This window comes from Ananas comosus, linkage group 12 (genome assembly GCF_001540865.1).
Source record: "Ananas comosus cultivar F153 linkage group 12, ASM154086v1, whole genome shotgun sequence".
Classification (NCBI taxonomy): domain Eukaryota; kingdom Viridiplantae; phylum Streptophyta; class Magnoliopsida; order Poales; family Bromeliaceae; genus Ananas; species Ananas comosus.
In genome coordinates, this window is record NC_033632.1 from 8423531 (window position 1) to 8486787 (window position 63257).

A 63257-nucleotide genomic window follows, 5' to 3' on the forward strand; every position below is an offset into this window, starting at 1 on the left:
TACCAAGTCCTCATGTCTAAAACATGGAATATATGTCAACTGTGTCGATGGCCTATCACTATGTCATCATGTCTAAAATATGGAATATAGTCGATATCCAACGGCCAATCACTATGTTTCTATATTGCATTTTCATAGTTTTCTAGTTTCAAGTGCCCCTTAATGACACTATTGTTCAACGAGCTCAAGCATGGTATTTATGTTCATGATACATAATTCTACTCATTTCAAACATAGGAGACATGTTCTAAACTTGCAAAGCCAACCACCTTTCACAATGCATGCAATCTACACGTATAGCTCTACTATATAGAGTGTAAATTTCATGATACATAAGGCATGCATATCAAGTGTTCTAAAATTCATATAAATCATGTTTAACATGGATTTGTTCTTAAAAAGACTTTACGAAGGGTTTAGAAAGCATATGGGCCATTTTGCTCCGTTTTCATGAAGTCAAACCCACCAAAGCTAATCGAAACCTTTCGTTTGCTCCGACAAAGGTGTCCACCACTCTCCTAGTACCCTAAAGGTAGAGAAATAAGAGTTAAACCGACCTTATGAACAACCATAAGGTTGATCATTAACCATCTCAAGATAGGGTGGGGAAAAACTCACCTAGATGAAGAAAATCCTCAAATAAAGCTCAAGTGGAAGCCAAATCCTTTCCAAAGCAACCTAATCCAAGGTTCTAAACCCATCAATTTGGTTCTAGGAACTACCAATCAAAAATCCCCATTTTTAACCCTAATATCCAAAATCTAGGGTTTTCTTTAGTAAAAACTACTAAAACATGATCTAAAGGAGAGATCAAGCCTACTTACCTCTCTTGAAGTCCCAAACCTAGCTAGGAAGGTGCTAGGGTTGAAGTTCTCCCTCCAAACAAGCTCCAACAAAAACCTCTAAGCTTCTCCAATGGAGGAAATCCAACATAAGGCAAGGAGAAGGAGAAAAGAGAAATCAAAACCATAAAAACCAAGCCAAAATGAGGTAAAAATCCAAAGGAGAAGCCCTCACCTGGTTCATCCACGAATTAGGGCTCAAAATGGCTCTCTAAAGGGGCTGGGGTCACCTATATAGGTGTTGTAACAATTGTAAAAACACCCATGCCCGAAAACTGTTTGCACTGCACTGTGTACCGGTAAACGGGCTCGCGTACCGGTACAACACCTGCGAAGCAGTCAAACCCAAGCCTCGGGTTTGCACGAAATCTGTCTGTGTACCGGTATACTAGTCCCGTACCGGTATAGCCATCAGCGCGTACCGATACAGCCATCAACCCCGTACCGGTACATAGCCTTGCTGAGGCTACCCGAGAGCTGACCAAAAATCCGACTTTTCGGATTTTGGTGCTAGGTTTTAAACCTCAAATCTCGGGGTTCGAACCATGGGTCGGAACACTATCCACGACCCTCCACGAAGTGTGGAAAAGTTCGGAACACAAATCAAACACTCGAACCTCACTATTTTGTGATGGTTCGGTGTGTTACAGTTTTGATACAATCTATATATGCGTATTGTATTCTTGGCTTTAAATTGATCCTATTAACCTTTTAAACAGTTGCAGGAAAAGGAGATCCCGCAAGAACATCAATTTCAGCACGGTGGAAGAGCACCGCCCACATGAAAGCAACATCCATTATATTCACTGTACTGTTACAGATTCAAAATTGATATGTGTTGTATCTGCTTGTTCGGGAGTGTCGAATTATAAACAGTGATTTAACAATCTTTCGTATTTTTCTTGTTGCTATTGTAACACTGCATGTAAATTGACAACAATGTAATGACGTGCTTATATTCCTCATATCTAGTAATATTGAATGTTCTTACTTTCTGTTTAGTATATGAGTAATGTGTGTATATATTGGTGAATTTGTGTTGCATTATTATACTCAATATATATTTATATATATTTTAAATGCTATGCAATACATACTGTTTGTACATATTTCGTCTTGTGATGTAAAAGTGTTGCTCTCTATTCTTGAGGTGTCGAAGTATAGTAAGTGTTAACCTCCTTGATCAGACGTACTAGTAGCTTATACCAATATGAGTGACTTTGTTTTAATGAAATTTGATCGTTCTATCTAACTGTATACGTGTGCAAGAAACCATATATAGGTATTCCTTTAGTATACATATTAGGTATTTATTCCCTGCCAAATACCTTTTAATTTATTGTGACTATCTAAATGAATTGATGACATGTTTTCTCTTGCAAATCTGTACCTTCTTCAACTTGATATAATGCGCAGGCTTTGACAGAGGGGTAAGATTCCCTAGTCCAACATTAAGGCCGCCCGTGAAGCAAAAGAAAAGTTAATTATAATCAAGTATAAGTATTCTATTTGAATATTAGAAAGTGATTTACCATTGTACATCTTGTTGAAATATCTACATTACTCAAAACCTACTTCTACGTTATAAAAGGAATGACAGATATAGGTGTGCCAAAATACATAGACAGTGGTGAAAGGGCGAATTCATGTACCTACTAGTGATAGCCAACAACGGAACACTTAAAGGGCGGTTCGGTACATGTGAAGCTTTATAGCCAGCAATAGAACACTTATACGGCACTTCAGTACACTTATGCAACTATGGCTTACGTTTGCAATTATGACTTAGAATGGGACAGTTGTAGAGAGGCCCAGTATATCTGTCGTGTTGAAGGGCACACCCATACACCTCCATCCTCTAAATGTCCACTTCTATAGTGTAGACTTTATTTTTGTAATTATGGCTTAGAACGGGACAGTTTTAGATGGGCCCGGCATCGCCGGATAATCGTACGAATCCGGGTTCCCGGAAGTGTCTATTTCGACACCGAAACCCACCGTCGCTCACCCATCATCATCGAACCCACAAAATGATGATGGCGACCAGCCAACAAGGCTCAGCGACAAAACACGAAGCAACAAAACACCGTCGGAAAGAATCCGAACCGAAACCGCGTTCTTTCGGCGAATTTCGCCGAAAAACGCACCGAAATCGACCTACCGATTTCCGCGAAAGCTAACGGACCATGGACAATCAGTCCAGCGATCATAACAAACTCCCACACACTGCCCACAGTAGCCACGCAAAGCACAATTGCATAAAAGACCCTCTAATTACATAAAATCTCATCATTTTATGTAATTTGAGCGATCAAGCGGCTCGTTCACGCAAACCGAGGACTTTCGAAGTCCGCAGAGACACGTACTGACAGGTCTCGACGTACCGGAGTCCGTGCTCACGATCCGGAGCACAGCGGCTCGCTGTGGGAAGTGCGGGAGCAACCCGAAGGTTCAGCGAATAGCGCGCAGTCAGGGAAGATCGCGCCGAACAGAACTAACCGGACACTTCTGATCCAAAGTGAGGTGAGCACTGTGATCAGCACTGACCAACGATCACCGTGCTCACCTCCGGAGGCATCAGGACAGCCTCGGATCGCCGGATAAGCGTGCGCAAGCCCAAAACAGCAGCCAAAAAGGCTGAAACGGAGCGACATTGCCAAAACAGCGGAACGGAGTCTCCCCGACAGAAACTAAGGTGAGCACGATGATCAGCAACTTGCCAGGATCATCGTGCTCCCTTCCGTAGAGGTCGTCATGTTGAAGAGCACACCCATATACCTCCCTCCTCTAAATGCCCGCTTTTATAGGGTAGGCTTTGCTTTTGAAATTATGGCTTAGAATAGGACAGCTTTATAGGGACCCGGTACATCTTTTGTGTTGAAGGGCATACCCATATACCAGACGCCGATAAGTCTATCTTATAAAAAAGATGCTCCAGCTATAGCTTAACTGAGATACATCTATAGTGTTGTAGGGCATACCCATATATCTAGTAGTGATATGTGCACTTTTATAGTAAAGACCTAATTTTTCATATTATATCCAAAAACGGAACACTAATACGGCTATTCGGTACACTTTAAGTGTAACATATCACTTCCCTGTGAGTCGTGCCGAGTTCCGTCGAAATGAGCGAAACGCGGAAAGGAATGAGTTACTATAGGCTAAAAGTGAATTGGAGCCTATATATGAAATATAAAAGGACCCGAGAGAGTGAAATTGCAATTCTGGACAATTTCCAGAATTTTTGCTCTCGGGGACCGGTCCCTTGGGTGAGAGACTGGTTCCCGAACGTTGGTAAATCGAGCAGAAGGAAAAATCGGCTAAGTCCCGGAAGCTGAGCTCTCGGGAACCGGTCCTTCGGCGGGAGACCGGTCCCCGGAGACCGATCCCCGGAGACCGATTTCATCGAGGGGAGACCGGTCCCCTTTCGCACAGGTTGCAGGACAGCTCTCGGGAACCGGTCCCTGAAGGGGAGAGACCGGTCCCCGAGCCCGAAAATGCCCAGTGAGGGCTATTTGAAAAGATGAAAAGTTGAGGGGTTTAAATGCAAATATGGCTTGAGAGGGGTTATATGGGTTAGGGCATGAGTGAGAACTCATTTGTTCTCACTCTCACTCTCAAACCTTCCCTCTCTTTCTCTCTAAAACCTTTTTCTTCTCTCTCCCTCTCTCTCTAGGGCTTGGACCAAGAGGGTTTTGGAGGAAAAAGGCTTGGAGAAGAAGCTCTCCAAGGTGAAGACCAAGCTAGAGCAAGGCTTTGAAGAGAAGCTTTGGACTCCAAAGGTGAGTTCTTGTGATTTTAGTTTGAGTTTTGGGTTTTTGCTTCTAGTTGAAGCATCTAGAGAGGTTTATTGTAGTTTTCCTCCATGTTTACTCAAGCTAGGGGCTTGATTGGAGAGGGTGATATTGTGAAGGATCTATATTTAGGGTTTTGTAATTTTAAGGTTCAAACTTGGGTTTGATCTCATTTTAACCTAATTGGTAGGTCTACGAACGCAACGGTGCGCTCGGTTCTGCGATACGACAAGCGTGCGCGAAGATATTAAGAAAACAAGCGGAAATAGTACAGATCGTCGTAGCTCGCGGCGATCGAGTCCTAAAATTGTGGAATCAGAACCGTGGCATCCTTGTGACACACTAAGGTGGGGGGTGCTATCCGGAAACACCGGATCTCTTTTTATGTCTATGTCCCTTCTTTGAGCATGTTGATATCATAACATTCTTGCATTTGCATGTAGGGTAATGAACAGTACATGTTGGTTATAACAATTATCTGCGTAGGATTATTGTAATGATGGGGATTCATGTGAATAAAGATAGTGAAAGACCCTATATGCATGTGAATGTAAGAAATGACTGTGACCGTAGTAAATAAGGGTGACATTGACATTAGTGACTCGATTGACACCAATAAGTAAACAGTTAAACAAGGTTTAACCCATGTGACATATGTGTATTGTGGCATCAGGACCACCGTGATATTGGCAAGTGACAGTATGTGCATGAATAGGTATTAACCATTCATCGGCATTGAGGTAGCGAGAATTGTGACAGGTTGGCCATACCTCCTCAAAATTAAGGATGGGATCATACTCACATGTATTGGTTCCAGCTTGTGAGAGGTCGCTCTTCCACGAGCGGTGTACTCCAGAGAAGAAATGCACCACGGGTGGACGTGCCCCGCGAAGATCCTTCGGGTGCTAGTGCCTTGTGCCTCCTTCGTTAGATGGATATGTAGACTGTGAGTTGGGTAAACCAGGAGCACCCCAGGTTGAATTGGGTAAAGGCCAAGGGAAAGTGAAAAGGACTTGCATGCATAATAATCATGTATTTGAATGTGAATATCTATCTGTGACTTGTTTCTTGCAGGCATTGTATTAGAAGTGCATTAGTGGGTTTGTTATTCTTCCTTATTGAAATACATATGCCGGAATTAGACCTAGTGGGCGAATCGGCGTGGTCGGCGGCCGAACCCACTGGGAACTTCTTCTTGTTCTCATTACCACTAACCCTGCAGATCCGTACGCGAGCGGGGCGGCGGAGGATCGAGGCAAGGGAGTCGCGCCATAGATAGCGACCCCGGAGTTGTATAGGCATACCCTACACTCGGTGCAATCAACTTTTGTATGTTGAAACTGTAAGATGTAAATGATGTAAATTATATTTTGGTTAAAGAAAGATGTGATGTAAATGAATGTAATGGACTACTTGTGTTTGGTTCAAATGAAATCAAATAACATGTAATGGATATTTCGTTAGTTTCGATGCTTTCACTTGTGTTGTTGTTTGCCCTCATGCAAACCTTGTATATTCCGCAATTCTCTTTTGACTTGCTTGTAATATACTTGTTGTTGCAGCCTAGGGCGGACAGGGGAGGAACTGTCCGTTTGGCGTCTGTCGTGTGCTCGAATCCGACCAAAATGGCGGAGCTCGGGGCGTGACATTAAGCATTCGTTGGAATACTCATATATCTGACGGTGCTAAGTAAGTCTTATAAAAAAAATCTCTAACTATTATTTTACTGTGGTGCATATGTAGTGGTGTAGGGTACACCCATATATCTTGTAGTGATATTACCACTTTTATAGTGAAAACACGATGTTTTACATCATAGCCAGAAACAGAACACTAATATGGCTATTCGGTACACTTTAAGCCTTGGTTGGAATATCGATATATTTGACAGTGCTAATCAAGTCTTATAGAAAAAGGCTCGAACTATGGCTTTACTGAGGTGCATCTATAGTGCTAATGGGCACACCCATATATCTAGTAGTGATATATACACTTTTATAGGGGAGACCCAATTTTTCACATTATAGCAAAATATGGAACACTTATACGGCTATTCAGTACATTTTAAACCTTGGTTGGAACACTCATATATCTGACGGTGTTAAGTAAGTCCTATAAAAAAAAGCTCTAACTATTGTTTTATTGCGGTGCATCTGTAGTGGTGTAGAGCACACCCATATATCTAGGGAAAAGTGATATGACCACTTTTATAGTGAAGACATGATTTTTCACATCATAACCAGAAACGAAACACTAATATGGCTATTCGGTACACTTTAAGCCTTAGTTGGAACACCGATATATTTGACAGTGCTAATCAAATCTTATAAAAAAGAAGCTCCAGCTATAACTTTACCGAGCTGCATCTATAGTGGTGTAGGGCACACCCATATATCTAGTAGTGAAATGGCCACTTTTATTGTAACGTAGCGAAACCTCAATAGCGATTATCGAATTTTAACCAAATTAGTTAAAATGCCGAGACAAATGGTTGGACAAGTTCCATTTTGCATTCCAACAAAGTTGGAAGGTAAAAATGAGTTTAAGAAGTGTTGAAATGGTTTTGGCATCGACCGACGCGAAGTAGAGTCGAGTTGAAACCAAAACAGCATTCTAGAGCATTGTGTACCGGTACACCATGGTGGTTGTACCGGTACAGCAAGCGACCCAAGCACTGGCTGCTCTCTGGTCTGGGCAGTCTTGGTGGTGTACCGGTACGGGACCCCGTGTACCGGTACAAACCCTGCGCACCCGAGAGGACTCTGCTCTCGGGTTGGCATCTGCGCGGCCTCGTACCGATACGGGAGTCCGTGTACCGGTACGTCGTGGCTCTGGCAGCAAGGGTTGGTCTGCTGCATAATAGAAAGCTGAGGGACCTAGTTGCTATTGTAGCAACATGTATTATACCAATCCTCTCCCCCTTTTCACAGCAAACACACACACACCTCTCTCTCTCATTTCTTCCTCTTTCTCTCTCTAGAAGGTTGCCCTAGAGCAAGGAGAAGAAGGAGAAGGAGCTTGGAGAAGGGATTTCGGGAGGATTTGAAGAGCTAGAAGCTCTCCTACAAGAAAGCCTTGGTAGAGCTTGGGACTAGAGGTAAGTTTTTGCAAGATATTTCTAGCTTGCGTTTGGTTGGGGGTTAAGGAGTGGAATAACACTTTAACCCCCATTTAATCCCCAAACACTTCCATTTAGGGGTGGGGTTAGTAAACCCCACCCCAAACCGGGTTATCCCTGATAACCCGGTTTGGGGTGGGGTTTACTAACCCCACCCCCCCTGATAACCCGGTTTGGGGTGGGGTTTACTAACCCCACCCCCCCTCCCCGCTTTAGCCCCGTACGGCTCCCAAAGCCCTTTCGCTTTCCCCTTTCTCCCATGTTGATCGTTCCCCTTCCTCCCCTTTCTCACCTCGAAGCCCTTCACTCCGGCTTTCCCCTTCCTCCCCTTTCTCACCCCGAAGCCCTTTCACCGCCGGATCTGCCTCCTCCCGAAGCCCCTCCACTCCGGCCGAATCCCTTCACCTCTGACCCGAAGCCCTTCCCCAAAGCCTCTTCACATCCGCCCGAAGCCCTTCACCGCCGGCCGAACCCCTCCACCTCCGGCTTCACCTCCGGCCGAAGCCCTTCACCTCTGCCCTTAGCCCCTCACCGCCAGCCGAACCCCTCCACCTCCGGCTTCACCTCCGCCCGAAGCCCTTTTCTTCCGGCCGAAGCCCGTTACCGCCGCCCGAACCCCTTCACCTCCGGCTTCACCTCCGCTCGAAGCCTTTCACCTCCGCCCTTACCCCTGAACCGCCGGCCGAACCCCTTCACCTCCGGCTTCACTTCTACTCGAAGCCCTTCACTGCTGGCCAAACCCCTTCACCTACGGCTTCACCTCCGCCCGAAGCCCTTCACATCCACCTGAAGCCCTTCTTCCTCCTCGCGTCCGACATACCCACACGTCCGGATCTACCTTCTCACGGTTTATCTGCCCGATCTACACGGACGATTTGTTGGTTTCTTCGTGGATTTGTGGAATTCTTGTTGGTCTCGGTTAAGGCCCGTTCCTCGATATCTTGGTCGTAGGGAAGGCGTTGTGCTGCTACCCTTCGGTCTTCGGTTCTGATCTTGCCAACAGTGTACGGATTCCCCGCCGTTGCGTGCTATCGATCTCACTGTCGCGCCTTGACTATCTCTGTGCTTGGTTCTGGCCATTTCTGAATTTGGTATCTTTGCGATAGACAAGTTTGATCTCCATGTTTACTGTTGCCATATATAGCGTTTCTATATATCCAATGCCGTTGAAAGAATATCATCTATTTGCACAATAATTGGTATAACGCACATGATGTTGATCTGAGCATACTTGAGAATATTAAGCATTGGTTGGAAGCTTGTGGTTCGGCGATGATGACGGATTCTAATTAAGATTAGAAGGATGGCATCGATGGAAACATCGATGCAACCCCATGTTAGTTGGAATCCACTTGAGCCAATTATGGGAACGAACCATCAAGACTCCCATTTAGGGGACCATACATTTTTACATAGGACACAAATATTGCATGAAATATCTACTCTATCCATGTTTTTATCATATCATTCTACCCTTTATTATATATAGTCTACTTGGTAGTAGAGAATAACAATTGCATCAGTCTATTGTGTACGCAATGCTTATACATTACCTCATAGAATATTTTCTCTAAAGAATTTGACAACATCATCTGCTTTTACTTCTCTAAGTGGGATTGCTTCAACCCATCTAGAAAAATAATCTGTAGCGGCAAGAATAAACTTATGCCCCCTGGAAGATGGTAGATTGATAGGCCCTATCACATATGTTCCCCACATATCAAATGGCCATGAGGCGATTGTAGGATGCAAGGGGTTTGGATGTTGATGAATGAAGTCACCATGGATTTGACATTGATGGCACTTTCTAGCATACATCATACAATCTTGTATCATTGTTGGCCAATAATATCCCAAATGTTTAAATTTGAGGCGCATTTTTGGCCCTGATTGGTGCGCACCGCAAACACCCGAATGAATTTCATGCATGACTTGTTTAATCTCATTTGGTGATAAACATTTAAGCCATAATTGATCAAAAGATCTGCGATAAAGTTGATTATTAACGTATACGTATCTCATCGCTCTTTTCTTAATTTGTGCTTATCTTGACTTTTCTTCTGGCAGTTTATTATATTTGAGAAAATCGATGAAAGGTTCTCTTCAATCATCTTCTATATCGATATTTGTAACTTCAGCTTCCTTCGTATCTTTTTCTTAATTTAAGTCAGCCGGGGATAATATTTTTCGATTCCATATAATTATTTGGACCTCATCCATGGTGGGATCAGCAAGCTCTTTAGCCAGTCTAGCTAGGGCATCAGCCTTTCCATTTATAGCCCTGGACACTTTTTCTATTTTTATATATGGGATTTTCTTCATAAGATATTTCACTTTTGTTTGATATTCGACCAACTCAGGTTTATGCACTTTAAACTCCCCTTCAACTTGGTTGATGATTAATTGGGAGTCTCCATAGATATGCAATTTTTGTATGTTCAACTGAATAGCAATTTCTAAACTAGCAATAAGAGCTTCATATTCAGCCTCATTATTTGTGCGAGGCTAAGAAAGGGCTAATGAGTATCTTAAAATGCCTCCTTCAGGTGTTACAAAGATTAACCCTATCCCGGCCTTAATCTGAGGGATATTTGGAGCGAAAACTGGTTGAATTGAGGATGCACCATCAAAATACATTTTCCAATAGGGTTGGTCTTCTACAGTAAACATGATACGCTCATCGGGCAAATCACAAATCAAAGGTGAGTCATCTAAAATTGGGTGCGCAGCTAGAAAATCAGCAAGTACTTGCCCATTGATGGCTTTCTGTGGTACATAAGTGATGTCAAATTCAAGGAGTATAACAGCCCACTTTGCCAACCTTCCAGTCTTGCCCTTTGATGGCTTTCTGTGGTACATAAGTGATGTCAAATTCAAGGAGTATAACAGCCCACTTTGCCAACCTTCCTGTCAAAACTGGCCTGGTCATTAAGAATTTAAGCGGGTCCACCCTCGAAATTAAATGAATTTTCTGTTCCAACATATAATGTCTTAATTTCTTAACGGCAAATATGAGGGCTAGACAGTGCTTTTCAATTGGTGAGTAAGAATTTTCTGCCCCCACTAACATCCTACTAAGATAATATAGAGCATTTTCCTTTCCTTCTTCATTATTTTGAGCAAAGAAGTGCACTCAGCGATCCTTCAAGGGGTGCAGCGGTATATAAAATTAACAGCCTGCATGAAATAGGGGCAGCAAGTTACTGGGGGGGGACTTAATAAATATTTACTTAATGTCTATCAATGCTGATTTGACAATCATATCCCAGTATAAAGGTGCATCTTTCTTCACCAATTTAGAAATGGTTTACATTCATGCCAGATAAATTTGATATGAATCTTCTAATGGTATCAGCCAATCTTCTTGAAAGACCGCAATTGCTTCAAATTCTTTGGGGAGGCCAATTCTATGATTAGCCTTAATTTTGCCTGTGCGTCGATCAATTCCTCTATCGTGCTACAATAAACCAAGAATTGCGCTGAATAAACTCTAATGCACTTAGTAGGATTCATTTCGACTTTATATTTTCTTCATCTGGTGAAAACTGTTATTAACGTCTTCAAAATGAGTGCCTTTTATTTACAGGTTTTGACAACCAATCGGTCAACATAACAATTCAACACTTTTGTGGAGCAGTCATCAAAATTACTGTCATAGCCCTTTGCATAGTGGTCCTGCATTTTTTAGGACAAGCGGCATAACTCCTTGATAACAGTATATAGCCAATTGGAGTATCTAAAGGCTGGTGTGTTTTTCGTCCTCAGGCGCCATCTTTATTCGGGTTATCACCAGAGGAACCATCCATGAAGGAAAACATCTCGTACTTGAAGTTTACGATCATCAGCTTTAACGTGACTGGGCAGTGAAAATTCTCCTTGGGCATGCTTTATATCAGATCTCGAAAAGTCAAGCAACACGAATTTGATCATTCTTCTTCTTACTGGGCACTATGCTCACCAATCCAGTCAGCATTATTTTTCTTCTCTGATTGACCTACTTTAATAAGCTTTTTAGCTTCTGTTATTGATCTGTTCTTCTAGGTCAACCCTTGCTCGACTCCTGGAGCGTTGATTTACTGGAACCACGATCTGGCTAATGGCAAGTTTTGAACGTCAATCACTCGGATCTAATTCCGTGCGATTTTTTATATGTCCAAAGCAAAACAGTCTTTATATTCTAAACAACAATTTTCAACATGTTCTTGATCTTCTCTGCGAAGTTAGTGCACTAATATAGTAGTGATCTTCGATCTTCTTCGTTCCCCAATTTTATTTCTAAAAGCTCATCAACGGTGGGCTTGCCCCCCTCTTCAAGCTTCGCTGATGGAGCATCTTTTTAATCAGAAGCTTTGTTTCTTACTGGCTCAGTTGCAGCAGATCGTGTCCTTATCTTGCTTTGATGTGCCCTTATTGTCAATCATTAGTGCAGTATGTCGATATGACACGTGCAATCATTATTGGTTATCTTGGGGCAATGAGCAGGATTGATGATATCCTGCCGTTTCATGTGTACGTTCGGCCATTGGAAGCACATGACTCTTCTTTTTGTGTCCTTATCTGCTTTATGTCTTTATTTGTAATCATAGTCAATTATGTCGTATGAACGAGTGAATCATATATTGGTTATCTTGGGCACATGAGCAGATTGAAATGATATACCTAGGCCCTTTCATTGTGTACCGTTCGGCCATTTGGAAGCAATGGACTCTTTTTCTGTGGTGGATTCCACATTATTCTGAAAAAATTTTCGATTGGAGCTCGTGACCTCGTTACAGAATCCCGATCTATTTATCAATGTCTTTTGAGATTTTTTGCGAAAAGTTTTTGCATGTTGACATTTCATATATTCTCATCAGAGTTTAGTCAAGCTGATTGAAGATCAGAGGGTATAAATCATCTGGCTTGTAAAAAAAGGTCCCTTTCTTTGATTCTTTCTTTTCTTTGACTTTCTCCACTCTGAGGAGGTACAAATGAAGGTTTTTAGATCATTCACTTTATGTTGAGTCACTTATAGTGAAGCAGTTTTATATGTCTATATGGAACTCGAGTAAATATTTAAGGAATCCTCAATCAATTTCAGGATTCATTATGAATATTTTTTTTTTTTTTTTTCGACACAACCATGGGATGGGTGCGTTTTTTATTTGACATCAGAGATGTCGAGAAATCTCTATCATCTGTCTGATGAAGTCTTCTTTGCCCCAGGGCATGTTGTAACTTGAAAAGAAAATGTTTCAACATTTTCCTTAATGTTCTTCATCATCGCGAATCTTCCTGAATCAATTCCGAAGTAAGTTGGGAATCATATTTCTTTATTATCTCAATTTTATCTTCCCTTTGATAAATTTTTATCGCTCTCGAACTTTACCCTCTTCAAGTTCGCGGAGACAATATTGTATATCCTTTTCAGATTCTGCAAAATACCGTCGCATCTTATATCGTACTTCTGCACTCCAAATGGGCGTATTCACCATCAATTTGAATCTTCTCCATCCTTAATATATTTCATACATTGATGAAGAGTAGAGGGGACAACATTATACTCGTGCAACCAAGGCCGTCCCAATAATGCTTTATACGAAGTATCTGCATTTATCACATAGAACTTTACATCGGTCCGCAATGCTCCAAATTTTATAGGAAAAATGATCGACCTGAGAGCTTTTTGGCTATGCTGATTAAAGCCTTGAATCAAAATTTTTTCTGAGGACAGATGATCGACATTCAGAGCTAAACTTTTCAAAGTTCTTAAAGTCAAGATGTTGACTGAGGATCCAGGATCAATTAGAATACGATTAATCTTCTCTCCATCGCTTGTCCCAGTCACGTATAACGGCCTATTGTGATGAGCAGTTCCCAACAGCATGTCCTCGTCAGTGAAAGCAACATTGGCGATATGTCTGGAGTACAATGCTTCTTTCATATTCATCTCAGCAAAATAAGCATAATAGGGCTCGGGGTTTTGTAAAGTGTAGATGAGTACATCCCGAATTTCTCTGGACATCATCAGGGCGTCATACACACTCAACAAGGCTGGCACTTTTCTTAAATGGGAAGATACGCGATTTTTAGTTTTCACTTAAGTGAATAGCAACTCCGATTTTTCGGAGAAGCCACGGAGTAGAGTTGGCTTCTGGTGCGTATTGGACTCCGTTCATAGCAGTCCAATAGCTCGTTTCAACCGGTTCAGCTATTCTGGAACTACTGGCGTTGATGGATTTTGGTTTTGATGCACGGATTTCGAGAAAATCTGATAATACGTGTTTTATATGTAATTGTGCGTGATATTTGGCCTTTTGGAGAGAGAGTGGATTTCGTCGCGAATCCGTGGTCAATCGAGGTGAACCAAAATTGTAGCTTTGTTATCTCCGAGGTGCTGATCGCACTGGTGCGATCCGTTCGCAAATCCGACGGACGGATCTGCGGAGATCGCACGTTGATCGAGGAGAGGTCGGTGAGGGCAAAATGATATTTTCGCGAAAGTCGCGATATTTTATGTACCGTTTCAGGTGGGATCGCACGTGGAGGGGTGTTCGCGCGTTTTACACGCACTGTGAAGGACTCAGTTATAAATACTGAGGTTTGGTGGACTTATTTGCAAAGTTGCACCTTGGTATTTATAGCTCCTAGGGTTTTGATCCCCTAACCCTAACCCTAGCCAGCCCCCAGCTACCCTAGTCGCCCCTGCTACCTTCACCTTGCTCGCCCGCCCTAGCCACGCACCCCCGGTCGCCGCCGGCTGAGCCCCGGCCGCCGCCGAGCCACCACCCATCTTTCTTTCCATCCCTCTCTCTATTTCCCTCGGGTTAGAGCCTGGCCGAGGCTGCAGTGCCTCTGGGTCCGTAGCCAGCGTCGTCCCGACCTCGTCGGAGTCTNTAGCCGCGCACCCCCGGCCGCCGCCGGCTGATCCCCAGCCGCCGCCGAGCCACCACCCATCTTTCTTTCCATCCCTCTCTCTATTTCCCTCGGGTTAGAGCCTGGCCGAGGCTGCAGTGCCTCTGGGTCCGTAGCCGGCGTCGTCCCGACCTCGTCGGAGTCTCCCCCGCCGGCCACCGACGCCCCGAGCCGCCCGGAGCGCCGCCGCAGCCGCTCCAGCCGCCTGCAGCTTCCCAGACCGAGCCAGGCCGAGGCAAGCTTGTAGCCCTTCCCTCGCGCCGCCGCCGCTCGGGGCCGCACCCGAGACATCCCTCCGACCTCCTGCAACCCTCCTCCGCCGTCCCCGACCGGCCCCGGCCGCCGCCGTGGCCGCCATTGCCCGTGGAACCCGTGCCCTTGCTGTGCGGGCTCGGTTTGTTCCACAGCTGCCGCCACCGCTTCCAGTCGCCAACTGAGGTGAGCACCTCACTCTTCACCTCCCCCGCACCCGTTCCTGGCCGCCGCGCACGCCGCCGTGCCGCCGAAGGCCGGCCGGAGCAAGCTTGCCCCGGCCAAGCCCGAAATAGGGCTTATTTTGGACGAGTTTGTGTTCTGAGCTTCCCGAGTCTCCCTGATCTCTGCGGAAGGGAGCACGATGATCATAGCAAATTGCTGATCATCGTGCTCACCTTAGATTCTGTCGGGGAGACTCCGTTCCGCTGTTTCGGCGGTGTCGACCCTGTCGAGCCTGTTTGGCTGCTGTTTTGGGTTTGCGCACGCTTATCCGGCGATCCGAGGCTATTCCTGATGCCTCCGGAGGTGAGCACGGTGATCGTTGGTCAGTGCTGATCACAGTGCTCACCTCACTTTGGATCAGCAGTGTCCGGTTACCCCTGTTTGGCGCGATCTTCTCCGACTGCGCGCTGTTCGCTGAACCTTCGGGTTGCTCCCGCACTTCCCACAGTGAGCCGTTGTGCTCCGGATCGTGAGCATGGCCCCCGGTACGTCGAGACCTGTCAGTACGTGTCTCGGCGAAACTTAGAAGTCGTCGGTTTGTGAGAATGAGTCATAGAAGTCGCCAGATTTACATAAAATAATGGATTTTATGTAAATACAAGGGCTTTTGCGCAATTGTACGCCTTGTGGCTACTGTGGGCAGTGTGTATGAGTGTGTTTGACCTTTGGACTGATTGTCCATGATCTGATAGCTTTTGCGGAAATCGAAAAGTCGATTCCGGCACGTTTTTCGGCGAAATTCGCCGAAAGAACGCGGTTTCGGTTCGGATTTCTTCCAACGTGGTTTGGTTATCCTGCAAATTGTCGCTGAGCCTTGTTGGCTTGTCACCATCATCATTTTGTGGGTTCGATGATGATGGGTGAGCGACGGTGGGTTCCGGTGTCGAAATAGACACTTCCGGGAACCCGGATTCGTACAATTATCCGACAGTAATGGTGTAGTTGCGCTATCTTGTGTTTGCTGCCAAAACATCCAAATTGGAGTGTTTTGGGCAGCAGGTGACTCGTGACACGAGTTAGTGAGTTTCGGGGCACTTAGTGGGTCCCGACGGCGTCCCGGTGTGGTTTTCGGGACTTCCGGTGAGTTACGGGGATCGGTTTTGGAAAATCGATTTGGGGATCTTGTGTGGGGGTTTGTGAGTCTCGTGCTTTGGGTTAATGGATTGGATACTGACTTAGTGGATCTTCTTAGGTCCGGTAGATTCTGTGCGTACCCAGTGTTCCGACGCGACAGTGATAGGTGGGTGCTTCGAGCTGGTAGTCGGTGAGATCGTTTCACCCTTCCTCTGTTCGTTCATATCAGTATCGTAGTCTCTACATGTCAGTTGATTGTTTATCGCTTGTTTATCGTATTCCGTTGATTGCATTTGTATAGTTGTGGATAGACATGTAGAGCAGGCTTACACTCGTATATTGCATCTCTGTGGACCTTGGGTCCAGGCAACACATCGACTCTCTTGTCATGTGTTTCGATCTGGTTGATCGTGGTTCGGTGTTGTACGCCCTTGCACCTGGCTTCGGCCATGGCACCGGTCTCTTTTTGCCGGTTTTCGTTTGAGCATATCAGCATGATTTAGTCAAGCACTGTGTATTCTAGACACCAGGTTGGTTTTGGCCACCAACCAAGGGGTGTACGTATCCGGATAGGTCGTCGGTGACGCATGAATAAGCTCGCAGTGTTTGCTCTGTGACAGGCAACGCTTGAGGTCTGCGGACCAATATAGCAGTATCAGATTGGGTTGTTGTTTTGGACTATTCACTTTTGAGGCATCTGTTAAGTTGAGTTTTTTGGTTACAGTAGTAGTTTCATTCTTGCTCAGTTATTATTCCTGTTCTATTACTACTGTAGTTACCTTTTACATCATATCATGTTCATATCTGTTATAGCTATTGTAGTCTTCTTCATATATCAGCATCTATATTTGTTTATCTATCTCCTTTGGTTTCGGTGATTACGGCTTGCCTTCGTGGCTCTGTCGTACCCACTGAGAAAACCATGGTTGCGGGTCTCACCCTCATTTTCCCCCAGGTGACATAGACGAGGAGTTGGATTTTGGGCTCGACGAGCGGAGGACGATCTAGCTAGTCTGGTATAGCGATCGCCACCCTGTTGTTTATTTCTTTCCGCCTTTAGTAGTCATTTAAATAAATGGTTCAGTTAGATGTTTGAATGTTGTGATTTCCGTTATGCATGTTAGATGATCTTATGATTGTTTGAATGAGTTGGTTTTCCTCATATGCATGAGATTATGGATGTTTTATTATACATGAGATTGGAGTTTTCAATATGTGGTTTTGGATCCTTGGTTTCAGATTGGATTTATACGCTTTGCGGATTCTACCCTCCGAGGTTAGCTGGTTTTCAAATAGAGTTTCCGTATGGAAAACAGTTTTAAAAAGGTTTCGAATGGTTTTTATGAATGAGATGAATTAGAGTTTAAAAACAAAAGCTTCGTGTGGGAAGCACTTTTAAATAGGGATGATTGTTGTACTGTGCATTGCTCATCCAGCGCCTAAGGAGTGCTTAAGAGGCATGCATCATCTCTAAGGATTGTTAGCTTGTATGAAAATGCATATCATTAATTGGTTGTTGATTGGTAATTGTAGGTTGTGGTTGTGATCCTGTTGTATCGTTGTACGCCGTGCAAATATAAAGAGACTCTGTCCGAGTGGACAGAGAAACTGTTTGTGTGGGGGTATTACGTCACGTGGGCCAGGTGGAAAAAAAAAAAAAAAAAAGGTACATCTTCCGCGACTCTGAGTTTTCAAAATGGTAATGAATTTTCAAAATAGCTTTGAAAATCGGCCCCGGGGCGTGACACACTTTCTTATTTTACTTTTTGAGGAAAAATGTATGTAGAGATATTTATACTTAGAGACTTAAGGCCATTTCTAAATAGGCCCCTCAAATTTTTTTTACTTTTTTATTGAGATGCCCAACTTTTATTATTTTTTAAATTTAAATTTCATATTTACTTATATTAAAAATTTATCAAATTTAATAACTTTGCATAATTATTAACTATTAAGTAGTCAAGAGTACAGATTCTAGCCAATTGAAAGGATCTTCTGATCAATCCATAGATCATTTCGATTCCACTAGAAATGAGGATTCATAATATCACACATTGATCGATCAAACAGAGATTCAGCAACTAAAATAAAGATCGATTCTTCGGGATCCTTCCTTTCTTCAAAAGGAACGAACAGAGATAGAATCAGATCGATTCCCGAAATGCTTTTTTGGATCTTCCTCAATGTCCCGGCTATTCACGGAACGTGAGAAGCAGATGAATAATCATCTGCTTCCAGAAGAAATCAAAGAATTTCATGGGAATCCTATAAGATCAAATTCGTTCTTTTTTCTCTGACTAATGGTCAGAACTTCATCTGGCTTCTAATTCTATATATTGAGAGGTCCACTAGAGATAAGAGATTTTGGAAGAAAAATCCACTAATTTTGATATATTAATATTAAAAATTATATTATATGATATATTAATATTAAAAATAATTTAATATAGTTTTAATTGGCCATTTTGCATAAAAAATTCGCTAATTTTGAGCTTTTGCAAAATTGGGTCGCCTTTTTCAATTTTGCAGATTCGGACCGGATTTTCAGCAAACTGACCAAAATACCCTTATTCCTTTTTCTTTCTTTCTTTTTTTCTCTCGTTATTTTTTTTCCTTCTCCTGATGGCGGCAACGGCGGTGGAGGCGGAGGCGGAGACGGCCTGCCTCGCCTCTGCTCTCACACCCTCGCCCTCGCCCTCGCCCTCGCCCTTACCTTCGCCCTCGCCCTCGCCCTCTCCCACCTCTCCATCCACGCCCACCTCGATTTTCTTCCTATTGTCGTTGAAATGGAGAGGGGGGTGAGGGTGTAGAAGGAGAAAAGAAGNCCCACCCTTCTAGCCTCCGACCCCGCTGAAGCCGCGCCGCGACTCTCCTTCTCCACTATGACACGACGACGTCGAGACGCAGGCTCTCCTCCTCTACCGCATGCCGGAACACCGTGACGTCGTAGGAGGCGGCGAGCTCGCCTTCGATGACGTCGTGGTAGTTGTGATAGAGGCAAGGGAGAGGTCGTGACAAAAAAAATTATAAAGAGAAGAAATAAGAATAATAAAAATAAAAACAAAAAGTATTTTTTTCCTACAGAAAAGATAAAAAAAATTGTAGAAGAATGAAGAAGATGATGAAATTGCATTGTTAAAATAAAATTACACTATTTTTAAAAAAATTGCGCTATTTTAAGTAAAAGTTACACTCTTTGAGACAGAAATTATACTCTTTGAAATGAAAATTACACTTTTTAGACCAAAGTTGTACTATTTGGATAAAATTTACACCATTTCTCCTTCCCATCATCTTCCTCCTTTTTCCTCCTACTTACATTATTTCTCTTTCTATCCCCGTCAGAGCCGCGAGGCCCTCGACCCCGCCCTCCCCTCACCGACCGTCTCATTGGCGTAGAGGGCGAGGGCGGTGAGCCTGCTGTCGATGACCTGGAGCTTCTCGAGGTGGACCTCCGCGAGCGCCAGGGCGGCGGTAGGGAGCGCCTCGGGGAAGGGGTCCCAGCCGCCGGAGCAGCAGAAGAGCTTGAGGCTTTTCAGGTTGGGGGCGCCGAGGATGAGCAGGGCGAAGCACTGCGCATTGTACAGCTCCTTGAAGCAGATGGATCGGAGCGAGGACGAGGTTGCGTTGCCACCTGCGTTGTCATCGTTGTCGACGAGAAGGAGTGGGGAGTCGAGGCCGCGGAGGCGCTTGAGGGAGAGCTCCTCGAGGAGCGGGCATCCGCGGAGGATAGCGAGGGCGCCCGAGGCGCCAAAAGAGCAGGAGGCGACGGAGGGCTTGCGGAGGGCCGGGGTGGCGACGGCGAGGCCAAACATGTCGGAGTCGGAGAGCGAGCGGAGGAGGAGGAACTGGGAATGCTGCGGAGCTCGTGCTTGATGCTTGCAATTAATTTGTGTGTATATACCAAGCCCTTGGTACTATTGAGTTTTCGGCCGTTGGATGAAAGGATGTGCGGTTAGGATGATAGTGGTCCTCGGTTAAATTAATAGTGGTCCCCTAGGGTTGAATGGGTGGTTGGTTTAATAGTATAATCTAACGGGTGTAAATGATCAAAGGGTAGATGTCACGCCCCGAGACCGCTACCAATTTGGTCCGGTCCGGGCGCGTCGAACAAACGCCGAACGGACAGGACCTCCCCTGTCCGCCTAAGGCTAACCAACTGATCATGTATAAGAATTTACCCAGGAATCAATTCATAAATACACGATCACAAGGAGCACCACCAGTGCAAACAACTAAGAGCAAGATACAAGTATGAAACATACAAATAGATAAAGAGAGAAGGGTTCTATCTATTACATTCATTCAACTTAATACATTTAGTTACATCTTTTACATTCTTCCAAAATATAAATATAAGCACTCAAACCTCACCCTATACAACATCTACTCTCGAACATAACTACAGGGTGGAACTAATGCAAAATAGGTGGATAGCTAATGCAACTAGGGCGCTAAGCCCTTATCGCGATGCTCGCGCTCGCCGGGGACGCCCAAGCTCGAACCTGAAAAGAGTGGGGTGAGAACTATCTTTCATAGTTCCCAGTGGGTTCGGCCGCCGACTCCGCCGGTCTCCCCACTAGGTCCAAGTGGGCATAGGTAGATAAACAGATAGATAGATAGATAGATATAAAAGCTGTAGAAACAGATAGTAAGCTGCTCTACAGTGCCCGAATCATGAATATAATGGATGCATGAACAATGAAATAGATAACCAACTAGCCCTTCATATGTCCAAGAAGTAAATCTATTTACTCGTTCATTAACCTCGTGGCTCATTCGGGATTCCACCCACTACTCATATAGCCGTCTCGATGCTATGAATTCGAGACCGTCTGCGGGACCCCACATAGGCTATCCCTCGGGACCCGAAATAGGCTATCCCTATCCCACGGGACCCCACATAGGCTATCCCTCGTGACCGACTCCGGAGCGCACTACTTGTGTGGAGCGACCATCACAAGTTGGGAGCAGACAATGAGTATGATCCAATTCTCCCACCTCAAGGGTGCCCTATCTTCTAGGGTTACTGTCACCATAGTCAATGGGTTTCATACACGCTACAACTCATACATGCCACTCGTTTTTTGGTTATTAACAACTAGATGCCACTCGTTCCTTTGTTTACTAACAACTAGATGTCTCTCGTTCTCTGTTTATTAACAACTAGATGCCACTCGTTCTTTATTTCAACTATTGCATCGTTTTTTCACTGCTGCACTATAGGATCACAAGTCTTGACCCAATCCTCATCATCCCCTTTATACAGCACTAATGCATAATCTGATATCAGCTAGGAAACATAAGGAAAGGCAATTGCATAATTATCCTACAATGCATGTGAACACAGGATGCAAGATCTCAAAGTACTAAGACATAAAAGGGAGCCCGATTGGTTCGGGATGGACACCACCCACCTCTTGGTGATGCCGCGACGATAGAAAACTCGACGCTGCGGTCTTTGCACGTCGCTTCAACTCCTCGGGGCGAAGCGAGCCCTCAAGTACTCGTTTTGGCGATAACTCCGCATTCACTCGTCGGATCGACGAACCATCTTCGCCGACGCATTCCGAGACCTAGCAATTTGGTTTGCGACCCAGTAAAATAGATCAAAACCCTCGATCTCCAAGAATCCCAAATCCATGCCCTAGAATGGCAATGAGGGGGAAATCCGTGGTGCGAGCTTCAAATGCGAGCTCGAACCTTCTATTCATCTCCACTTGGTTCCATTCGAACCATTTCTAAACAATAAAATCCCCAAACCCTAAAAACACCATTAGAGGATTTAGGGCTTACCTCCAAACCAAGCTCCAAGCTTGCTCTAGCTTGAAGGGAAGAGAGAAAAAGATCTTCTTCTTCTTCTTCTTGGTCTTCTCCTTCCACTTCTTCTTTTTTTCCTTCCTCTCCTTCCTCTCCTTCTTCTTCTCCTTCTTCTTCTTTCTAGAAAGAGAGAGGGAAGAGTGTGAGAGGTTAGAGAGCAAATGAGAGAGAGAAGAGGTCCCCCAGCCTCTATTAAAGGCCATTTTGCAGATAGCCCCCTCAACTTTTTATCTTCTGAATCAGCCCTCTCTCGGCATTTTCGCAGTGAGGGACAGGTCCCAGCTCGGGGAGACCGGTCCCCGAGAGCCTTCCATCTCGGGCAGAAGAATTTCGCGTTCGGGAACCGGTCCTTGCCCGAGAGACTGATCCCCGGGAGACCGGTCCTTGTCCGAGAGACCGGTTCCCGAGAGTTGCGTTTTCGGGACTTAGCCAAATTTCGGCTATTTTCGCTGGGCCAACGTACGGGGACCGGTCCTTCACTGCCAGGGACCGGTCTCATCAGAGACCCCCGCAGCCCAGCTTGATGGGATCGGTCCCTCCCTGCCAGGGACCGGTCCCCGAGAGCATTTCTGCTCCAGTGCAGATTTTGCACTGGTGCTCCCGTGGACCTTTCCTTAATACGTTTCAGGCATTATAATCACCTTTGGACTTTCCGAAGCCTAGGGCTGGCAAATGAGCGAGCCGGCTCTCGTTCGACTCGTGTTCAACTCGATATTTGGCTCGCTCGAGCTCGATTCGAAATTAAATGAGCTGAGCTTGAACAAAAAAAAGGCTCGAAATTCATTTCAAGCCGAGCTTGAGTATTACTCGGCTTGTTCGAATTAGGCTCGAAAAGCTCGAAAAGCTCGAATATATATATATAGTAGAGCTACTATACTATCGAAAGTATACAAATATGGTGCTTTCAATTTTTTAATTCTTAGATCAATCCCTTTAATCGTTTCTTATCTTTGGATTAATATTATTATTACCTTGTAGGGACCACTCAATCCTAAGATAGCGTTTGGTTAGGGGATAGGGATAGGAATAGGCTCTTATCCCCCCTTTATACCCAAACGTTAATTTTTTATTCGAAAATAGTAATTCTTGGTTATCCCCACCAACACCTCTATTTTTTATATAAAACTATCTAAAATTGTTCTTAACTCCGGGAATAACCCAATTTTCATCCAAACACTATTTTTCTTATCCCCATATTTGTACATATCCCTGTAATAGCTAGTTCTTACTTATACCCGAACCAAACAGTACCTAAGAGTATTATTTAATCCTAGGGGAGACCGCAATCATCCCAACCATACAATTTTTAATCAAAGGGTCAAAAATTCAAAAACATCAAATCCTCTATATTTTCGATAGCATAGTAGTTCTACACTATGCTATATAAATATAATCTATTTTAATAATATATAGGTTGAGTGAATAATGTGAGTTTAGTTAAAATTAGGCCAATATTGTTGGCACATAAAAACAAACCCAATAGACAAATAAAAAAGCAAACTTTTACTAAATTTATATATTTTTCCTTTCTTTCTTTCTTTCTTTCACAGAGCTCTAAATTTTCAATATGTTTCTCTCTTTCTCTTTTTCTATCTCTCACCCTAAGTGGCCAAGCCGGAAGCCCTCTAAGTTACCAAGTAACATCATATGCCCACTGTTGCCTACTTTGCTATTAATTGGTATGCTTGAGAAAATACTAGCATAATATTTTTAAATAGTAAAAATTATTATTCAATATAAAATTTTAATTTTAGCTTACATAATTGCGATAGTTTAATCGCAATATTTCTATCTATATATTATTTATTTTTTACTGCATAAATAACAAATGAATAATATAGAGATGATGGCGGAAAGAAAAGACATGTAAGGGCTGAAAAATTAGATATTCAACTCTAAATTATATTTTGCATATTTATAATACTTATATTTCATATAATTATTTTGTACTTCGAACTATTAAACATATTTTTTTAATTAAATTATAAGAAAAATGTTCTATACAATTAAAACTATTGCATCGTATAATTATGTTGAGAAATTTCAAGCGGCTCGTTTAGGGCTTCGAGCTCGCTCGGACTTGAATTAGGCCTCGGCCTCAGAGCATCGGCACGAAAATTAATATTCAATCCAAGCTCTGAACTTAAGATTTAGGGCTTCGAAATTAATTTTCAAGCATGAATTTGAGCTGAGTAAGCCGCGTCGCAGCTTACGCTCGTTCCAGAGCCCTACGAACCTTACACTCGAGTAACACAGTCAGCATCCAAGGAAGTCTAAGATTCTCGGATTTCGAGAATTCACTTCCTTACAGTAGATAACGGTTAGATTCCTTTAGAAAACTTCAATTTAGTACAAGGTCGGCTTGCTACTATCGATAGTAAGTAAGCGGACTCTATGATATATTTATATTTGGGCAATTGCTTATATACCCTTGAAAAGTTCGCTGACTTTCCGATTTAGTGCTCTCTAGAAGTGGTAATATTAAAATAATCTTTCTCTACTGTTCCTATAATATTCTAATATACCCCTTAGAGTTAAAAAATCTGGTATACATTAACTCCGTTAATCTCTCGGTAAAATTACTTTTGCCTGTTCGAAATATACCTGGGTCCGACCGGATCAGGGCTGTACTTTGGCTTGTTTATCCTTAGAGTCAAGGGTACGAAAAATATTTGTTGTACTTTTTGTGGTCTTTTCCATGATTACCCCTCGTACGCGGTGGCGCATTTTGCTTATGTTGCCCTTAAGTTAAGGGCAAGAAATTGGGCATTTTGTATTTTTTGAGACTGTGCATATAGTTATAGACTCGGAACTACTAAAAAAGCGTTTAACCCATAGTTAACTTAATTAGGAGATAACTGCGGGGCGGGTATTTTGCAATAACGGTGATAGAACATATGAGGGGTATTTAGAAAGAAAAAAAAGTAGGGGTTAAACTCGAATATTGTTGAAACGTGATGGAGGGGGGGGTATATAGGGCCAGATTAGTCCAGTTATAGGTATATATAATATATATATTATAATAAATATATATATATATAGTATAGTATGATAGTCCGGTACGAGAGTGCTTGTAAAAGCACAACCACTTGGTGCTTGGTAATTTTCTACTTATTAGATTCTAACGCATTTGCATATTTTCACCCGTTATTAGATTATACTATTCAACAAACAACCACTCACACCTTAGGAGGCCACATAGCCTTAAACCGCACATTCCCTTTAATCCAAGGGTCGAAACTTACAAGCACCAATGACTTGGTACTTTTAAAAAAGCATAGGAGCTCAATTATATATATATATATATATATAGTCCGGTTGGGATACTATTCGATAGCACGAACATTTTAGTGCTTATTAATTTTCTGCCGTAGATTATACCATCTTTTATCATTTTTCATTTGTTTCGATTACACTCATCTTAACAATCACCCACTCAACCCTTAGGACGGGGGGCGAACCATCTCATCCTAACCGACATATTTAATCCAAGTACAGAAAACTTAATAGTTACGGAAGTCACATAGTGCTCCATAATAGTTTCCAGGGACCTTAGTTCTTGGTGCTTATATATATAAATAAATATTATTATAGAGAGAGAGAAGATGGAGAGAGAGAGGTGAAGGTAGATGGATTGAGAGGAGAGAGAGGAGAGGAGGGGCTGCTGGGGATTGGGAGGAGGGAGAGAGAGAGAGAGGTAGGGCTATATATATATAAATATATATATAATGATATCTATATATAGGTAGCGGCTACTAAGCTATTATTGAGCATTTGGGCCCTGTCGTAGCTCGATAAGTTGGGTTGTTCGATGAGTGGAGCGTTGCGCGGGAATGTGCGACGAATCCACATCTGTAAATTATGAATCTGAAGGTAGTTGTAGAAACTTCTTAGAAATAAATTTTCATAGAGTGTTTTGGTGAAATCAGGTGAAGTAAAAGTCCATGCGAAGGCGGGCGCATACAAATGAGTACGGTAAAATCGAAGTGAGTGTCTTAGGAAGATCGGGGGATGATCAGGATCCTTCAATTTAAGATAGAGTTATTGGACTCTTTATCTAAGCGAGTGAAGTAGAATTTCTATCAAAATAATTCGGGATTCTTTCTGCACGGTTAAACTGAGCAAGGTATTTCACACACGGAAGGGGCAGGCCGCTGTTAAGAAAGAAAGGTTGGTCAATTTTGTGAGAAGCTGTGGGATTGATCGGTTAAGAGTAAATGATGCTCAGAAAAAATTATGAAATTTGATGGTTCTAGATGGTTTGCAATGTTCTAGATAAATTAACGAGTGTGGGATCGGTCGATTCGGAGCTCTATCATCGAAATAACTTATAAGTACGGAGGGAGGGGGCGGATGGTACTGCATTGGAAGGTAGGTATAGTAGGCGTGAGACTCTCTCTCTCATCTCTCTCCTCTCTCTCTCTCTCTTTAATATACAATATATATATATATTATATATATATTATATATATTATATATATATATTTATATATATATATATATATATACACGCTGGGGCTACTATACTTATATGGATTATAGAGCCCTTGTTACTATAAATTTTTGGACCGTTCAGATTAAAAAAAATGTCACGGTTAGGATGAAGAGTGGTTTATGGTTACGAATTGATAGTGAGCCCTTAGGGTTGAAGTGGCGTTGTTGGTTTGAACTAGTATAATCTATATGGCGTGAAAATGATTAAAGGGTTAATCTAACGGTCGCATAAAATTTTATGAGTATAATAGACTCAATAGACTCTTTATACTCATAAAAAGGTTATTTTAAAAAATGCGGGACTATTATATATATTATTATATATAATATATATTATATATATATATATATGTCATTATACATGTATATACATGTATATATACTGTATGTATATTACATTGTTTTATTTATATTACATGATATTATCATTGTTTGGGTATAATGGTATATGACATGTATATATACAGTGTATATATACATTAATTATATATAATGTATATACAAGTGTATATCTATACATGGTATTATATTACATGTATATACATGTATATACAATATATATACATACTTATAATCTCTTATGAGTATTAGACCTTGTATTCATATATCAATTCTTAACCGTGATTGATGGAATGTTGTGGTGGGTAGGGGGGATGATGGGTGGTCGCAAGTTTAGATGCATAGTGTGCGCCTTTTAGGTGATGTGGGTAGGGGTTTCTCGTTTAAATAGTATAATCTACGGCTCGGTGAACGATGATCAAATAAATAAATTAAGGCCGAAACTTATGAGTTAAAGGGAGCGCAATACTCATGAAAGGATATTAGTAGTGGGACTATATATATAAGATAATATAATATTATATATATTATTCATATATTTATATATATATAGAGTCGGCTACTTCACTATCGATTGGTACCAAGCCTTGGCCTTACTATTGAGTTTTTACCGTTAGATCTACTTTGATTATTTTCACCCGTTCGATTATTACTATTAAACCAACCACACCATCTCAACCTTAGGGGGACCACTATCCAATTTAACGGAGCACCGACTATTTATCCTAACCGGCACATTCTTATCTATTCAACGGCCGAAAATTCATATGTACCACAAGCTTGGTACTATGATTGTATAGTGCATAATATATATATATATATATATATATATATATATATATATATATATATATATATAACTAGGCTGGAATACTATCAATAGCACCAAGCTATTGATGCTATTAGTTTTTTAGCCATTGGATTGAGAAATGTGCGGTTAGGATGATGTGGGCCCCCTAGGGTTGAGTAAGTGGTTGGTTGAATAGTATAATCTAACGGGTAAAAATAATTAAAGGATTAAATCTAACGGTGGAAAACTCGATAGCACCAAGTGTTTGATGCTATCGATAGCATAGCAGCCGGACTCTAGCACCAAGTGTTTGATGCTATCGATAGCATAGCAGCCGGACTCTCTCTCTATATATATATATATATATATATATATATATTGTTTTCTTGATGCTAGCAATTAATTTGTGTGTGTTCTGAAGAGGGAAATGGTTTTTTTTCTTTTTTTTTGGGAAATCAGGTGTAAGAGGTTTAATGAGCTGGGGATGCAGTGGTTGGTGTTGTTGAATGCGTTGGCGAGCCCGCGCCCTCGCGCCGCTCTTCCGCCACTACAGCTGCGCCCCTGAGCTCGCCCCCTTGCGCTGTGTCGTCAACCGCGCGCGCAACTGTGAGGACATACTCATGAACTTTGTCGCCGCCATGGACGGTGCGGAGCTCGTGCTCGTCGAGGGCAAGGGGGTGGGGGACTGGGGCCATCCCAAGAGGCGGAAGGAGGAGGAGGACGAGAAAGCAGAGGGAAAGAAAGAGAAGGAACAAAAAAAAAAAGAAAAAGAAATTGTGTAAATTTCACTTAAAAAGTGCAACTTTTGCCTAAAAAGTGTAACTCTCATTTCACATAGTGTAATTTCTGTCTCAAAGAGTGCAACTTTCATTTAAAATAGTGCAATTTTTTTTTCAAACAGTATAATTTTATTTTAACAGTGCAATTTCATTATATTCTTTCTTCTTCTATAATATTTTATCTTTACTGTAAAAAAAATATTTTTATTTTTATTTTTTTTCTCTCTATAATTTTTTTTTGTCATGACCGGAGTATAATTATTTTTCTCCTCCTCCCTCACCAGCTTGCTTCTCGATCCCGAGAAGCATTTCCGCTTCGTCGCCGGCGGCGACTGTGAGGACGGCAGCCGCGGAGTCGAAGGCGAGGAGGATAGGGAGTGCATGGGCTAGGCGAGGGCATGAGGGGCAGAGGCGAGATGGGCTATTTTCGTCTTCGCCTCCACCGTCTTCTTCGGAGAGAAAAAAAATAAGAGAAAAAAAAGGAGAGAGAAAAAAGTATAAGGATATTTTAGTCAGTTTGCTAAAAATTTGGACCGAATATGCAAAATCAAAAATGGATGTTCAGTTTTACAAAAGTTTAAAACTTGTGAATTTTTATGCAAATTAACCTTTTTAATTTAGTATGTAAATTAATACGGATCACTGTGAATTATTGACTAGTGTATACCGGGGGCAAGTTGCTCGCTGAAGCAGATCCCATTCGCTTGTACATTATTATTATTATAATATTATTATTATAATATATATATATATATATATATATATATATATATATATATGGAGTAAGGTTACTATGCTATCGGAAGCATGGAGCCTTCCGTGCTTCCAGCTCGTTTTCGATGTTGCGATTTTCGAATCGTCGATCGGCTCCGTTAAACTTGATCTAGAATATTTGATGTACCTAGAAAATAAATTTTATGATTTTTCGATATCATTTGCCCTAGTGACGAAGTTTGATATAATTAATTTTAATGCCGAAGTGAGCCGTTTGCAGTTTACACTGTCTAAGAATATATCCAAATCGCCTGCAAAATTTGATCAGAAATTCTTTATGTACATATAAACAAGATCATTCTCTTTGGATCTAAATATTTTAATTATCATTATTTCACGTTTTGTAAATATTTTATTTTTAGCCGTTGATTTGGGCTCCTTGATTCACTAGTAAATAATATCGAAAAACGCATAATTTATTCTAGTACTCAAATATTCTAGATTCAAGTTTAACGGAGCGTGATCGTCGAAATTCGAAAGTCGCACAGACAATAAAAGCGAAAACGAGCTAGAAGTCACGGAAGGCTGCCGCGCTTCCAATAGCATAGTAGCTAAACACTCTCTCTCTCTTCCACCTTCTCCTCGCTCTCTCTCTCTTATATATATATATTATATAATATATATATATATATATATATATATGCCATCGCTACTATACATATAATGAGTATTGGGCGCTCCGTACTCATAATTTTTTCGTATATATGAATGGTTCCGAATCGACCGATCCACTTCATTAAATATGATCTAGAGTATTTGAAAACTTCTAGAAAAATAAATTTCGTAAATTTTCGAATATCATAATTAAAGTCCATCAAGCGGCATAAAATGAACGGTCAAAATCGAACGACGTCCTAAAAAAGGATGATCGGATCCGTCAATTCAAGATCGGAGTTACTGATCTTTATCTAGGTAGTGAATAGAATTTTCTATCAAAAATTCAACAAATTCCGATTCTTTTACACCGTTAAACTAGCAAGTAGCCCATACCGGCCATTAAAAATTGTCAAATTTGTGACCTCTTGATCGTAAGGTAAATGATGTCGAAAAATTATAAAATTTGATTTCTAGAAGTTTTAAATGCTGTAAATAACGTTTAACGGTATGAATCGTCGATTTGGAAGCTCTATCATCGAAAACAATTTATGAGTACGAGGGCGATCGTACTCATAATAGTATAGTAGCCGGACTCTATATATATTCGTACTCATAATAGTATAGTAGCCGGACCCTATATATATATATATATATATAAAGAGAGAGAGAGAGAGAGAGAGAGAGAATTGAGCTAGAATACTTTCAAAAGCACCAAGGGATTGGTACTTTTGAGTTTTTAGCCATTCCCTTGGTGCTTTTGAGTTTTTAGCGATTGAATAAAAGGATATAGGGTTGAGATGATGGTGGTAAATGAAATAGTATTTGATTCAAAGGTTAGATCTAAGAACTAAAAACTCAAAAATACAAAGAGGTTGATGCTTTTGAAAGTATTTTAGCTCAATTATATATATATATTATTATAAATTATTTTCAAATTGAGATACCGAAGATTCGTCCCCTCACGCGTTCTCCTCGAGTCCGCATCAGCCGCAGGCGAAGATTCGCTTCTCCTGCCGCCGCCGTTGTTGTCGTCAATTGTTTTAAGTAGTCACTTGCTATTTCTGTATTACACAGGAAAGTGCGTTTTGGAAACAGCAACTTGCCCGATATTGGTAGTCTGCCGAACCTGCCCACAAATACGGGAAGATGCAGACCACCACGGCGGCGGCGCCTCCTTCTTCTTGTTCCTCGTCCGCCGGCGCCCTTCTCCCTTTCTCCACCACAAAAAGCCCTCCTCTTCTTCTCGGCCGGAGCTCCCTCCCGAAGTTTGGTCGTCAGTGGAGCGCGACCACCCGCCGATCCCTCTTCCTTTCCCAATATTCCCATTCCCATCCCCATTCTCTCCCCCGCTCCGCCGCCACCTTGTCGAGGTCGACGAAGCGAGATCCGTCGCCGTTTCCCTTCACCGCCTCCACCCACACCTCCTCCTCCTCCTCCTCCGCCGGCACCACGGCGGCGACAGCGGCCTCCTCCATCCCGGACAGCGGCGGCGGCGGCGGCGCGGAGGGCGACGAGCGAGCGGCGTCGGCGCCGGTGGTGGGGACGCTGCAGCTGGGGGCGCTGTTGGCCCTCTGGTACCTCTTCAACATCTATTTCAACATCTACAACAAGCAGGTATGTCATGATAAATATCCATCCGCACGTCATCTATCTAGGCTTTTGTCTTCTCTCTGGCTGGCTGTGGCTGGTTTCAACAGTGTCAAACCCACTCCGCTCGAATCGGTATCTTCACGGTCCCAGTCCTTTCTTTTCGTCCGAACAAGAAAATAAAATAATATAGAGACCCAACTCAACAGGCTAGTTGTATATATATATACACATACATATAGGTCCCCTTTCTCACGGGAAAAGATGATCGCAATTATTAACCCCGGATATAATTCTTCCACGCCAGAATTTACAATCTTTCTCTAGGCCGTTCTTCGCTTCGTAAGCAATTCCTACTTAGCTTAGCTTATCTTTCAACTGGCCCCATCCTCTCGCTACATTTTAATATACAAAAAATGGACAATTTTAGACAGTCGTGCATATTTTAGCCAATACTAAACTGTACTATCCCTCCCTTTTATACATGGAAATCCACTTTTATTTGGAGGAAAAGGAAAATGCCAATTCAAGATTTCAATAAACGCTGGAATTCGTTCAGAACAACTGGATGTAGAGAGAACCGTGGCATTTTGTTCATGTATGGTGGATGAATGCTGTGCCGAAACGGCTTGCTTTTTATTATTTTGTGAATATTATTGTTACTTCATTACAGGTTCTGAAAGTCTTTCCGTACCCCATAACCATCACAACATTTCAATTAGCTGTTGGTACTGTTCTTATACTTTTCATGTGGGGCGCTAAACTTTACAGGCGACCTGTGGTATCTTATTCAAAGGTATTATTCGGTTCACGGACGGTTTTAACTTTATCAAGTCCTAGTTCTATTTTTCTAATTCTTGATATTCACTTTTTGCAGTTAGTTGCAATTCTACCACTGGCCATTATACACACGTTTGGTAATCTTTTCACTAACATGAGCCTTGGAAAAGTTGCAGTTTCGTTTACGCATACAATAAAAGCTTTGGAGCCCTTTTTCACGATTGTGCTTTCAGCTTTGTTCCTTGGAGAGGTATATCGTTTCCCCCGACATTTTGTTGGCATCTTCTGTTGTTGTACTAAAACTAGGCTGTAATAGGAACCATATCTTTTGTTCGTCTGTAAAGGCCCTTAGTTTTATCGGTTATACTTTCTTCTTGTTGGTTAGAGTGCTGCACAATGTTCAGATGACTGTCGCTAGTTTTGTTTTGTAAAAGATTAATCTGAGAAGAAATGAACCAGCTCTAGTCCAACAATTTTCAAAGGAATTACGCTAACATTCACTGACCTAACATGCACTGCATCATAAGTTGAGCCCTTCTTTGTCGTTTGTCTTCCATTGCTGGTTACATTGTTGTAGAAACCAAACCAGTAATGTGCTCAACTTGTGCTGTTCGTATGTTGGCCTGATCTAGTAGGATATATCTACAAATCCAGAATCAGATTTTTCTCAATTCATATCACTTTTCATGGTTAAGGAAACATAATCTTCTGCTCCATCATGTGTTCAGCTGCCAACTGTTTGGGTATTAGCTTCTCTTGTGCCGATTGTTGGCGGTGTTGCTTTAGCATCCTTCACAGAAGCTTCGTTTAACTGGTTAGTTCTCATCTTTCAACTTACATCTGTTGGATTCAGTGAAAGGTAACAACAAGTGGCAATCATTCATACAAGTTAGTTGCTTATCTGTCCAAGCAGGATTGGATTTTGGAGTGCCATGGCTTCGAACCTGGCCAATCAATCACGAAATGTGTTGAGCAAAAAAGTGATGGGCAAGAAAGAGGTACTCACAAACTTGAGATACGAACTGTTTGATTTCTCCATGCAAATTTCTGTAGTTGACAACCTGCCCAAGTATACTGTGAATAGCTGGTTGTAATGATCAAAGCATTAACAGACCAGTAGCTACAACAGTTTTTTTGATCTGTCACCAACTTTTCTTCCCTGTTTGACTAGTTTAAGCTTTTCTAGAGATATTTCTCACTGAAAATCTGCTTTTGAACAGGAATCTCTGGACAACATTAATCTCTTTTCCATAATCACCATTATGTCACTTTTCTTGACCATCCCCGTAATGTTACTTGCAGAAGGTATCAAGTTTACACCATCATACATGCACTCTGCTGTGAGTATATCCTTTTAGAACGAATAATACCTAATTTATTTTTTATATGAGGGCTAGTTTGACTACTTTGCAAAATAAATCATTCGTTGTCTGGGTATCTAGGGTCTGAATCTTCGAGAGATATTTACCAGATCTCTTCTTGCTGGCCTCTGCTTTCATGCTTATCAACAGGTGAGGTTTTCTTCATTGTACAGGTTTTTCTTTTTCAATCTTTCCATGTCTTTGTTTTGTAAATTAGAATTTACCTGCTTAATGTACTAGCTTTAGACAGGAGCAAGCACTTCAAAAGTCGTTAGATCTTTTGTATTATGGTGTTACTAGTTACTACTTGTTAGACCAGTTGGATAAGTGTGGTGGTTCTCCTTTTGCGGGTGTTATTTATTGTTGGCTAGCAGAGTTTCTTGTCTTTTACTTGTTCAGTATTGCACATATCCTTTCGTTTGCTCTATTTTTAATTTCTAAACTTACTTGAGATGCACCTTTCACAGACAACTTTTTTGTAACTAGACTTTTATTGCACAAGAGGCTGTCTTGATCACTCTTTCGAGCTAGATTTAATTAATAGATATTTAATGAAAGGGATAAATGTCGAGTTGTGGAAACATTTATATTTTCATTTCTATCTTAGGATTCCATATTTAGTGTAGTATAGAAGACTTTGCTGTTTATTGATCTCCGTCATGGGAAGGACCAAAGATGATAGTTGGTCAACAAGTTAAAGGGACATCATTTTTTGAATATCCTATGAAGTGTGACTTGCAGATCTAGAAGCCTTTGTGGATCCACAAGCTAAATTTTCTATTGCAGCCCCTTGTCTAGGATGCTACTTTGTTCCATTCTAGATGATCCTTGATTTACAGGCATCTAGGGTCTACTAGTTGGCATGGCTTGATCGTGGTGCCTGTTTGCGAGTTTTGATCGCTTGACAGTTTCATGAGGATTCAACATCTTTTAGTTTCCTTTACATAGGTCTACTCAGGGGTATTTGAGCTATGAGCTATATAGTACTAAACTTGAAACTCAATATGAGCATAAAAAGCAATTATCTAATTCGACCCAAGTCTTACATGATTCCTTTTGGAGTGGTTTTCAAGTTTGAATTAGATTGAGTTGATGTTACTTAGGTTGGTTATAAGTAGGGTTGTCAACACAGCATGTTGTTTGTGAGCTCTTTTTTTTGGCTCGAATTCAGTTTTCTTGATAAACAAATGAGCCGATCATATGCTTTGGTTTTTTAGTTTAAAAATAAAAGAGTCGAAGACGAGCTGAGGCTAGCTCACTCATGTTGGCCTCGATATGTATCGAATAACTACAAAAACAGATAAATATAAGAATGGATATACATGATTTATTTGCTTAATTATTTGTCTATTCATTTATTTAGCTCTTGGTGGCCTTTTAATTTTATTCACTAGATCCTGATCTAATTGTTGGCTCATCTTCTATCATGTATATAATGTTGGCCAAAATTAAGCTTTGCTTTTATTTTCATTAACTTGTAATTAAAAAGATTATAAAGGTCCTATTTATATAAGCCCAAAGTCCTACTCCAATTGAGATGGAGCAGAATCCAGAATCCTACCCCGAATCATAGTGGTACTCATCGGGCTCTATATTTCCTTTTATGTAATGTTGGTTCATCTAGACAGAGCATATCGAGTACATCAAATTTGACTATTAGATAAAATCGTAATTCTTTACGGATAAAAAGATATTAATTGTCAAACTTTCTCTATTTTCTTCTATAAATAGAAGGTCAAACTTTGATTGTGATTTCGAAGGCCTAAACGACCTAAAAATGTCCTAAAACTCATACCGAACTCAATAAGTACTGCATACTAAGATAGTTGTTGGAGCCTACTAGTTTTTCTAGATTTGGATGCATAGAACTAAGAATCGTCTCGGTCGGAGTCCATATGTGGAAAATATGCCTTTTAGACGATGTTGACGTTTTGACCCAAACCAAAACTTAATCATTTAGAGATTCTCTTGGGTTAGTCTTTCTTTCTCTCTCTCCACAACAACAAGGGTGAAATGTGTTGAGGGGGTTGGATACGGTTGGCATTGGCATGGTGCTGTGATGTTTTGGATTGATGGTTACGGAGATTTGGAGTGGAAATCAAGCTTACTGAGCTAGACACGAGGTAGCTCGCATAGGTATCAAACCAGCCACAAGTTGGCCTTTCCCAGCTCGTCACAAGCTCGAGCCATTGGCTACCTAAAGGTTTCAATTCGATCTTGAGCTAGGATTAGCTCACTTGTGTCCAGCTCGTTTGCACACTTTTTGCAAGGATAGTGGAGATAGATCCAACAAGACATAGAGGCGGATATGGAGATTGCATGAAATAGATAGGAAAAATGGGATAAAGAAATTCTGAGAAGCATATGTGAGTGAGGTAATAGACTAATATTTGTTCAAGTCATGTTTCCTATCTACATAGGCTGTGTCAACTGCGAGCTGATTTGATATCATTAGTGTACAAGCCTTGTGTCATTGCCATGGCTCGAAATCTTTTTTTTCCCTATTATTTTTCCAAATATTTCACCACAAAAGTATGATATTGTTTTGGAAACTCTTTTATTCTACTAGTCATACATAGGATGATCTGAATTTAATAGTGGAGGATTGATTTCAGGAAAATTTAATATCACTAATTTGTAACCCTCTTTTTCCATAAATCCAAATAATATTATGAAAATTTGATGAAAATTGTAAGGAAGTGAATTCTTAAAAACCGAGAGTTAAACTTCGTCCAGGATCGACTAATTGTCGTGTCACGCCCCGGGACCGCCAATTTGGTCGGTTCGGGCACGCGAAGAGACGCCGAACGGACAGTACCTCCCCTGTCCGCCCAAGGCTCGAACATCAAGTATATTACAAACAGATCATTAAAAAGAATTGCGAGATATACAAGGTTTGCACGAAGGCAAACAACAACCACGAGTGAAAGCATCGAAACTATCTAAGCATCCAATATACAAGTCATTTGATTTCATTTGAATCAAACACAAGTAGTCTATTACATTTACATCACGTTTTCCTTTAACCAAAATACATGATTTACACCATTCTTACATTACCCAAAATATAATTTACATCTCTTGCTTTACATCATTTACAGTTCAACACCTACAGTTGAGTACACCAAAATGTTGGGTATGCCTATATCTCGAGGGCCGCTAGCTACGGCGCAACACCCTTGCCTTGATCCTCCGCCGCCCCGCTCGCGCACGGATCTGCAGGGTTAGTGGTAATGAGAACTAGAACGAAGTTCCCAGTGGGTTCGGCCGCCGACCACGCCGATTCGCCCACTAGGTCTACTTCAGGCATATGTATTTCAATAAAGAAGAATAACAAACCAACTAATGCACTTCTAATACAATGCCTGCAAGAAAGCAATCCACAGATATATATTCACATTCAAATACATGATGATTATGCATGCATGTCCATTTCTTATTTCCTTTGGTATTTACCCAATCGACACATCCCGTCTAACCGGGGAGGCACAAGGCTCAACCGCCCGAGGGATCTTCGCCGGGCACTCTCACCCGTGGTGTCTATACTCTGGAGTACACCGCTTGTGGAGGAGCGACCTCCCACAAGCCGGAACCAATACATGTGAGTATGATCCCATTCTCAATTTGAGGAGGTATAGCCAAACCTGTCTCATGCCTCAATATCTCAATGCTAATGATAGGTTTTACCATATCATATATACCACCAATATGAGCCACAACGGTCCTGATGCCATAATACACATAATGTCACTCGGGTTAAACCTTGTTTAACTATTCTCATTTCAATGCCAATTGAGTCACTATAGTCAATGTCACCATTATTTACTATGGTCATAGTCTTTTCTCACATTCACATGCATATAGGGTTATTCGTTTCCTTTATTCACATGGTTCTATATCACTCACAATAATCTTAAGCAGATAATTGATGCCACCAACAGATACCGTTCATTACCCTACATGCAAGAATGCTACCAACATGCTCAAAAGAAGTGACATAGATATAGAAAGAGACTCGGTATTTTCGGATAACACCCCCCACCTTTGTGTGATACTAGGATGCCGTGGTCCTGTTTTCACGATTTTTAGACACTTTCGCCGCAAGCTGCGGCAATCTGTACCAATTCGGCTTCTTTTTCCAATATCTTCTTGCACGCTCGTCGTTTCGTCGAACTGAGCGCACCGATGCGTTCGTTGACCTACCAATTAGGTTAAAATGAGATCAATCCCAAGCTTCGACCTCATTTTTACAAAATCCCAAATTTGGGTCCCTATACAATATCATCTTCTCCAATCAAGCCCCTAGCTTGATTACTCATGGAGGAAAACCACCATAAAAGCTCCTAGAGGCTTCAACTAGAAGCAAAAACCCAAAACCTAACTTAAAATCACAAGAACTCACCTTTGGAGTCCAAAGCTTTCCTTCAAAGTCTTGCTCTAGCTTGCTCAACACCTTGGAGAGCTTCTTCTCCAAGCCTGCTCCTCCAAAAGTCCTCTTGGTCCAAGCCCTAGAGAGGGAGGGAGAGGGAGAGGAGAGGTTTTTAGAGAGAGAGAGAGGGAAGGTTTTAGGGTTAGAGTGTGAGGGAAATGAGAGCTAACCCTAACTCTCACCTCTATACATCCATCTAATGCGACATTTGCACTTAAACCCCTCTCATTTCTATTTTTGCAAACAACCTTTACTGGGCAAATCCCGGGCTCGGGGACCGGTCTCTCGAGCAAGGGACCGGTTCCCGAGAGCTACCCCGCAGCCTTCGCAGAAGGGGACCGGTCTGCCCCCGATGCAACCGGTCTCTCGGGACCGGTCTCTCACCCAGGGACCGGTTCCCGAGAGCTCAATTTCCAGGACTAAGCCGATTTTTCCCTCTGCTCGACTGATACGCTTTCGGGGACCGGTCTCTCCCCTCAGGGACCGGTCCCCGAGAGCCCAAAATCTGGGACTTAGCCAGATTTTTGCAATTTCACTCTCTCGGGCCCCTTTAACATTAATATAGGTTCCAATGCACTTTTAGGCTACAGTAACTCATTCCACTCCGCGTTCCGCATATTTCGACGGAACTCGGCACGACCCACGGGGAATTGCTATGTTATATGTCGAGTGAATACCCCTCGGAAAAGCTAAAGATGTCCAAAACACAAAAAGTGCTTTGGAATCGAGTCCGCGAGAGCAGCTAATGCAAAAATCTGGACTTAGCAGATTTTGCTCTCGGGGACCGGTCCCTGGAAGGGAGGACTGGTTCCCGTAGCTGATGGTTGCGGGGGAGGTCGATGCAACCGGTCCCCGGCTGAGGGAACCGGTCCCCGAGTGCGACACTAGCGAGAGAAGAGCAAAATTTGGCTAAGTCCCGAAAACATAGCTCTCGGGAACCGGTCTCTCAGGAAGGACCGGTTTCCCAAGGACCGGTCTCTCGGGCGGGGACCGGTTCCCATACGCGAAAGGTCCCCAGGCCGCTGGGAGGGCTCTCGGGGACCGGTCTCCCCGACGAGGGACCGGTCCCTCTGGGTGAAAACTGCCCAGTGAGGGCTGTGTACAGGATGAAAAGTTGAGGGGCTAAAATGGATTTTGTTACATTATATGGGCATATGGGCCCTCTCTTTCCCTCAGACTCTCATTTCTCTCCCTCTCTCACACTCTCTTGCTCCCTCCCCCTCTCTAGGAAGAAAAGTGAAGAAGAACAAGAAAAGAGAAGGAGGAGAAGAAGAAGAAGAAGAAGGAGGAGATCAAGCTCAAGGAGGCTTGGAGCATCTTTCTCTTCCTCTCCTCAACCTTGGAGTAGCTCAAGAGGTAAGTTCTTGAACCCTAGCTTATGGAACTTAGGGTTTTGGGTTTTGAGCTTTGGAAATAAGGTCAAATGGACCTCTAGCACCCTTGTTGGTGGCTTAGAGCTAGAGGCTAGGGTTCATGGTGCAAATGGCAAGATGGAACCTTAGGGATCCAAAATGGAATTTTTGATAAAGTATGAGATTGATCTCATTTGAGGCCTTGTAAACCTAATTGTTAGGTAACGAAACGCGGAGGCGAAGTCGGAATTTCGATTCGTCGAGCGGGAGAAAAGCTATCGGCAAAATAGGGCCAATTGAGTATCGTTTTGGACCAAGGAGGCCGAGACCTCGTCGTAACGTTCGGCGAGAGGCATTTCTAGAACCTCTACAACAAGAAAAGGTGGGGGGTGTCATCCCGAAGCAACCGAGCTCTTTTCTATGTCTTAGAATAGCATAATCTCATCTCTTGCATGTTGCATTGTAGGATTGCATTGTAATGCCTTTTCCTTATGCTTCTAAATGTTAACCTAGTGTACATGGAATACTTGGTGAAAATGGATAGGTAAGGATTGGGTCGAAACGTGGATCCTATAGTGCTAAAGAAAAGAGATGGACACGATGGGTGTTTGGTGACATAGAAAATGACATCTAAGTTTTTAAAGAACATATTGAGTGGCATTAAAGTAGTGTAATTGACACTAGAGATTTGAGAATCTAGGGATAGGTGGATCCCTTAGAAAATGCGTTGTGGACAAAGAACTTAGTAAAGCTAAGTGCAATTGCATGATGGTCGGAATAAATGACTTTCGAGTAATGTTGGCCCTAGTTCGTAGGGTATCCTCACATGGAGAGGACATAGACGAGTTTTGATTGTGATGTTGGCCCTAAATGGTAGGGTATCCTCACGAGAAGAGGATAGATCAAGCTCACGGTCTGTTATTTGGGGTGGTATAGCTATCCGTATCCTCACATGGAGAGGATTGTCGTCGAGAACTCCGGAGTGTCAGGCGATAGGGACCACATGGAGGTCCACAGACAGTCCCGGGTTTGGGGGCACATGGAGCTCCCCTACCCAATTTGGATGGAAAGGTGAGTTGAGGGCGAACCCAAGGGTCTCGCCATAGATTGGGTAAATAAAAAATAAGTATTGTCATTGAACATTATTATTCGAACATGGATCGAACTCGTTAACCTGGTAGTAAACCCTTACTATATGATGCATGCATTCATTACACGTGATTATGGGCATAGTAGCATAGATTTCCTATTATGTCATTTATAGCTTTGAGATATCCATCTATATATCTATCTTGTTGTTACTTGTGTCCACTTGGACCTAGTGGGGAGACCGGCAGAGTCGGCGGCCGAGCCCACTGGGAACTATGGAAGATAGTTCTCACCCCACTCTATTTCCAGTGGTAGGTACAGGGTTGCCGAGAGAGGACTGCGGCAAGGGCATCGCGCCCGATCAGTGAAACCGTGGTAGTATAGTAGCTTTCCTTTTGCATTAGCACACCTATGTATTGAGAGAGATTCATGTAGGTGAGGTTTGGAGAGCTATGTATGTTGATGAGCAAAATGTATTCATTTTGAGAAAAGATGTAAATGTAAAAGAAAGCAAACTATTGTAATAGTTAGTAAAGTACTCTCTTTATTTCACTTGTTTATCTAGTGGATTACTTGCTCTTGTTGTTGTTGGCACTGTTTGTGCCCTGTTGATTGCGTACTTATAGAATTTAAATTCCTGGGTAAATTCTTGTACTCAATCTGTTGTTAGGCCTTGGGCGGGCAGGGGAGGTGCTGCCCGTTCGGCGTCCGTTCGCCGCGCCCGAACCGCGCCAAATTGGTAGGGGTTTCGGGGCGGGGGCGTGACAAATATAGTGACAAACAATGGTTGGATGTTTTAGTGTCATTCATTGTAAGCATCATGCGTGCATTTGAAAATTTTACTGTAATTAGGAACTAATTGTGGAAAACTTATTTTTCCTTAAAGTTACAACTTTTACTTGATGAAACCTATATTGATTTTAGAAATTTCCTTGAGTTAGCAGGTCGTGCCATCATAATTTATAAAAGATTAGATACAAACATATTTAAGAACAACGATACTAGATCAATACTGGTAGATAAAACATCTTGTGCCAAAGTGTGTTAGCAAGGGGATGCTGTGCGTGCTAAACAAGGTGGTGTATCTGTTGTATGTCTGGATGTGCCGTTTATGTTGTGCTCAAGGTTTAAAGTGCTGTGGCACGGGGGCGTGCCGTTGTCTGCCTGACACGGTACGGCACCGGCATGCTTCTGTGCTGACACGTGGTACGCTTGCGTGTCGATGGATATGCATGAGCTCCTACTGACACGCTTTGACACGAACTTATTTTAATTTTTTTTGTTTCAATAAACTCTTATAATATTTTTTGAAAGATTTAATCAAATCATTATGAATATTTGTTATGTATAGCTTACTATACTCATCAATTAACATACTTGTAAGTTTTTTTGTATCTAAAGTACAATTATACCTGATGCATAATAGAAATTTTTACAGGTTATAATTTTTAAAATGCAAAGACATTTTTTTCTTTTTTCTTTTGACCATATTAGTCTTTCTTTTATAAAATACAAAACAATAATTTTTAAAATTATTTTAAAAATTATTTGAAAAAATTATTTTTAAATTAATTTTTTCAAAAAATTAGTAGATCTATCAAAAAAATTAAGCGATAAATTATATGACAAATAAATTAAATAAATTTAAGTATCAATTGATTTAATTTAACTTTTAATTTTATCAGTATTTTCAATCTTCTAACGCAAAAATAAAATTTTATGTTTGATGTATCTCAAAATTTGTTTATAGAGTTCGATTTTGTTCCCGTAATTCGACAAAAGTTTCACGGTGCGACAAATTTTGATAAAATAATTTGTGAAGAAAAAATGGATGTCTGTGGTGAAAGCGCAGGGCTCGGGCCGATAGCCCCCCTCGGTATGGATTGGATATGTAAATTAAAAATTTATCCTATATTGATAAACAAAAAAAATTAAATTATATATATATTTTTGACTTGCCTAACAAATAGATCTTCAATTTGTATTGTCTTTGGGGGAAGTGTGGGGTACCCAGAATGCTTCGGGTATCCCAAAAAACAAAACAAAAAGAAAAAACAAAGCAAAAAAGAGGTGAATAGTGCCAGCATGGCACTATACAGCGGCACGCGTCGCCGTGCCGCTCTGTCTCATCCGGCACGGCCCTGCGTGCCGCGGCACGGAGGGGGGGTCCGAGACGCCCCCTGTATCATGCCCCCTTCTTGGGGGCACGGTACACGGGGCGACACTTCAATCCTTGGTTGTGCTATACTATGCTAATCATTGGTTTCTAGTGGTTGACATGTTATGTACTACGAGACTGAAAACCTTGTTTGATATCTAGAGAAATCTTTCCCTCGTCCAGTCGTCTAATTATTTTTAGGTTTTGTAGCGCAAGTTTGTTGGAGGATTGGAGAAGCCTTATATACAAGTATTCTAGAATTTGGATTGGCTTTATGTTAAGGGTAGGATTATTTGACATGACATGAAAACACAGCTTGAACCTAGCACGAGATAAGGGGGTTTCAGTTTACCTTAGATGAGTTCGTGTCATAATCACATCAGCAAGATTATAACATGTACAAATTGTCTTGTGTCATGGTTTGACATGCTAACCCGAAAATGAACATAATTTATTGGTTGGATCATGGTTCATGTCTAAGACACAAACTTCGATAGTATGGTTTGATGTGATTTTACACAACTAATTATGTGCAATCATATGAGTCTTTCTCGTTACCATTGATTGAAGAGTAATGGTTTATGGATCTCCATTTTTGTTTAAATTTATACCGTTTTGGTAATTGTATTGTGTCGTGTTACCATATTATTCAGAATGGTCAAATTCATGTTGCATCACGTCCTACTTTCAATTTAACACGACCCATTAATTAAATAGGTTAGATGTGTTGTTACATGTTCTTTAGCAAATGTATTTTTTTTGCTTTTCGTTTATTTGGATACGATCGGTAATTTTGTTGTCTTTTGGTTCTTCGGACATGATTAATAATCTTAATGTGTTCATGTTGACCATATTCCTTTAAAAACCCTGAATTTGATGTGGCTATAGCAGCATGAATTGCCATCCCTAGTTTATGTTGTCTTAACAGTCTTGCACCTTGACCGTATTTTTTCGAAATTAAAATGTAGGGTGATTTCCTATGCATATCTAGCACTGTAATCTGCAAGTGACCACCTGATAACAACCACTAACAATCCGAACAATGAATAGGCTTAGAATCTTTGTGCAAATTGATTTTCAGCTAGTCTTGACTATGGGATGGAACAAGGAATTTAATCACATTGGGCTTTGAATTTAGTTGGCGTAGCTGCTAGTATTTATTTGATGTAGGTGATTTAAAGCTTTTTTATGGCCCATGGGCTTCCTGGGCAACCCAACATCCAATGGGCTACGCCTAGGAACTCGTGCTTATATTACTACATGTGAGTTTAGTCTACATTGGAAACTCAAGGCATGCTTATATACTCCATCCTCAAGCTAGTTGCTTGGGTGATAATGAGAGTGGTGCTATCCACTAAACACAAGCAGGGGGTGGGATGTAACCTTGCAGACACCCTTGTGAGGACCTACTATTTGTGTGGAGTTGTGAGACCATGACTATGAGAAGAGGGCGGTTCCCTAAAGCACACATGAAGCGATATCAGCGTATGGCGATAAAAGCGCTCACCCATGTACCATGTTCATGCAATTTATGGAAATCCGATTCACCGCCTTGGTTCATGGCGTAGTCCACCATTGTGCCTCCGAATGTACATAGAGCATTAAATGAAGGTTCAAACCCGTAATGTACCTTCATCAAATACGTGATATAAGGGATCAAGCATCCTTTTGAGTTATTTTGTATTTCAGTTTTATTTACTTTCTTTATATGAAGTTTTAAATCATGTGGAAAAATGTTAGTATTTATTTGATTTAAGTGATTTAAAACTTCTTTATTGCCCCTGAGCTTCCTGGGTAGACCAACATCCAGTGGGCTATGCTTGGGAGCCCCTGCTTATATTACTGCATGTGAATTTAATCTCACATTGGAAACTCAAGACATATAGTAGTGCCTTATATACTCCATCATCCTCAAGCTAGTTGCTTGGGAGATAGGAAGAGTGGTGCTATCCGGTAAACACATGCACGTGCGCACGGCACGAGCGCAAGCCAAAGCCAGCCGGGCGAATAGGCGGCGGGGCACGCAGTCTTGGCTACCCGGTTCGATTTACTTTATCTTTTATTTTTTTAGGGTTTTTTTTATATTTTCTCCTAACCTTAATTACTTTAGCTCGGAAAGGTCCTACGGGCTACTCAAGGGCTGCTCCTCGACAAGGTCTAACGGCTAAAACCTGAGTAAAAGAGCCGTTGAACCCTACCTCCCATTGGCTGCTCGAGGTGGCAAGCCTCACTGGCTCCTATCTGTTTATAGGAGAGGGTGCAAAGGAGGTTAAAGGTTAACCTAATTGCATATACTTCTTTCTCCTTTTGTTCTTTTATTGCTAGTACTCTGAGCTTTACCTATCTTCTTCCTTACTTGCTGGATCTTTGAAAGTCTATTTGGTTCAAACTGCATTACCCCGGAGACGTGCCGACGGGGTGGATCGTGGTCGTCGTATAGCTAGAGGTGTTGCCGGAGCCTCACATGTGGAGGGGCAATCTCGCGTCTAGGATAGTGTATAGTATGTCTCGACTCATCTAATATTTTCTTCTTTATAATATTTGGTTATTAATTCTTGCGTGCGTTTCAAAATATTTGTTTAAACTTTGCAATTTAAAAATTATTTTATAAAAGGGACTTATTTATGCTAAAAGAATAGACAGATTTTTATAACATTCTAGAAGCGAGAATATCTCTTCTTTCTATTTCTTTTAAGTACAACAAATAGAACATCAATATTGCCATAGTTTTATACACATTTTGTTGTTGTTATTGCACTGCAAATTCATAAATTACCAATATTTTTCTAAACTGTAGTTAAGTCTTGTGACATTATAGTAAAAATTATTTGTAAACAGATTCATCTTGATGGATGATTCGTATTTGGCGAAGCCTGATATTCATAATTTTAAGAGGTGGTAGAACCAAATGAGGATCTGGCTCACCACTCTTAGGCTTGTTTTTTCTATCTCGGATCCAGTCGAGAATAGCAATGGATTTGCACCTGAAAATGCTATCTAGACTGTGGTGAACAGACCTTATAGTCGGAGCCAAACCCAGGCTGGACCATTCCTATTGAAACTGCAATTGCAATTGCACCTTTTTGACCCTAATATGATCAACTATTTGCTTGAACCGGATTCTTAGCACCCTCTCTAACAAACTGTATGACATATACTGTAGTGCTAAAACTACTAGGGAACTTTGGACATCTTTAGAAAAGTGTGGTCTGGTAGATCCTACCCAGAAGAGATCAAGCTTGAGATTTGATTAACTTCAAGTTGGTAGATAGTAAATCTATGTTTGACCAACTTCAGGATTTTGAGTATATAGTTGAGTAATTTCGATGTAGTGGTGTAGATCTTGATGAGAGCTTTTTACTTGCTACCCTTATAGATAAAACTAACCAAGCTAGAGATAGAAAGCCTAGTGAGTCATCAACCCAAGTCAACCTTATAGAGAGCACTAAAACTAAGGGTAGAAACTTTCAACCTAATAGGAACTTTAAGAAGAAGTTTTTCCACCATAGGAAGTTTAGCCCGAACTTTAAGAAACCTAAACCTAGGGGGAGTGGAGGCAACTTTGGTTTCTTTGTGTGCGGGAAGACCAACCACATTGCGAAGGACTGCTACTACCGCAAGACTCGGCCTTCCGCACCAAAGAAGAATAAGGGAGCTTTGCCTGAGTGCGAGCTGAACATGTTGACTGCTGAGCTAGGCCCTTCTGACTCCACTATCAAGACTCACGTAGAGGATCGGTGAACATAAGGAATGCAACCTCTTCTCTCGTGCTTGGGACTAGTCGTGTGGATTTGAAGCTGACCTTTCGAAAGACCCTAACCTTGCACAGCGTCCACCACGTTCCTGATATTAGGACGAATTTGATTAGTAGTTCTTTTTTAGTTTAGCAGGGTTTTAAGTTAGTTTTTGAATGTAATACGGTAGTGCTTATTAAGGGTGTGAATTTTGTAGGGAAGGGATTCTTGAGTGATGGTTTGTTTAAACTATCCGTAACTTCTCTTTCTATTAATATGAAAATATCCTTATTTTGAATGTTGTTTTTTGTAATATTTGGCATGGAAGATGGGACGTGAATTATAATATTAGTAAAAGATTGGTGCATATTGATTTGATCCCTAAATATGATTTTCTTGATCATAAGTGCGAAATTTGTGTGCAAGCTAAGGAGCGTAGGAAACCTTTTAGATTAGTGGACAAAGGTTGTGATCTTTTAGAACTTGTATACAGTGATGTTTGTGATGGAAGTAGACCTAGTAGAGGTGGAAATAAGTATTTTGTGATTTTCATAGATGATCATTCTAAGTATTATTATGTTTTCTTGATTAAATCAAAAGATGAGGTTTTGAGTAGATTCAAGATTTATAAGGCTGAGGTAGAGAATCAGTTAGATAAGAAAATCAAAATTCTTAGATCTGATTAAGATGGCGAATACACTTCGAATGAAATGACTGCATTCTGTCAAGAATATGGAATTGTGTATTGAGTGACTGCTTCTTATACACCTCAATCGAAAGTAGTAGTTGAACGTGAGAATAGGAGTTTGATGGATATAGTGAACTTTGTAACTTTAATTTCAGCATGTGTGATTCTAAACAGGATTGCCCACAAGAATTCTGTTGTCTCTTTCTGTGAGCTTTGGAAAGGTAAGAAGCCTAACCTTAGTTATTTTAAAGTGTGGGGGTGCCTTGATAAAGTTAAGATGCTTGAGAACAAGAAGAGGAAGATTGGACTTAAGACAGTAGATACAGTTTTTATAGATTATGCATTAGATAATAGATAGCAATGCCAACAGATTTTTAGTAGTGAACTCGGAGATAGTGAGATTTCTAACAACACTATTATTGAGGCTGGAGATGCAATGTATTCTTTTAGGACTAGAGTAGATAGAACTACTCTAGCTGAGCCAATAGGTAGCTCTAGTAGATCTAGAATTAGCGAACCTATAGGAGAGGTTGAACCTAGGAGAATAAGCGTCCTGGAGTAGAGAAAAACTTTTGGAGATGACTTTTGTATCCTACTTGTAGAAGACACTCCGTCAACCTTTGACCAATCTATAGAGTCTGTAGATATAGATTGGTAGCACAAGGTGTAGAAAACTGTACCTACCAAGTAGACAAGGTTACAGTATGAGTTGCTGGTTAGCATGTATTTGCGGAGCTCGAGTGAAGTGGAATCGTTGTCGTGTGGGTACGATCGACGATAACCACGACCTTCCCACTAGGTCTGCTGGAGGCCAGAATAGTAAAAAGGAGTATGCTATAATGAAGAACTGAAAAACAGTAAATGAATAACTGACAATGATCTGAATAGATAACTGTAACTACTGATCACTTCACTATAAGTGAAGAAATGAATAACTGAATACATAACTAAATATAAACAATGCTATACATGTAAGAGAGATAAACAAATACTATCGATGTATATACCTGCTAAACTATCATGTTCCTGCACATGTAATGAAAAGAAAGTAAAGAAGCCGATTAGTACATGCATCAATGCTACTACAATAAATAAATGCTGCAATAGTACCCAATCGCAACGACCAACTCGTATGCCCGGTCAAGCCTGCACCCGCCTAGTGCCGGAATCGCACTCCTGCAGGTGCACTGTTGACACCTAGGCTCTGGCCCTAGCTTGAACACCACTCCCGCAGGTGGGTCGTCTTTCCAAGGGCACAAATCTTTGATATAACTGGCCAGCATCTAGAGCAACACTCGAAGGTAAGGGACCCCTACCGAGTCTAATAGCACGTATCTCTATCAAAGTCAGTGTGGCTCTGCAGGCTAAGGTCTACGTAATGGTCAAGAGATCACAAGCAACCAATCTAATACCCTCAGCACACTCAAAGAATGTCAAATAGGGCATATATCACAGTAGCACGATCATATCCCTCTCACTATCTAAAAATCTGTCCATTATCGCCATGTTAATCGAGGGTATCTACCAAATAGGTCATAACATGTTTATGCTCTTTCTCTCTATGTCCAAACATCTGCACACTACCGCCGCGCTACCCACGACCTCTATCATGTAATATATAGCATGTACAATACAAATGGGTAATAGATGGCTTACCCAATATACAGACAATACCAACTGGCCTCCCACGACCTACTAGAATGAATGTCTAACATGAAGTGGTGCTGATAATCCCTATGTCACAGCTATCCGACTTATGATTCACACAATTTGCTCTCAAGTCGTGGCAATACGCGACTAAACGAAAATCCATCCTCACTATGCAATTATGACCCAAGAGATGAAAATACATATAAATAGTGCACAAAGCATCAATCACACATATTCGTGCTAGAAATCCATTCTTCCACTCAGTTTTAGCCCTTTGTCAATATAGACGACCATAGATATATGCATATGCGAATAAATAGACATAGAAGGAAATTCGTCATTTTCGGTGACTCGGAACTCACCTCGGTTCGCTAATCCGGTCGCTGCAAGAAATCCGCCTCTCGCGCCCTTTCCCCGGCTCTCGTCACGCAAGGATCCACTCAAAAATTCCCAACATCTGTGAGGGCACTAGCAAGGAAAGAAATGCTCATTCCAGCAATTCGGCAATGTGATCAACAGAGATGTAGGTGGAATGAAACTAGATTACCTCGATGATTCGAGTGACATAATTCCAATCCACGGGGAGGCAAGAGGTTCGAAGAACTTCTCAAATCGCTTCACAGAGAGTCCAACTTCCAAGAAATCCTAAATTCGATCTGAATTCAACTGATCTTCAGTCTCCTTCAATCCACGCCAATTACATCCCACGGCAGCACTAGCAAAGTGTAATCCAACTTCCCTACTCTCCAAGAGCTTCGATTTGGTCGCCGAACGGGCGAATTATGCCTGCTCACTCCCTCTCTCTCTCTCTCTCTCTCTCTCTCTCTCTCTCTCTCACATTTCCCCGTCCCTGCGACTGCAGCTAGCAGCTTTTGCTGCAACTGCAGATTGTAGTAGCTGCAGCTCTGCTGCTGCAGCAGCTGCTGTGCTGCTCGCAGCAGCTACAGCTGCAGCCTGCATGCTTGCAGCTCTGCTGCTGCAACTGCAGCTTGCGGCAGCTGCAGCAACTAATGCTGCTGCTGCCAGCACAAGGAGAGGGAGAGGGAGAGGGAGAGGGAGAGTTAGGGAAGAAGGAAACATAGAAGAAAAAAGAAAGAAAGAAAGAAAGAAAAAAGAAAGAAGGAATAAAAGGAGTTACCATAGCACAACCGAGATGCGCGCGAGCAATTTCAATCGGCGCGTCTGATCGATCTACCTCTTCCTTCTATTTTCTTCTTTTTCTTTCTCTCTGAGCAAAACCAGGTGGAGAGGGGGAGAAAGAGAGAAAAATCTAGAGCCTTAGTGGAATTCCACTAAGTTGCAACATTTGCAACTTAGCCCCAGTGATATGCATTATTGGACTTTAGCCCAAGGATTTAAGTGCTGGGCCGTCCCGATGAGTGCCGGTCACAAAAAATATATGTGCGCCGACACGTAATGGCATGAAATATTTATTTTTTTTAGCAACAAAATATGTCAATTATTTATTATGTATTTCAAATCTTTTGAACTTTATTGAGAAAATTACTTACTAATTTCAAGAATAGAGGGTTTTGAGTTGTGCCATTGGCATGGGGTTGTATCGTGTCGATATCTTGCTGGCGTGGTACGATACGGTGGATACGGCCCGTGCCGATGGGCACTTTAATCCTTGCTTTAGCCTTTAGTAGAAGGAAAATAGCCTTTTTACATTCGTTTTCGTGCCAATTTTGCACGAAAATGATTCCATTTCACTCAAACTCCGCAAATACATGCTAACCAGCAACTCATACTGTAACCTTGTCTACTTGGCAGGTACGGTATTCTACACAAGGCTTTGCACAAAAGCCTGGTGTAGATTACTTTGATGTGTATGCATCTGTTGCTAGGATTTCTTCTATTAGAGTGTTGTTTGCCTTAGCTTTGGCTCATGATTTGATTGTTCATCAAATGGATGTTAAAATAGCATTTCTGAAATGATTATTTAGATGAAGAGATCTATATGAAACAACTCGAAGGTTTTGTAGTTTCTGGACATGAGAGTAAAGTGTGCAAATTAACTAGATCTTTGTATGGACTTAAGCAAGCTCCTAAGTAGTGGCACTTGAAATTTGATTCTTTAGTTGTGTCCAATAGTTTTCATGTAAATATGTCTAATGAATGTGTGTATTCAAAGGAATATAATGGACATATGATGATCTTGTGTTTATTTGTTGATGATATTTTAATATTTGGTACCAATATGAATATGACGAATGATGTGAAAAAGTTAGTTAATGAAAATTTTGAAATGAAAGATCTTGGGCAAGCAGATGTAACTGAACATGAAGATTATTAGAAAATCGAATGAAATTGTTATGAACCAATCTCACTACAGTGAACGGTTATTAAAGAAGTTTGGATATTTTGACGTTAAACCTGCAGAAACACCATATGATCCTAATGTACACCTAAAGGAGAATAGAGAAGAGATCCAATAGGCTAGAATAGATATGCACAGATTATAGGATTCTTAGGATACCTAGTAGCAAGGATTTAAGTGCCGGCTGTGCCGCACCGTGTCGGTGCGGCATGTACCGCGCCACCAAGAAAGGGGCACGGTTCAGGGGGGGTATCGGACCTCCCCTCCGTGCTGCGGCACGCGGGGCCGTGCCGCACGAGACAGAGCGGCATGGCGATGCGTGCCGCGGCACATGTCACGCCCCGGGGTCCCTTTTAGTTTAAAAGATAGCGGAAAAGCGTCTATTTTTTTTTTTTTTTGAAAATCTGACCACAGAGTATGCCAGATCCGCCACAAATATAGGAGATCCACTGTTCACACGGACAGAGTCTCCCCTGTATTTGCACGGCGTCGCATAAGTACAAGAGTTCAGACATGATACAACGACAACCAGATGAACATACAAATAACCAACAGTTATACATTCATACACCATTCACCACAGTTTCACATTTATACATTCAATATTTAAGCATAAATCCACATCTATCAGTTAAAATGTTTCCAACCGTAGAAACAGGTTTTGAAATACTAAGATACAAAATTCACAGAAAACCTTTTGAAACTGTTCCCTACACAGGAACTTTTATCTTTTTTAAAACGCTACCACGAGGGGTAGAAAATCATTTTTATTTTAAGAAAACACAAATCCTTTATTACATTTCAAAACCAACTGAAAACATCAATATCCGGATAGTAAAATAAAACTGAACCATAATATGTCTAAGTTAGTTATTTATTTAAGCATGAAGGGTAAGGGAAGATAAACCAAACCACGGGACGGAAAGCTCTATCGTATGCTAGACCCGATCCTCACCAGCTGTCCCACTCGGACCTGCTACGTCACCTGTAATGGGGGCGGGGGGTGAGAACATGTAAACATGTCTCCCCTCCCAGTGAGTACCGCAAGCCGAAGAAGGCGAGGGGTACTCACTAGTCACGGAGATAAACAAGGATATAGATAATGGTAGTACAGTAGCTAAAATAAACAAGTACTGAAATGTATATAAATAAACCACTACAGCTGCTGTATGCATGCATCAACGGGACAATCAGTCCAACAGTACCCAATCTAAAATGGTCGTATTGGTACCCAACACTTCAGGCCTATGCCACATCTGCTCTGACAGAAACAAGCCATATTGGTACCCAACACCTCAGGCTGAAAGCATATAACCTCACAAGGGCTCACGGGTTCACACAAGCAACCACTTTTCGGGAAAAGAACACCCCTTGCGGTGGATCAGACCGCCGGTGTTCGTGAAATGCGTGCGAGCAGTGGCGATCGATGCAGAATGCTCAATAGCCAACCGTCGGCAACCAGCCGACAATCCTGCCCACTCAGGGCTCACTGACAATATGGGTCATCATGTAACCAACTCGACCAAACAGGTCACAAGTACAGGATATGAAACTCGACCAACAAGGTCACAAGTATAGGATAGGAAAATCGACCAACAAGGTCCTAGATACAACACAGGAGAATCGACCAACCAGGTCGCAGATATCATATGCTGATGAAATCTACTCTACTCCTACACAAGATACTAAACATGGAAACAACCAAGTAGAGTAAATACGGGAATAATACGGGTGCAAGGCTCAATATGTATATGATAAGCAATATAAACAGTAAGGGTGGAAGGAACGTCACCGAGCGTGCACCACTGTACCGACGTCGGGTCGAAGTACCCACCTGTACGTGTCTGACGAAAATCTCTCGACTGTGAAGACGGTGCAACCGAACCTACGAAAGGTCCACCGGGTTAGAACCTAACCCACTACTAAGAAACCCTCAAAGCATAACCCCACAGATAAACCCACGGGAATCGGTTTCCCATAATCGATTACCGAACACACCGGAAGTCCCGAACAACGCATCGAAAATCAACGATTGGTTTCCGGAAAGGCTTGGGGCCTTGGACGATCAGTCCAGAGGTTATCCTCAGCCTACACTTGCTGCCAACAGCAGCCACATCGAAGCAAAAAGCATAAAAGCCCTTACCGCTACATAGAATCACATCATTTTATGTGATTTCTAGGCTTTTCTGGACCGTGCACGCAAACCAGAGATTGATTAATCAGACCGTCGCACTCGTTGATAGGTTTCAGCGTGCCGGAGGCCGTGCTCACCTTTCAGAGCACTTCCGGCCACTGCGATGCGCGCAAGAACGACACGAAGATCTGTGAAACAGTGCGCACAGCGCTAAGATCGTGACTAACTCGCTAACCAAGGCATCTTTGCCGCTGTCGGAGGTGAGCACGATGTTCAGCACGAACTCTAGATCATCGTGCTCACTTCCCGGGGTGTCGGGGAGTCATCGGATCACCAGAAGGTGGCCGAAAAGCTAAAACTACTGTGCTGGAATATAAAAACAGCCTTACCAGACCCGAGGAGAGCTAGGGTTGGTCGCCGGCGGCCGGGAGGCGGGCACTCCGGCCGGGGATGGGAGCGGCCGGTCGGCGGGGTCTGGGGAACCAGCTGGCCGGAGTCTGGGTGCGGCCGGTGGCGCGACGGAGGAGATCGACTCCTCAAGACTGCTCTCGGGTTCAAGCTTCCCGGCGGAGCGGCGGCGGCCGGAGGAGGTCGAGGCGGCTACGGTCCGGCGGCGGAAGCTGAGGGGAAGGTGGTGCACCCCCCGGTAGACGGCGGTGGCGCTTGGAAACCGAGCGGACTCGGCCTCAGCCCGCACGGCTCTAGGCGGCTGCAGGATGGAGGAGCGGCGGCCGGTGGTGCACGGGGACGTCGGGGGCCGGCGCCGGAGATGGGCCTCGGCCAAAGGATGATGGAGCTCGGGCCCTGATGCTCCCCCGGGCCCAAAAACCAAGGATGTGGCAAGTCGGAGCTAGAGGGAAACCGAGATGAAGCCGGGGTGACTTTTCCGGCGGCCGGAGCAGCTCACCGGCGGCCGGGGCATGAGCACTGGTTGGGTAGGGTGGAGGTGGGGCGGCTAAGGCAGCTAGGGATGATAATTAGGGTTAAGGTTCCCTGGTTGAACCCTAGAACCCTATTTGTTCTAGGTGTACAATTGCGGAAAACCCCACCTAGTCCAGTAATTCTTACCAAGCCCCCCGCCTACATGTGGATTATGCGTATAGGTCCCTCAACGTTCTAATTCGCGCAAGACTGCGCATAAAATATTGGACCTTTTCGCGAATAATCGATTTTGCCAACTTGACCTCTCAGCGGACTTTTCACGATTCCCGAAGATCCGTCTGTCGGATTTCCGAACGGATTGCGCCAGCGCGTTCAGCCCGACTGGGGCATCGAATCTAGCATTTTATTTCGTCTGATTTGGTCTCCGATCAGCGACGAAACCTGCCCTCTCTATTTTCACCATATAACCACTTATGTTATTACATGTAATTTCCGTTAAACCCCTTTTTCTCGACAACCGTGCATTAGAAGCCAATTCCGTCAGTGCCATTGGGTCCAGAATGGTCGAGCCGTTCGAAACGAGCTATTGAAGTCCTATATTCGGAGTTCAATGTGCACCAGAACCCTTCTCTAATCGTTGGCTCATCCGGAAAGCCGGAGTTACTATTCACTTAAGTCGTCGGTTCGGGTCGCGTAACTTCTCCATTTTAGCTCATTTTCTCCAAAAATTTGACGAGTGCTTTAGTAATTACATTACACACAAAAACATCATCAACCAAGGGTTTAATTTTATTTTTCAAAAACTTCAGTTATTACAGCACAGTGCCGTGCCGGCACTGTGCAATTTTTTTTTTTTTGCTTTTTATTTTTTTTCTTTTTGTTTTATTTTTTTGGGTACCTGAAGCATTCTGGGTACCCTACAACCCCCAAAAAATATTGCAAATCGAAGACCTATTTATTAGGCAAGTCAAAAAAAATTATAATTTAATTTTTTTTGTTTATCAATATAGGGCAAATTTTTAATTTACATATCCAATTCCTCCACTTTCACCATAGACATCCATTTTTTCTTCACAAATTATTTTATCAAAATTTGTCGCACCGCGAAACTTTTGCCAAATTAGGGAAATAAAATCAAACTCAATAAACAAATTTTAAGGCACATCAAACATAAAATTTTATTTTTGCGTTAGAAGATTGAAAATACTGATAAAATTAAAAGTTAAATTAAATTAATTGATATTTAAATTTATTTGGCATAGAACTTATTGCTTAATTTTTTTGATAGATCTAATAAACTCTTGAAAAAATTAATTAAAAAAGATTTAAATCAAATAATTATTAAAATAATTTACTCAAATATACCTTAAAATAACTCATAAAATAACATGCATGTAAGCTTTTTATAAGTAAAGAAAAACTATAACATGACGTAGAAAAAAAATAAAAAAACATATCTTTGAATTTTAAAAATTCTAACAAGTACAATAATTTCTATTCTGCATCAAATATAGTCATACTTTACATCAAAGATTACTGCTTAAGTCCACATACAACATCGCGCCGGATCTACGATGCCAAAAAGACATCGGCATGATATAAGACCTACGTGACAATGACATAGATCAAAACCCTCTATTGCTGGTATAATGAGAAAGTCATATATTCCCGATAAAGTTCATCCAAATTTTTTGATCTTTGATTCTTTTTAAAAATACATAATCAAACTTTATTTAGAAGATCGATTTTGTTGCTCCAAAGATTAAACGTAAAGATTCGCGATGCGATCAAATGTCGACAAAAATGCATTTTGCAAAAAAAAAAAAGCATGTCGGCTCGTGCACGGCCCGGCACGCACCGTGTTGTACCATGCCTGCAAGTTTCCGGCACAACCCTGTGCCACGACACTTAAATCTTTGCTTTACATACAAAAAAGCTTACAAGTATGTTAATTGATGAGTATAGTAAGCTATATATAGCAAATATTCATATTAGAAAGTGAAAAATCACTATGGTCGATTCATGATTAAATCTTTCAAAATAACATTATAAGAGCTTATTGAAACCAAAAAAACCGAAATAAGTCCGTGACAAAGCGTGCTAGTAGGAGGTCATGCGTATCCATCGGCACGCAAGTGTATCATGTGTCGGCACACCGCACGGAAGCGTGCCGGTGCCGTATCGTGCTCGGCAGACAACGGCACGCCCATGTGCCACGCTACTTCTAAGCGTCACGGATAGTGACATGAGACACGAGACACGAAAGGATTTAAGTGCCGTGTTAAAAAATTAGGGGACTCGTGAAACTTGGAAATTATTGCTGGCATGGTGTATGCCGAGTCGTGTAAAAGATGCATGCTAGTCAAAAAAATTCTTGTGTTCCGACACATAATAGTTAATGAAATATTTATTTTATATATTTTAGCAACAAAATATTCTAACTATTTATTATATTCTTTTTATCACATCTTTTGAACTTTATTGAGGAAATTACTTACTAATTTAAAGAATAGAGGGTTTTGAGCTGTGCCATCGGCACGGGGTCTGTATCGTGCCGGTATCTTGTTGGCACGGTACGGCACGGTGGATACGGCCCGTGTCGACGGGCACTTAAAACCTTGCCTAGTAGACTACACTAGACTAGGCTTATACTGTGAACTGATTGCGAAGATATACTCATAATTCAAATAGAGAGCGTTGGAATGCTTTAGAAAGAGTTTTGAGATACCTGAAGGGCACTATTTCTTATGGATTGCATTACAGTGGTTTTCCTGCAGTATTAGTAGGTTATAGTGATACTAATTGGATTAGTGATACAGCTGATGTGAAGTCTACTATTGGATTTGTATTTCTCCTAAGAGGAGTTGTCTCTTGAAAGTCAACTAAGCAATCTTTGATTGCTGGGAATATTATAGAATCTGAACTTATAGCTTTAAATACTACTGTAGCAGAGGCTAAGTGGATTAGAGAGTTTCTTCATAATTTGCTACTAATGGAACAACCTTAGCACCAGTATGTATTCATTGTGATTGTAGATCTGCAATTGATAAATGTGCCTAAGAGAATATGGAGCCTAAAATGAATAGATTTATAAAAGTGAGACATAAGTTCATTCAACAGAATATAAAGGAGAATATAAAAGTGAGACATTGGAATTTGTGACATCTGTAAAGAATTTGGCTGACCAACTTACTAAGGGATTATTAGGACCGTGATACCTAGAATCGTCGAAGGGTATTGGGGCTTAGCGCACAATAGGGACAACAAACCAATCCGTTGCTAGTTAAATGGGTACAAACAAGTCGAACAAATAGCTGTGAGGAACACCACTTTATATCCTCACCCCTATGGCAATAGTGCTCATATTTGTAAGTGGATAGGAAGGACATTGGCCCTGACCGATTTCGAGACCCATGAGGCAGGGTGTGACCTTGCAGAAACCATTTTGAGGACCTACTATGCATGTGGAGTCGTGAGGCCGCGACTATGGAAATAGGGTGGTTCCCTAAAGCACACATGAAGCGATATCAGCGCATGGCCATAAAAGTGCTCACCCCCATCGAACATAAATGGCTGTACCATGTGTACTATTTGTGGAAATCCGATTCATCACCTTGGTTCAAGGCATAGTCCACCATTGTGTCCTTGAATATACATAGACAAGCACTAAGTGAAGGTTCAAACCCGTAAGGTACCTTCGCCAAATACGTGGTATAAGAGAATCAACATCCTTTTAAGTTATTTTGTATTTAGGTTTTATTTACTTTTTTAATATGAAGTTTTAAATCAAGTGGAGGAATGTTAGTATTTATTTGATTTTAAGTGATTTAAAACTTCTTTATAGCCCATGGGCTTCCTGGGCAGCCCAACATCCAATAGGCTATGCTTGGGAGCCCGTGCTTATACTGCATGTGAGTTTAGTCCCACATTAGAAACTCAAGACGTAGTAGTGTCTTATGCAAGGATTTAAGTGCCGTGGCACGGGGTCGTGCCGGAAACTTGCTGGCACGGTGCGTGCCGAGCCGTGTCGATGCGTGCCGGTCATAAAAATTATTATGTGCCGACACATAATAACATGAAATATTTATTTTCTTTAGCAACAAAATATTCTAACTATTTATTATGTCTTTTTATCATATCTTTTGAACTTTATTGAGGAAATTACTTACTAATTTAAAGAATAGAGGGTTTTGAACTATGCCGTCGGCACGAGGTCTGTATCGTGCCGGTATCTTGTTGGCACGGTACGGCACGGTAGATACGGCCCGTGCCGATGGGCACTTAAAACCTTGGTCTTATGTACTCCACCTCAAGCTAATTGCTTGGGAGATAATGAGAATGGTGCTATCCACTAAACACACGCACGCACGCACGCACGGCATGAGCACGAGTCGAGTTGAGCCGAGCGGGTGGCTGCACGCGCTGTCTTGGCTACTCAGTTTGATTCACCTTATCTTTATTCTTCTGTTGGGGTTTTTATATTTATCTAACCATAATTACCTTACCTTGAAAATGTCCTACGGGCTACCCGAGGGCTGCAACTCGATAAGTCTAACGACTAACCTAAGTAAAGAGCCGTTGGACCCTACCTCCCATTGGCTGCTTGAGGCGGCAAGTCTCACTGGCTCCTATTTGTATATAGGAGAGGGTGCAAAGGGGGTTAAAGGTTAACTTAGTTGCATATACTTCCTTTTCTTCTTCTTGCTCTTTTATTGCTAGTACATCTGAGCTTTTTCTATCTTCTTCCTTACTTGCTGGATCTTTGAAAGTCTATTGGGTTCGAACTGCACTACCTTGGAGACGTGTCAACGGGGTGGATCGTGGTCGTTGTATCGCTAGTGGTGATTGCCGAAGCCTCGCACGTGGATGGGCAAACTGGCTTCTAGGACAGTGCATAGCACGTCTCGACTCACAGGCCTCATCTAATATTTTCTTCTTTATAATATTTGGTTATTATTTCTTGCGTGCGTTTCAAAATATTTATTTAAACTTTGCAATTTACAAATTATTTTATAAAAGGGATTTATTTATACTAAAAGAATAGACACATTGGTTAGATTTACGCTTGGTATGTTTCATCTGTAATTGTGCTGGGATGGGACTTGGCTTGGTAGCTTGGAAGGCCTTCTTGGGCTGTATTTCTTTTTGCCTCCAGTAAGCCTAGTCAGAAAAATCTGCTCTATTGTGTTATGCTCTATCGTGTTCTATGATATTATTATGACAATTTTATATTCAGCATAGTTGCTTGGGAAATAAATTCATTTGATATGTTGAATATTTGGTTTTTATTTGTCTGAAAATAGTAAGTAATTTCATTTACTTCATAAAGCATCATGCTGTGTCTTTTACATAGGGGGTTGTTCTGTCCGGCAAAGTTTAAGAATTTTCAGTGCATGAAACAGCAATATTTAGATACTAATTAGAATTTTGTCCTGCATCACTAATTTGTACGAATCCCATGCTTAAAGTAGACAATGTAGAATGTTGGCATGTCATGATCCTTGGGGAGGACTGATTACATTGTTATAAAATTCACAGCTTTCCTACATGATATTGGAAAGAGTATCTCCCGTCACGCACTCTGTTGCCAATTGCGTGAAGCGGGTGGTAGTTATCGTGACATCAGTTCTCTTCTTCAAAACTCCTGTTTCACCTCTTAATTCTCTCGGTAAGTTCATGTCCCCTTTATTCTTTCTTGATGAACAGAGGTTTCCTTTTTCGATACATCATATTAATTTGTACCAAAGCTGGTTAATCATTCTTTTCTCCCCTACTTTTGATTATGTGATTTTGCTTGGGAGTGTAGGCACTGGCGTGGCACTAGCTGGAGTTTTTCTTTATTCGAGAGTAAAGAGAATCAAGACCAAATTTGTGTAAGCAGCTCCTGGGGATATAATCCTACTTTTTATGTTTTTGGCCATTGTTTTTGATGTGCATGGCGCAAGTGCGTTTCCGTACTGAGGCATGATAATTTGTAGAATTCTTGCTTCATTCATAGGTTTATGTAGCCTCACCGCTGGGTTAGGTGTTCTTTGACAAGAAGTTAACTAGAAAGTGCTTTTAAAAGTACCACTTAAGATCTAGCTGGTTTTATTTATAAAATTTAGTGAGTTATACAAATGTATCTGCTTTGATTCTTTGAAGGGTTCAGTAAGCTTAAAAAATCTGAAAGTTCTTTTTAGAGGTTAGCTCATGTGATACTTTGAAATGGTGGTGGAAATTGTTACTGAGAAGCGTATGCCTCTTTCGTGGTAGTTCCTATTATTATTTCATTACATGGGAGAAGAAAAGTCTAAAAGCACTTCCGAATTTTTGCGTCCTTGAAAGGATAGAAATAGATGTGGTTGGACAGTAGTTCACTGTCAAACTTTAGGCCTAAATTCCCCCTAAAAATCACATTTTTGCACTATTGTAGCCATAAAACCACATTTTTGGTGCTTCTGCTTTTGTTTCTCAGTGACATTTTGGTTACCCTAGAGCAGAAGGTTTGGGCTTTTTTAGATGACCAAAAGCTCTGCTAATGCAGAAGCAAAGGGGAAGAGTGTAGCCAAATAGACGCTAGATGGATTTGCCGGCAACAGTAAATTCTAGATTTTAGTTGACAACTGGCTCTATTGCTTTACCTCTTGAAAATCAAAGATGACTTTATTCAAGCTAAATTTGATTTGGTTTGGTTTGGTTTGGAGACCCGTAGGTTTTAAATATTTCGATAGGATTAGGGGGTGCAAATGGATCAAGGTTGGAGTTTCCGCCTTGCATAGGGGCAGTAAGTAGGAGTAAAAAATAAATTAAAAAGAAATAATTCGTGTGGAATCCATCCTGGTCCGCTAAAGTTTTTAGAGTTGGAGGACGAGGCATTGATCTGAATCATTGACCTGCAATTGAGTGGTCCAATTCTGCACAAGAACGTGGGGCACCTCTGACCTAGTGTTAATTTGGACCTGTACGTACATATATGGAGCTCTACTTGGAGGATCGAATAAAGTAAGATTTTTATATTTATTAGTGGGGAGTTTTCATTCCTTGGGTGGGGAGAAATATATATGTTGTTGGTGCACCACGTCGACAGAAGAAGATCGATGTGGACTCCATCTCCTGAGATTCTTAACAATCATGTATTTAGCCGGGTTGATCACACTGGGAAATGGCATCATTGATTTATTTAAATTTAATTAATAGTTTCGATGGATGATGATATATATATATATATATATATATATATATATATATATATGAGTGGACCCTTGTTCAAACAAGGCCTTTTTTCTACCTTGTTGTCAAGGTCGGAATATGGCTGAATAAAGTCTTTGAGCTTTTAATGATAAGAGCCCATGGTTTGCGTAACAAACCCTGTTTCCCCCTTGTTCTTGAATAGGGGGGGAAACAAGGGTTTCGTTTGCAATGGAATCTTAAAACCTTCTTTTAATTAAAAAAATCTTTTTTTCTTTTATATATTGTTGAAGATGTACTTCTCTCTATATATTACTTCTACGAGAATTCAGTCTATCGAATTAACTATGACTAGTCAATAATCGAGGATGTAATGTACTGGTGTTCCGTTCCTATTCCCTGTACCCTTATAATACTTGAAAAATTCTTATAGTTAAACCCTTATAATACTTGAATTAAAAATTCTTATAGTTAAATGCGAACATAATAAAAAATCTTCCCGTTACAAAAGCAGTACGACTACCACGCCAACAAAGACACGTAATGATTAATACTGGTCAACTAGTGCTAGTCACCTTGAGATATTACGCCAGTGTACGTCTCAGGTTACTACGTAGCTTATGTGNATATATATATATAAATATATCTATATATATATATATATATATATATATATATATATATATATATATATATATATATTATATTATATTATGGGGATGCGTTTCCAAATTAAACACGCGCGCTTCTTCTAGCACAAGGGCTATATAGCTAATTAATTAACTTCACTTCCTTGAGACGGGACAAATTATATTGCGCGCGTGCACCCGTTGTTTCCCTATATTTCCTGCATGTGATGATTAATATCGATCTAATAACTAAAGTCGAATCCGACAATTAAGTTTGATGCACATGCAATATCTAAACTAACTTGCGTACAAAATGAGCAGTTTCGAAATCTACTGACTAGCTAGGCATATGTTATCAATTAAGTAAGTAGTTGCCAAAATAAACACTAGGGGGGCCGGACTTTTCTTTTCTTTCTTTATATATATATATATATAGAATTAGGCTGGAATACTACTAATAGTAAAACGCTCTTTTTGCTATCAAATTTTTAACCCTTAGATGGAAATTTGTAGGGTCAGGATGATATTAGTCGGTTAGTGTTGAGTGGTCCCCACTGGGTTATAGTATTTAATCCAATGGTTAGAAATAATGAAAAGAGTTGATTCAAAGGCTAAAAAACTGGTAGCAACAATGAAATTTTGCTGCTATTAGTAGTCCAGTCCAACTATATATATATATATATATATTGTAGAGCTACTATACTATCAGAAGTATAGAGGATCCGATGCTTCCAACTTTTTGACCATTTGATAAAAAATTATACGGTTGGGATGATTGCGGTCCCTCCAAAATTGAGTAGTACTCCTAGGGTTGAGTGGCCCCCACAGGATAATAGTATTAATCCAAAGGTTAAAAATGATCAAAAGAGTTGATCTAAGGGCCAAAAATCGAAAGCACTATATGCTCTATGCTTCCAATCGCATAGTAGCATAGTAGGGCTACTATACTCTTATGAGTATTGGGCCCTTCGTACTATAAGTTGTTTTCGATGATGGAGCTTTCGAATCGACGATCCACTCTGTTAAATATGATCTAGAGTATTTGAAACTTTTAGAGAATAAATTTCGTAATTTTTCGAAATCATAATAAAGTCCATCAAGCGAGCATAAAATGAAAGGTCAAAATCGAACGACGTCCTAAAAATGGATGATCAGATCCTTCAATTTAAGATCAGAGTTATCGGTCTTTATCTAGGTAGTGAATAGAATTTTCTATAAAAAATTAAACTTGTTCCGATTTTTTTTCACTGTTAAACTAGCAAGTATCACATACCGGCAGTTAAAAATTATCAATTTTGTGAGCTTTTGATCGTAAGGTAAATAATGTCAAAAAATTATGAAATTTGATTTCTAGAAGTTTTAAATGCTCTAGAAAATATTTAATAGTATGGATCGTCGATTCGGAAGCTCTATCATCCAAAACAACTTATGAGTACGAAGGCGATCGTACTCATAAGAGTATAATAGCCGGACTATATATATATATATATATATATATA

The 63257-nt window shown here is 41.4% G+C and overlaps 3 protein-coding genes across 7 annotated transcripts in view; 2 read left to right on the plus strand and 1 right to left on the minus strand.

Moving 5' to 3' along the window:
• The window catches only part of LOC109717967 (triose phosphate/phosphate translocator, non-green plastid, chloroplastic-like), a 42340-nt gene extending 40497 nt beyond the window's left edge, over positions 1–1843 (plus strand). The window contains exon 6 of the mRNA XM_020243933.1: positions 1562–1843. Within this exon, the coding sequence (XP_020099522.1) occupies positions 1562–1627 (66 nt within the window). The 3' untranslated portion in view covers positions 1628–1843. The remainder of the gene's footprint in view (positions 1–1561) is intronic.
• On the minus strand, positions 19544–20017 carry LOC109717968 (F-box protein At1g47056-like). Its single transcript, XM_020243934.1, has one exon. It carries the CDS (start codon positions 20015–20017, stop codon positions 19544–19546), a length of 474 nt encoding a protein of 157 aa, XP_020099523.1.
• On the plus strand, positions 30671–60130 carry LOC109717887 (triose phosphate/phosphate translocator, non-green plastid, chloroplastic-like). Of its 5 annotated transcripts, none has more exons than XM_020243831.1 (9): positions 30675–31409; positions 32056–32178; positions 32260–32412; positions 32891–32976; positions 33076–33160; positions 33383–33467; positions 33605–33673; positions 59498–59627; positions 59766–60130. In XM_020243831.1, the coding sequence occupies exons 1-8, from the start codon at positions 30942–30944 to the stop codon at positions 59617–59619; spliced, it is 1191 nt and encodes a 396-aa protein (XP_020099420.1). In that variant the 5' UTR covers positions 30675–30941; the 3' UTR covers positions 59620–59627; positions 59766–60130. The 5 variants fall into 5 exon arrangements, with proteins under 5 accessions (XP_020099421.1, XP_020099420.1, XP_020099424.1 ...); XM_020243830.1 differs by having other exon boundaries at positions 30678–31409; positions 33383–33502; XM_020243832.1 differs by lacking the exons at positions 59498–59627; positions 59766–60130 and adding an exon at positions 36625–36761 and having other exon boundaries at positions 30671–31409.

Excerpts from the sequence above, each read along its gene's own strand:
- LOC109717968 (XM_020243934.1), bottom strand. The coding sequence starts at position 20,017 with ATGTTTGGCCTCGCCGTCGCCACCCCGGCCCTCCGCAAGCCCTCCGTC.
- LOC109717887 (XM_020243830.1), top strand. The coding sequence starts at position 30,942 with ATGCAGACCACCACGGCGGCGGCGCCTCCTTCTTCTTGTTCCTCGTCC. Across the intron at positions 31,410-32,055 it reads TCAACATCTACAACAAGCAG|GTTCTGAAAGTCTTTCCGTA; the intron begins GTATGTCATGAT and ends ACTTCATTACAG. Across the intron at positions 33,674-59,497 it reads GCTTTCATGCTTATCAACAG|CTTTCCTACATGATATTGGA; the intron begins GTGAGGTTTTCT and ends TAAAATTCACAG.